The following is a 70,420-nucleotide window of genomic DNA, read 5'->3' as shown; positions in this document are numbered from 1 at the left end:
ATGCATTTATTTTTAGATGTGAGAGGTGCTGTGGAACAGGTAAGCTCCTGAGGAGGCTTCTCCGATCTCTAGGAGCCTTCATTCACTAGGGGCAAGCAGCCCCCATCTACCTCACCAGACCCGGTTTTGAGGAGTCACACAGAGGCTTCCCCCATGTGTACCCGCAGTCCTGACAGAAAGATCTGCAAAACCAAGGGTTTATAAAAGGAGATTTTCCTTGTAAGCAGCAATCATGTGCTAGAGATTCTCCATATTCTTAGAGCCGTTATTAAAGCACTTTGTATTTATTCTGTCTTCTACAGCTACAGAAGAACTAATTGTCCCATGTCTGATGTATGCCATTAAAGTGAGAGAAACGATGAAAAATGCAAAGGAAAATCCCCGCCTACCTGCACGGTCAGAGCTCCGTTTTCCTGTTTACTCTCCTTATACTTCCTTTTCACCAGCAACAGGGAGATCTTTTTTTTCCCCTTTCTTTAAAGAATGGGGAGGGAGGGAGGGAGGGGGGAAGCCTGTGCTAAGCTTGTGACCCCTTCCAGACTGTAAAATGGTAGACAATGATCCCTGCTTATGCCTCACAGGAAGCTGGAGGTTAATGCCATGTAAGAGAAACAAAATCCCTAAATAAACCATGCAAAATCCAGCTTGTAAAAAACCCCAAACAAATCCTATCTTAAAAATATGCTACATGCTGCAGGTAGAAAGCAGATCTCAGACAGAGAGGACAAGGTTTATTGAAAGTAATAGGAAGGGTGATATTATCATGACAGCAACAAAATCCAGTCCCTCTTCCTTTGTGGTGACACAGGCCACTGCCATCCCTGCACCAGGGATGCTCAAATCAAAGGGGTGGTACAGGGTTGATCCCTGTTGTCACCCCTACAGGCACCTCTTCTTCACCGCAAAGTCCTAGGGCTAAACTGCATTGCAAGTTCCCCTTGGGCTGGCTGTCCTGATATGCTTATATTTTCCCCTTGGAATAGCATGCTGTGTACACCAAAGGGTTAGGAACTGTGGTATGTAAGAAGAAAACCACTTGTGCTGCCTGTGATCAGAGTGGTTTTGGGAGGAAACTTTGCCTGGGACTGTATAAAACCCTTGGAATGGGATGTGGGGATCAGTGGTGCAGATGATAGACGGGGAAGAGGTGGATGAACGGATGGATCTATGGCTACATGGATGGATGAATATATTTTGGAATCAGGGTGTTTATGGGTACATGCTTGCATTGAACATACAGTTACATTTCAAACATACATTGAGGTGAAGAGGTAACACTTTTCTTGCTTAAACCACTACTTCTCATTTGAATCAGGAGAAATTATTTCTAGTCACCAGTAGAGACCAAGAGGGTAAGGAATTAGAAGGCCATCGCTTGGTCTAACCCCAGCAGGATCACATGCCTCTCCCCACATCCCTTCTCCTTCCAGCACTTCTAACCCTGTGTAGACAAACCATCTGCAGCTTGAGGGGCTAAATTCACCTTTCAAGGTCATGTCATCGAAGCCCTTTAGGATCTCATGAAATATCTTTTTTATTAATTCAAAAAGCAGGCGTCCAGCTCGCACAGAGATTAGGGAGAGGCTGCTCAGCATAAAACCAGACTGCTGAATAGGAAAAGCTCCCTGCACCACACTTTCCTTCCTTGAATTTCCAGCTTTTAGAATCTGTGTTTACAGGTTTTCAGAGCAGAGGGTTCCAGGATTGCACTGGCCACCCTCTGACTGCTCAGGGAGAAGCCAGAAGTTCAAATGATGATAGCAAAGATATAAGGAGACACATGGAGTAGGACAGGAAAAACAGCCCAAGGAAGGAAAAGCAATCTCCGAAGTGTGCTAAAGGGGGACATTCTGCTTTGTGTAAAAGAGACGGACATGTGTCCACCAAATGTTGTCTTACCGTAAAAAGGAGGGGGAAAGAAAAGCTTGTGAGTGCTCCAAATTCTACCGCCCCCCCCCGCCCTTCCCTTCCCCAGCACCTCCGCTTTGAACTTTCTTGTTTAAAAATTGATTTTACTTTTGAAACAGAGATGGGGGGGGAATTGATGTGAGTTGGTTCAGGTGTGGACAAAGTGTCCCCCACCTCTCCTGCAAATGTGGCGACTAGGCTTGCAAAATAAGCAACCTCTCCAGAGTTGGCTTATGGGGTTCTCCCCCCTCTCTATTTGGCTTTATCAGCCCTATTTTGCTCGCTTTTGCCGGAGCCCACGGCCGGGGCCACCTGCCCGGCCAGCCCCAGCACAGCCCTTTGCCCCTCACCCGCGCAGGCTCCGCGCTCCTGCCCTTCCATCCAACTTGTTTATTTTCCCAAAGCCAAAGGCTGCTGTCTGCCTTTTCCAGAACGATGTCAGCCCTGAGAGGGAGAAAAGGAAATCTGGAATGTATCGGTGAGCTCAGTAAGGTTTGGAAGCTCTGCCTGCAAACTGCAGCCTCTCTGATTATTTTTCTGTAGCACTTCAGGACAGGCTGGAGACATAACAGCGGTCAGTCAGTGGCTCCATATGAGAGAAACGAACTACGGGAATATGAGGACACTCATTTGTATTATTAGGGGTGAAAAAACCCCGAGGAAACCCAAGAGGGGGGAGGGGGGAAGGAAAAAAAGGGGGAAAAAAGGGGGAAAAAAAGGGGAGGAGAAAGGGGGGGGAAGCCCTGGGGCAAAAAATACCGGTCTCTACACAGGCCGAAAAGAAACAAAAAAGTGCATTTCTATGGCAAGAAGGTGAAAATAATGAAGATCAAAAGGTGTTAACACCCTGAAAAGCACAGGCAGAATATCGCTGATTGAAATGCAAAGTCATGGTTCAGGTTTGTGGCTATTTGCGAGCAGTTCGAAACGCACCGAAATCGCCTCCAATAAACGCGCAAGAATGGCGAAAGATAAACCCAAACTTTGGCTGAAGTACACATGTCCCCCAGCAAAGACAGGATGGAGTTGCCGTGCAATGATAATGAATCTCTACAGCTTCTCTATTTCTCCCGCTGCCACAAAGTTTACTTGCGGGCCTCGAAGCTGTGATGGAAATGTAATGCAATTCCAGCTCTCGGGAGGATAAGAATTAAGACCTTCTTAAAAGTGAGAAATAAAGCTCTGAAAGAGAGACAGACCCTCTTTCCTCCCCGCTCAGCCTTTAGCCATATCAACCCTTTAAAATAGTTTAAGCAGATAATATTTCAGAACTTACTTTCAGGACTCCAGTCTATTGGCTTCCTGGACTGAAAACTGGACCCGCAAAACATGTTCCCTGCAATTGCAACGTTTATCTCATCTGGAAAAGTGCTCACCCATTGCTGCCCCTTACAAGCCAAACCAAGCAGTTAAAGTGTCACTTAACATTCTAGAGAATGTGAAATATATTGTACATTGTCAACTCCCCAAAACCATAAAACTAACTTTATGGACCTCACGTGACTTTTGAGAGCCAGTGAGGGGTATCTGTCTGAGGTCTGGGCGATTTTTACGATCTAACTTCTAGATAAAACCCTATCCATTTGACATCTAAATGTCATACCCACTTTTGGTATAGTTTGCTATTAGTGAAAAAAAAAAAAAAGAAAGAAAAAAAATCAAGGGAAGGCGAGCAAATGGTTTGGGACCTGACAGTCCACTTCACATCCCTCTCAAAATCACTTAAGAAGTACCTAAACAGTGGGAGATTAAGTTTGGTAAGTTTTAAGCTCCAACTTTACTTGCTACGAACAAAAAGCCTAAGCTGTATTGTAGAGATGTCAGTGGCGTTTTGCCAAATCGAGCGACTTTAAACCGGAGTATCTCGTGCCTTGTGAGATTCCCTAGGTAGCAAAATGGCAACATTTGCCATCTTTGATGATGTTAAATAATCTGCAGCCAAAATGACTTGTAGTGAATGTCAGTAGTTACAGAGATGTTATTTACGTGTTAAGCAGGAGACTAGGAGTTAAAAGCAGTTAAGCACAACAAACCGAGGACGAGAGACAGCAGAGTTGGGGTGTAGCTGAGCACAGAAATGTATGCTGTATATATCCATGTTTATTTATATATATTTCAAATATATCTACCCAAAACACACCGATCTGTGATTCTATAGAGCGCAGGTTTATGTGTACGTGTGTGTGGGCATAAATACCTCTGGCTTTTCAAATGTGCGTGAGTGTATGTAGATCTAATTCCTGAAATGCACGTAAATCTGCGTTTATAACGCGGGGTTGCAACTTGAAGTACTGGAAACCAGTTTGTCTGCTACCGTGGGTTGGGGGGATCGGCGGTGTTTTGGGGAGACGGTGTTCGGGGAGGTGTGAAGGGCTGCGGTTTGTGTCCGGCCGGTGCCTGGAGGGCGTTTGGTGTGAATATTTGGTGGTTTTGAGCTCCCCAGAGCTGCCCAGGAGAGGCTAGGGCTCTGCTGAGCGTTCCTCGCAGCGGCTCAGCCCCACGCCAGGCATCTCCGCGGCTCCAGCATAGGCTGCGAATCTCAGAGCTTGTGGATAAAGTGCAACTGGGAGCCTTTGTGAGTAGGAGAAACGTTTATTTGACTTCAAGTAAAGCTACAAACAAATACAAAAAGCTTATTGGCGAAGTACTAACAGGCAGCTAGACATGACAGATGCCATTTTTACACATAACATTGCATTCACTCTGCCCACTACAAACCGTCTATTAGTCACATCAGAAATATTTCTAGTATTTACAGACATTAGAGCACTCTATTGTTGGTCCGATTTTATACATATTTTTTTCTTTTATAATAGTGAAGTTTACCCACGTCTAAGAGTACGTCTTGGAATTAGGCTGGGACTCGAAATCCTGGCCTGAAGTTTGAACTAAAACACAGACTGGACAATTTTAAGACAGATACAAGAGCTTTTGCCTTTTTTTTTTTTTTTTCCCCTCTCTTTTTGCCTTTTTTTTTTTTTTTTTACATTTTTGTTTGGGTTTTTTTAGCTTTTTTTTTTTTTTTTTTTCTGCCACTATAGTGCAGGAACCCCCTTTTTTAGCTTAGGCAGAGAACAACTCACCCAAAAGCAGTAAACTCAGGAAAGGGGGGGGGGGGGCATAAAGAAAAGAAACCGAACAAATAAACAACCGTATCTGTTCTCGATTTATAAATAAGTTATAACATTTAAAGGGCTCACATAAAACATGCTAGCTTTCCAGAAAGCATCAAGAGAGCACGGACACAGACATTTAGAAGAACAAGAGCATGAGGAGCATCTGGAAATAAAATTTAATTATATAAAAAAAAGGAAAAGATTTAAACCCCCAAATTTAATAACAAACAGAACACGACATGGACTCAGTCCTGGGATAACGGTACCATACGCGTTGGTTTAGAATATCAACAACATGCCGAAAAGAAGGTGCCTCACTGTACAGTACTCGGAAACTAAGATCTGCGCTTTATTTATTTATTTACGGATTTCTTTCTCGCCTCCTCTTCTTCCCTTGATATTCCTCCTCTAGACTTTATGGCTGAAAGGCGCTGCCCGCCGAGGCTAAGCTCATGCTTTTCAGTTTATTATCCTTCTTCCATTTCATCCTCCTGTTCTGGAACCAGATTTTGATCTGGCGCTCGGAGAGGCAGAGCGCGTGAGCGATCTCTATTCTCCTCCTGCGGGTGAGATATCTATTGAAGTGGAATTCCTTTTCCAACTCCAGGGTCTGGTAGCGAGTGTACGCTGTCCTCGCCCTCTTCCCGTCTGGTCCAGTCATGTCTGAATAACACGGACAACAGCGGGGTTGGGGTTTTGCTTTCTGCTAAGATTTTTGTTATCCTTAAGGCTATATAGATAGATATATATATTGTAAAACCGAGGTAAAATACTCGCCTTCTTAGGGCAGCTTGGAATGTTGCTTATTGCCCAAATAACACCCCCCCCTTTCTCGCACACCCCCAGACACGTGCAAACCCCCCCACCCTCGGCCCCTCTAGAACCGACATTCCCAACTCAGTGTTCATAATTTATCTGGAGAAGCGAGATTTTGCATCTCCCCTTTCCCCCCCCCCTCTGCCCGGGTGTTTCTGGGTCTGTTTGCAGGGGATTCAGGTTTAAGGCTCTTTTCTCCAGGAGAAAACCGGGCCGAGTGTGTGTGTGTAGTTGGGGGTGGGTGGGGAGTGATGGTGTCTCGCTGTTCCTCTGTATCTCCTCGCAATTTTGGTTTTGTCAAGAGCAGATTGTCAAGAATACACCCAGCAAAATAAGAGCAGGAAAGGACTGAGAGACCCATCTGTGCATATAATGCCATTTTAATGGTCAATTCTTTCTTTTCCTCTACCCCCCCCCCCCCCCGCAAGGAACACCCCCTTCCCTCAATTTTTAAATTGACTTCTCCCACCATCCACATAGAGCTACGAGCTGAAAATAAGCGCCCATTTCGCGAAGAGAATAGCGAAAGTAAAATAAAATCGCCCCCCCACCCCACCCCTTCGAGGCGCCAGAGGCAGCTTTAAAGCAGCGATCAGAGCAAGAAATACAAAAGCAATAAATAGCTGCGTTTCTGATCAAAGCGCCTCCACGGAATAAAAGGAAGGAGAGAAAAAAGGGAGTGGGGGGGTGGGGGGAGGAGGAAAAGGGGAAAGGAAATTAAAAAACACACTAAAACACGAGAGAAAAGGAGAGGGGTGTGAGAAAATAAACAACAACAACGACAACGACGGAAAAAGAAGTAGCTGTACCATGGCTAATGTGAAGTTTCCTCATCCAAGGGAATATCTGAGGTGCCTGCCCTTCTGTTGCTGCGGTGGAGGTCGCGATGGGCTCTGCCTGTGCTCGGGGGATGCTGCTGCTTATTGGAGTGCCCTCGTCGGCTCCCGAGGACGCGCTGGTCTCGTCTAGTTCTGTGAAATTTGTGTTGGTGGTGCTGGCAGAAGGAGCTTGGTCGGAGGGGGACGGGGCGGGTTTGCCTCCATGGCTTTCGCTGTTGGAGCAGGGAAGGGAGTCGGGAGAAGATAAGGAGCAGCTAGACGCCTGTCTAAACCTGCTCTCCTGAGCTGGAGAAGGGAAACCGCGGGAGCTCTCCCCCACAGCCCCAAAGTGGCTGGAGGAGGCTGAGCGGTTGATGCTAAGGTCCATCCCATTGTAGTTGTAGCCATAAGAGCTGGAATGCATGGTGCTTGAATCTCTGTAAGAACCGTTCATGGAACTGCTGGTCCCATAATTTAGTAACTGATAGTCGGGGCCATTTGGGTAGCGCCCTGAGAACGAGTTTACAAAGTAAGAGCTCATTTGGGTTATTTTGGAGGGCTTGATTTGTGGCTCGTGGTCGTTATAACCCTGTGCTTGACGATTTATGATGTATTAATGAATTATAGCGATGCACTGTACTTCGTTTTTGCTATGTATGCGGCCAAATATGGGGGGGGGGGGGGAGGGTGGGGGGTGCGTTTGGGAATCACGTGCTTTTGTTGACCAGTCGTAAATTCTCACTGATGACCTCAAGAGGTAATTCATGCTCTATGGTTACAAATAATGACGATCGCGGAGTCGTTTAGGCCCGAGTCGGTGCGCGGCGCCCCGAATCCCCGTGCGCGCCGCCGCCGCGCTCGCCCCCCACCTTGGCGGAGCGCGCCACCTGCCGGCCGAGCGGGGCGCCGCGCCCAGGGGGGCTGGAGGAGGGGAACACCCCCGTACCCCCAAATCCACCCTCCGCTACACATTCCCGTTCTTCTATATTCCTTTTCCTTCCTAAAAATCAACGCTGAGATGAAAGCGGGGGCGGTGGTGGTGGTGGTGTCTCGCCTCGGCTGGCGTGTCCGCGCTCCCCCCCCGTGGGTCTTCTCGCCCAGCTCCTTTTCTTTATTAAACTCTTAATTTCTTCCTTTGTGACACCGTTGGGAAGTTCGGAGGCAGGGAGCGAGGTGCCTTGAGCACGGGGGGGGGTCTTCTCTGCACGGGGAAAGGGGGTACGGTGAAGCTGTGCCGGGGGTGCGCGGCTGCGTGGGGTTATTTCGCGTGGTTACGGTCAGAAAAGTCGAGCGTTGCTGCACCCTGAGCGTGGACCAGGGATGCGATCGCACCTTAATTCTGGAAGGAAAAAAAAAAAAAAAAAAAAAAGAGGAAAGGGGGAGAAATAAATGGGGAGAAAGGAGAAGAAGGGAACGTCCAGCCGATGGAAGTATTGACAACGTCGCTTTTGGGATATTCTCGTTCCTGAGCGTTTCGCTTCCTCTTTGAACACAGCATTGTGCTACGTGCTTTTTCCTTTCCATTTGTTAACCTGCAAGGAATATTGGGGAGCAAAAGCACTCTGAAACTGGTAAAATTGGGAAAAACGTTGTGAAAAAACGGTGCTTTGTTAGGCATTACTTCCTTTTTATTTTCCCCTTCTTCTCTTTTCTCTCTCTCCTCTTTCTTTCTTTTTCTTTCTTTCTTTCTTTCTTTCTTTCTTTCTTTCTTTCTTTCTTTCTTTCTTTCTTTCTTTCTTTCTTTCTTTCTTTCTTTCTTTCTTTCTTTCTTTCTTTCTTTCTTTCTTTCTTTCTTTCTTTCTTTCTTTCTTTCTTTCTTTCTTTCTTTCTTTCCTTTTTTTCTTCCCAAGGCAGTTTAGGAATTTCATATGCTTGTCTGCAACTCATTGGAAATTATGCGCCATATTGAAAGTGACATATAATTATAATAATTACGGGCAATGAAAAGCGTGGCAATAATAGTAAATGTCCTACAGCTGTGAAGCTTCTGCATGAATTGATTTTAAAAGTGAGTGACATTAAACCAGCTTGTGGCACGGGGGAATGCATTCATACATAGGTATTCCGTGTGGGGAGTGGGAAAGGGAATGGGAGCCAGGAGGTATCCTCGTTCCTCGCGTTTTCCCCTCATGGAGCTGCAGAAAACTGTATCCGAAACAGCCTGGGCTGGTCGCTTGTTTCCACTCCTAACCCTCAGCAGAACAAGCACTTCCTTTCGTTTAATCCCCCAAACCCAGGAAAAGTTTGCTGTTTGCAGCAGGAGGTTCCTCCTTGGCCAGAGCAGGAGCGATCCCCAGCCCACCCCCAGCACGGGAGAAGTCACTGGAAACGCTTTCCAGATCAAATAAAAATCTGCTCTTCTAAAAAAGCTCTTCAGACTTAGTTTAGATTTTTTTCCACCTTTTTTTTCCCCTCTAAATGCAGGCTGTATTCCCGAAGCTGGGAAGCTACTCGTTTCGCAGGGCAAATTCCCTTGAAATCTGGACTTTTTTGCAATGCACCTCACTTTGATTTGGGGATATGAAGTAAGGGACCAGATGTTTGAAAGATGCTAGGCAAATGTTAGGTATCTTTGGTAGATAAATGAGAGCATATTTTTGCCTGTTTCCTTGATTTATTATGTATATGGAGAGCATTTCGTCATAACTCTTTGTACTGTAACAATAAAAAAGAGCGATACTAAAGCAGAATGTCAGCGAGGAAATACTATTGGTGAAAGGGCTTCCATTTACGATTAGACAAAAAGAGGGAAAATCAGATTTATCTCTCCACTGTAACTTCCGTGTGCTTGGAGTTGCTTGTCCTTGCAGATTAGAAGACATTGTCAGGCAGAGAGCAGCAAGGCTTTCGTTACAGCTCTCTGCTCCTTAAGAATGGCAAGTTCCCTATGGAAAAGGGAAAGATAAGAAGAAGAGCAATAATAATAATAGTAATAATGACAGGGTGGTGTGCGTGAGCTCGAAGACTTTGTTTTTATTAGAGAATTCCATGGTCATACCTAAGACAAACTTCAAACACAACACGTACAAAAATTAATAAAATAGAACTTTTTGCCGTTGCTGTTGTTGCTTTTGCATCCTTTTAGGTAGTACTCGTTCATTCAGTAGATTTTCCTTAAAAAAAAATAATATATATATAAAAGAAACAAAAAACCCCAAACAAAATCCCAAAAATAAAACAAATTCCGAAGACCCCAGGGCTTGATTAATTTACCAAAGGAGCAAAAAATGAGATAAAAACTCAACTATGTCAACCGTGCAGGAAACATTTTTACAAAATTAAGACAATAAACACCCCAAATGACATATATTGCAGCACTTCCATTAAATACAAGAGTTAGCAGGTTACTAACAGTGACACCAAGGGTAGAAACACAGGTAGGAGTCCTTATTTTTTTTGTCTTTTCTCTTTCCTTTTATTTCCCTCCTCCTCTCGCTCTCTTCACTTTTGTATTATTATTATTATTATTTGGGGGGGGGGGGGTAAGAGGGAGGCTTGGGAAGGAAGAAAAATCATTAAAAACGCATCTAGAAGCCTGATTTTTTTCCCCCTTTTCTTTTTCCCCCTGTTTTTTCTTGGACACGCCAGAACACTGGGAACAAGAATCCATGGCATTGGTGGCCCAAACTTTCTAGCTGTGGCCGCTGCTCAGAGGGCTTGTCCCACCAATGTGCAGGTTCTCCCTGTGCTCGCAGCCAGCCCACACCCCCCTCATCCTCTCGGCTCTCACACACTCACTCCCTCCCTCTCTACTTCTTTAACGTGTTCTTGTTGTGGGGGGGGTTTTAAATAATACTTTCACTCCGCCGTTTTCTCCTCCTCCTCCTCCGCGCTCAGTTGCGAGGAGTTGAGTAATTTATTCTCTTTTTTCCACTTCATCCTGCGGTTCTGGAACCAGATTTTGATCTGCCGCTCCGTCAGGCAGAGGGAATGGGCGATCTCGATCCGCCGGCGCCGGGTCAGGTAGCGGTTGAAATGAAATTCCTTCTCCAGCTCCAGTGTTTGGTAGCGGGTGTAGGTCTGGCGGCCTCGGCGGCCGCTGGGCCCAAAGGAAGAACCTGTGACACCCGCAAAAATAAAAAGGAAACAAATAGGAAACAAATAGGGAAAAAATAAGGGGAGGGGAAGAGGAGGGAAGGGAAGGGGAAGGGGAAAATAAAAGAAATTAAAGGAAAAAAAAAAGGGGGTGGGGGAAAGCCCCGCGGTTTAGTGGAGCCGCGGAGATACCGCATAATCCGCGTGATTCTAAACCCCGCACCACGGTGTGTGCCCGCTCCCCTGCCCTCCAAAGGCTTTGGCCAACCCATCGGCCTGTGACCCCCTCCGTGCGCGCAAGGGAGCTCCCCTGGCCGGGCCGCACCCGCGGAGGATCCGCAGCCGCGCTGTAGGCAGGGTTCATGCTGAACTGGCCCGGCTGCAGGCAGGGCTGGGGAGACAGGGCAAGATCTATCTGATTCCGGGATGAAAAATCGCAAGGTGTTCTCCCCCCCCGCCCGCCCGCGCTGTTTTCCACCCTACCGGCAACTGTAATAGATCGGAGCATTTAAGCAATAATGAAGTGAATCGATCTGCCCAAACTCTGCATTAAAGAGGACACAACACTTTATGTCCCTGCGCTAATGGACGTCAATTTGGAACTTAAAAGGCAACAAATGCATCTAAACATGGGAAGGAGGGTGGTGAGCCTCTATTATTTCCCCCCCCCCCTTTTTTTTTTTTTTCCTGATTAAGGAAACAGCACTTAAAGAAGTCATATATCACCAGGGGGTGGAAAAAAAATTCTCCCCAGGCAGACTTTTCATTATGTGTGAGTTTCATTAAAAATGTAGCTCTCTCCTTTCAAATATTTAAACACTTTTATATGATTTCAGTCCAGATCGGGCAGCCACCGAGAAAGGAGCTGCGTGGGGGTGTGGGTCCTTGTGTGTGTGTGTGTAAAGTCATCCAGATCTGATTTAGAAAAGATATCTCCCTGTGCGTGTGGAGGAAAGACAGAGACAAATCGCTGTAGCTGAGTGACACGCAAAGTGGAATGTGGGGGGAAATCAGAAAGGGGGGCGGTGTTGGAGAAATACTGTATTGGGGTTTAAATGGGGGGGGGCAAACTTTTTAAGTGTGTGTGTGGGGAAGTTCTGAGGGGGAAATACTTGAGCGGTGGGAAGTTTTGGTGCGTGTCAGGAGCAAGTTGGAGCGTCTCATGCCGCCTAACTTCCCCGCTGGAAGTTTGGGCTCCAAAGTGAAGCTTATTCCTGCTTCCCTCGCGCTCTCTCTCTCTCCCTGGCGGTAACAAATAAGAAAGGGGGGGAGGAGATTGATGTATTTATTTCTGTAAAAGAGTAAACTCACTATTGCAAGAGTTCATCCGCTGCATCCAAGGGTAAACCGGGGCGGAACATTTTGGCTCCTCGCTCTCTCCGAAGGCGGCTTTGCCGTGCGCGCAGTCCGCCGTGCGCGGCTCGGGGCCGAGGGGCGCCTCGTCCAGCGCCGGGGGGGCACAGGCGGGGTCCTTCTCCCTGAAGAACCCTCCAGCCCCGTAATCACAGGCGGAGCCGCGGCTGTAGGCTCCGTTGCTCTGCTGGTAGTAAGGGGAGGAGGTGTAGCCCTTCTCCTGGACGCCCGCTGCTCCATAGGTGGTGGGGTAGTGCCTCAGAGGGTCCGCGTAGCCCGAGGGATACAGCGGGATCTGTCCCAGGAAGGGCTCCTGCCCCGCCGCCAGACTCACCGGGAAGGTCGAGTTGACAAAATAAGAACTCATTGGAAGAAGCCTGCCGTCCTTTCCCGGCTTTATGATTTGTTGTGTTTTATAGTCCAAGTGGTTTAGCTATTAGTAGTATATCGGAGATTGGGTTTTAGCTGAAGGGAGATGGCGTGGTGCCAGCGAGGGACACAAGGAAATACAACCATCTGATCAGGGGCTGACCAATAGCAGGCGCCTGAGGTTGCAAAATAGCACCCATGAGGAGCTGAGATTGCACCAGGGACCCCAAGAACAAACCATCCACCCCTTTTTCCCTCCCTTTTAAACAACAGAAATGCACCCCCTTAACCAAATATATAATATCTGCCGAAAGAAACATTCCCGGCGCGCTCCGAGCTTCATAAATAAATAAACGTGTCCGTCCCCCCCCACATCTCCCCCCGCTCCCTCGGAGCTCTGCGCGGGGGTGTGCGAGAGCCCGTCGCACGGATGGCGGTCTGTGCGCCTACATGTATTTACACACATAGAACGTACACAAATACTCGCCGCAAGTGGGGGGAAAAAAGTCAGTTATTCGCATTCGGAACACTTTAACCCCTAAGTGTTTGCAAAGCGTCCTGACATGGCTCCGTACTTCTCTACAGTTACAGAAAAGAAGGAAGAAGGAAAAAAAGGGAAAGAAAAAAAGTTTTTTTGTGCGTGTGTGTGAACTTTGCGAGGAGATCCCACCGGGCTGATTAACTTAGATTTGCTATAGGAGAAGAAATCGCGTTTGACAACTTATTTCGGTTCCTGTATGTCTAATTATCAGAGATTAGCACTCCCCGTCCAAGGAAATCCGCTCTCGCTTGAAGCAGATCTTCGCTTTTTCATATATTGCGTTTTTTACCTTTCCTTTTTTGCAAAAGCTCCGTATTCAGGAGATAAATGGAAAATCAAAGTATTTCCTTTATCCCTCGTTAAATCCCTATCCCCTTCGGAGTCCGGCACCGCATTGTGCCCTCTTGCGTTTTTTTGTTAATACCAAATCTATGCCCGACCTTTTATGGCTAAGAGGCAGTCCTGGGTTACGATCCAAAGCTGACTTTATTGATCGTTCCCGATCGAGATGGGGATTTTAAGGAGAGCAAAGCTGGCGGTGCGGTGGGGCTGCTGCCTCGGAGGTGCGCACGGACTCCGCGGGTTTGCAGCCCCCCTTTGAGCTCATTCCCATCGCAAAAAGCAGCCTTTTCTGTTTTGCAAAGTTAAAAAGCTGGAAGGGATAATTCGCAAAATCTCAATCAACTCCCGGTCGCCCTAAAAGCTGCTCTTTGCTCTGGGCTATGCCTCGCTCGGTTTTCCTCGACAGAGACGTGCTTTGCTCTACCTGGTGCATCCCCCCTTCAGATCCCTGTTTGCTCAAGGTGGACTTGGATCTCTGATCGCCGCCTTCCCTCTGTTCACATGGGAAAATCAGAGCAATCTCACAGGAAAAGATAAAAAATAATCAAAAATATCACCAAACGCAACCTAAATTAAAGCCAGGACTGTACCCCGATCCTTCGCCTCTTATCAAGGATTCGTTTCCTGTCCGAATTTGTAGCCATCTGTCTTTGAGTCTTGCATGCCGTGAAATGACCCGCCTTATAATACACACTCCCCTGTTCTTGAATGTGTGAATGTGTGCGCTCCAAATCTAGAATTACATATATTACATGGTGTCTGCAGAGCTGCCAATGTGGCTCTCACTGACGGAGCTCCAAGTATCTACCGAAGTGGTATCTTATTACAAGCTGATTTATTTTAAACATCATGTTTACAGCAGCAAAGCCAAGATCGTTTCATGCCACTGCTGCAATGAACATTTCGACTGAAACGTAATCCTTATAATTTAAGGAAATAACATGCAAAGGAAATAGTTTTCCATCCTCCACCCCCTTTGACTGATATCTCTTATATTTGTTCTTTCAGAGTTTCCCTTTGTGTATGGAATGGACCCAAACTTACGTAGATCTGCTTTATTGGTATGCAAGACAAACAAAAAGTGAGATTGAAAGGGAACGATGACTAGAGAAGAGGGGGGAAAGGCTGGGATGAGAGCCCGAAGTTAACTGCTGTGCAGGAGCCGAGCAGCTCCAACATTTGATTAGAGAGTTACGCAATTTTTGTAGCTCTGAAACCTAGTGATGATCTGGCATTATCAGCTCTGCATGCAAATTTGGGGCTAAGCAATGGGATGTGCTGACAATCCAGTGCGTGAGTACATCTGCTGAAAATGTTTGCTCTCATATTTTCTCTTACTTCTCGGGGTCGCTCTGCAAATATATCCCTGGAAACAGGGGTTTGGGGAAAAAAACCCAAAGCCTCTCACACCCCCAGACCCCAATACTGCTCATCCGAGTGGCTTTGTGGCTGAAACGGGATTTTTATGTAGTTTGTCAGTCGACATTTTAAAATGCACTAATTGAAGCTGGCCGCTTGCTAATTGCTTCTTACTGACACCTTCGACGCGCTACAGATAGAAAAGAACAAGTCCTGCCTCTTAGAAAGATGGCCCTAAAGAGGGCTATTTGGGGAAGCAAAAGGAAAGAAGAAAACTTGGTTTGCAACGTAAAAAAAACCCCAACCAAACCACCCCAAACAAAAGAGAAATCAAACCCAAAGCCTGTCATAGTTTAAATGTTCCGGAGGGTCAGGCCCGCGGTCTAATTGATTTGCCACCTCTAATATATGTTAAATGCGAGTAGAGGTCTTAAACCGCACTAAATCTCAGCGAATTGAGTGCTCAGCGCAGAGATGGATTCGTATTCCCAATTCAATAGCTTATAAAAAATTAAGTTTAAACATTTAAAACGTTGCGTTATTGGTGTAGCTGTTGAGCAGACGCTCTCCCGCCGTTCCCGCTCAAGTCCAAAGGTAAATCGCAACCCGATTTTGCAAATCTATTTTCTTTGGACGCCTCCAGAGCCAGCACAGCCGGGGGGGGCAGACAGACGCGGAGCAGCAGCGGCTGCAGAAAGGAACTTGTACAGAAGCCCTGAAGTTAGACCCGTCTTTGGGGGCACCGGTGGGCACGGTTTTATTCAGTCTCTGGCCTCATCGCCTCAAAAAGCGGCACAGGGTTTTTGCTAAGAAGGAGCAATAAAGCGGGGAAGTTGTGAGAGGCACCAGAAGGTGGTATAACACACTTAACTGCCCTGGGAAGCCGGCTTTCCCCTCCTGACAGACATCACTCGTCTGGCAGGGCATAAATAAAGATAAAGAGAAGTATTTACAGTATGTACAACCCCAGCTCTCTGCCCAGGAAGGTCTCGCTTTTTGTCGCTTTGCTTTTCTGGCCAGAGAACGCCAATCCCACCAGGCAGAGCCAGGCAGATAGATGAGGGGATTAAAACAACACCCAAATATTTCAAAATGCAAACAGAACAGAGAGTTGCTTGTGTGAAAGTTAAACCCGCCAGGAACTTGGTAGAAAGTTCAGTGCAGTTGGTTCCAATAAAAAATGAAACTCGCTTTTTTTCATGTGGAGCTGGAATTCCCGATCCTTCTGAAGTGAGAACACAGCGGGGGTTTCCCTACCGAGGGACTTATTGCAGCCATAAAGTCAAGCCAACACCACGAAAACACTTGAAAAACCCCCTTGTTCCTGGAGTCAGACATAGACAGCTATTGGCAGCAGAGAAACCTCTCTTGTAATGCTCATGTACACCCAAAATCACATCGGAAAAAAGCCCCGACAGAGCCGTGCAGAGCTCCAGGGCTGGAACAGTTAAAACAATGACCCTGAAGGTGTAAAAAATATACAAAATACCCGCTTTCTCCAGCGCACAACCGCCTGAAACTTAATTTCCAGCAATTTAAGTTTAATTTACCTGACTTCCCGTGCAGTGCATAATAACCTGGTTAATGGCATCTTTGAAAAGAAGCAATAATAATCTGCCATTGTTCCATTATAGAGTGCAGCTAATTATTAACAACAAAAAAAAAAGGGGGATGGGGGGGTCGGGAGTGCAGAGGAGGAGAGGGGCACTGGGTAACTCAAACTGCATCCAACCCAAGCATTTCCGCGACAGCAAATTCTGGGAAGTGGAAAGAGGAGGTGGAATATTAGGAAAGCAGGGAAAAGGAGAGGAAAAAGTGAGATGGATCATGTAATGTGGAAAGCGAATGCCGGGGGGTGCTGGGAGTTGCAGCATGGAACAAGTTAATCGTGGCTGTTGCCGGTCAGAAGAGAGAAACTTCTTCCGCCCACCCCCCACCCCCTTCTTTTTTGGTCTCTTCTTTACCATAGTCCCTGGTATCTCACTTTCTTGGAGAAAATGTCTCTCGTCTGGACATAAACAGTTGCCAGGAAACTGTGTGGCAGGAGGAGAAAACGAGAGGGAGAAAGCGAGCGGGAGGGAGGGAGACAACGAGAAACCTTTAAATATAACAGGCAGGCATTGTCACTTCAGCGCCCACGGGAGCCCAAGGGTGACTCCTTGGACTCAGCAGCCACCCCCAGGCCGTGCTCCTGACAGACCCCTCGAGGTGACCACTGGGAGCGAGAAATAATAAACGTTCCTTTTAGGATTAGCTAAAAACCCCTTTTTAAACCAGCCTTGCAGTTGTGTTTAACGCTCAGCCACCCGCCTTTCCCACGCGTGTGCATGTGGACGCACGAGGGGCCGTACATGTGTGAGCACACACGTGTTTGCACACGCGTGACAGGACTTCACACGCTCATCAGCACAGGTTGGGGGCTGTATGGATCAACACGCATGTTGGGATGCTCGTGGCTCACATGCGAATGCGCATACATGTGCAGGGGTGACCTATGGACCATGCCCAGCGTCTCTGGGCCCTACGCGGAACAGAGAATCCGCACTCGGTGCGGAACCGGGCACCGTGGAGAAGAAGCGCATCCAGGAGTGGGACCGGAGGCTGCGGTCCCGGGGTGACGGGAATGCAGCCGGGGCACGGCCCCCCCCCGCCGGGACACCGGCTGCGGGAGCCCCCCGGGAGCCGCCGGCCGCCGCCGCCGACAGTAGATGGCAGCAGACGGCGGGGAATGGACGAGCCCCGGCGGCAGCACCGGGGGACGGCGCCGCGGGGGGGGGGGGGGGCTCCCCTCTACCGCTGTATTTTATTTTCTTTAATAAACAAGCAGGGGAGGATGCCAGGAGGGGACCCGACCGGGAGAAGCTCGGACACCCCCTATCCCTCCACCCCGGGGGGGGAACGGACGACAGGCATTTCTCGTTCACCCCGTGTTGAAATGGTTAAAAAAGACCTGCCCGCAGTGAGATGCGGGATTTCCACAAGTGGTTGACCACGCAGGATGAGGAAAAATTGGCATAAAAGCGTTTTGGAGCAAGCTTCCTAAATTAAATTAATTTTTAATATATTTTTTTCTTACGAATAGCTAAAGAAATAAACCCAAACAACGAACGTGAGGAGACTTAGGGAAAGGGAGAACAGGCACTTTAACCAGTATTCAGTTTTTTCCCCGTGATTTATGAAAAATGTAACAGGTTCGGGAAGAAATAGCTTTTAAAAATGACTTTCTGTTTATTATTTCCGCGGCTTGCGATCATTTACTCTTGTCCACACAATATTCTGGCACAGACAGTTTAGGGCGAGATAAATCGTCACGTCATAAAATGGTTTATGCTTAAGTAATGAATCTCTCCTTACTCAATCTCGCTTCACTTCCACAGGCTCTTACATTATCTTATTTAAAAATCACCTCGTAACAGTAGCAATTAGTACAATATTTCAATCCCCCATGAAATCTTGCAAAACCAAAAAGATTAAACCCCCCACATTTAAAATCACATGTATCTCCAGACAAACCTTTTCCTAAACCTGAAGATAAGCGTTAGGGTATCACAGAGTGAGGGAAGATTTGCACATTACCGGGTATGGAAAAGCACCACCACGCCGTGGGGCTCAGACCAGAGCCAGTATTCCGGCCGGGAAAGCCGTAAAACCCCATTAACACCGCGGAACGCAATTAAATACATGGAGGTTTATTGCATCGCAACGTCAGCTTCATTTGGGAGTTTCACAAGGGGGGGGTGGTGGAAATACAATGAGAGCGCTGCGCTCGGGATTGGCTTCATTCTTATTATCTTTTCATTTTGTCCCTCTATTTTTTCCCCTTTTTCTTTTTCTTTTTTTCCTTTTTTTCTTTTTTTAACTGATCTCCAGACCCTTATTTCCGAGGCCTCCGCGAGCTGCCCTCTCCGAAGAAACCACCCACATAATAATGACCCTGGAGAGCAACGCAAAACCCAACTGGCTTCCACACAAACTTCGCCAAATGACGGGGCTCGCCTGAGGAACAGGCGAACTGGCAAGAGCTTCTGTGAGGGGAGAAAAAATAAACCACCACAACGACCCACAAAGGGTTTGGTATTTTTTTAAAGGCAGTATCTAAAAGCCTCCATCACCAAGCTACTGCAAAATCCTTCACTCCAAGTCTACTATCTCCAGGTGACCATAAAGGCTTTATTTTTCCTTCTTATTCCGTTGTTTTATTTTTCCTTTTCTTCATTATTTCCTTTCTTACTTTAATCCTCTGTTTCTTTCTCAATCTCTCTTTTTCCCCCCCCTTATTTCTTTCTATTTTCTGCCTCTATTTCTTCCCTTCGTTCTCTCAATGTCTCTACCTTTTCCTCATCCCTTTTTCTCTCTCCCTTTCTTTCATCTTTACGCTACACTTTTCAAGGAAAATTGTCACTTAAACAGATTTCCAACATCTCTGATTTCTTCAAGTGCCTCCCTTCTTCATCACCCCACCCTTTTCTTTCTCCCCCACCCCTGGATAGAGGATATGTGGAATGGAATAGAAAAGGCAGCTTGACAAATGCATTTTCTCAAAGAAAATATTAAACGAAGAGAAACGTATCGTTCCCTTACCTTTTGACGTCCATTTCTGTGGCATAAGTAAAATAGGGAAGGAGAGGGAGACAGCGTTTGCTTATCTGTTAGCTGACAAATATTGTCCCAACCTGAGAGCCGTCGATCGCCTCTCTGACTTGTGAGAGCTTCTTGCATTTCTGTCATTTGCATGGAAAATGGAGCAACTTCCCTCTTTGAAAAATGATAGCCTCCACTCGGTCCAGAACCTCCTCTGCCCCTCCATGACTACCGAGATTCCAGATCAGCAGCAAATTAAGAGAGGAATTAAAAAATAATAAGAAGAAAAAAATCAAAATAAAATGAATGATCAAAAATCCTACAACTCTTTTCCTACGTGCGTGCGGAGATGGGTGCCTGGGGGTGCGTGCGGGTGTGTGCAGGGCTGTCCCCCCCTCCCTGCTCCCCTCTTTTAGCCCTATCGAGCTTATACACAAAAGTAAAAAAATATAAAGAGGCGAGAGCCCTATAGAGGACACTGATCCGACCCAAGGTGCAGCGGACAGAAGAATGGTGCAATATAACCACATGGGAAATAATAAAAAGTTCATGTTCACGGTTAGCAGTCCACATGACCGGCTCTGGCCAATCCCAGAACCCAGCCACTCATAAAGTTCTATCACAAAGTTGTAAATTTTCATAAAACAACAAGGAATTTATTGCATTTCTTCATGACCGGTTTAACAGCAGCCTTTTTCTTAGCCGCCATCTTTTTTCTTTTAAACAAAAATAAGAGAATATAAAAGGGGGTTCAGGGATTTCCAACCACCACCCCCCCCTTGGTTTGCATGGGGGGGTGTGGAGGGCAATAATCGAAATACGCTTCACACGTTAGGCTGGGAACAATGAGAGCCCCCCCAGAATAAAGAGCTTGGGGCTGGCGTTGGTTTTTACATGGGGAAAGGCGCAGTAAAACAGTGGGGTTCGCTGGGATTTGGATGGCTTTTTTTTGCTTGCTTCCTTTTTTCTTGAAGCAACTGGGATCGTTTCTGCTGAAAGGGGCAATTATCAGAATTTAGAGGGGGGGGAAGGGAGGCAAATAGAGGCAATGAAAGCGTGGCCGGGGTGCCTATGCCTTGGGCTGGGGGGGTCGAGCCAGACACCCCCAAAGAGCCCCCGGAACCCCTCCCGAGGCCCCCCGCAGCCCCTGTTATAGCAGAGTGCGTGTGTGTGCTCCGGTAAGGTGGATCACCCCGCGGGAATCCACTGCTCTGGCTTTAGCACATGGAACTGTAACTCGCTTTGCCTTATTTTCATGGAATTCTCCCCAATTCCTACTGCCCCCCTCCCCCGCGCAGAGATCGGTGTCGGGGGGGCCACTGCAGTCCTGGAACGGGGGGGGGAGGGGGAATATCTGGAACTGCTTCTCATTTTTTTACCTTTTCTTCCTTTTTTTTTTTCCTTTTTTTTTTCCCCCCTTCCCCATCCCCACTCTGCCCAGAGCGCTCCCGAAGAGGGATCGCACCAAGGAGTTTCACCAAGGATAAAGGGAAATTTCCCTCTATTTTCCCTTCTCTTTCAGCGTGCAACCCCCGTAATAGCTGCTCCCCTTAATGACAGGCTTCCCATAATTAGTACATCTCGCATAGACTGCGAGTCTCTGCTAGAGACGTGGGCGCGCAAATGCTTGACGTGGCGTCTTATTTTCGGTAAAACCTGCTGAAGAATGCGCTGCGCGCCTTTACTCCGGGCATGGAGCATCGGTGGTTGTGGGTGGTGGAAGATAGGGCGGGGGGGGCATGAAGAAGGTGCGAAACGGCCCTGCTGGCTGCTTTCACCGTCGGCTGCGATAGGGTTTTTTCCCCTTGTGCATCTTGCGCAATACATTTATGGGTAAACAACGCGGAGCCTCCGCGGGAGGAATCCTCAGCTTCACTGGCAATGTAAATAAAGAGACTGGAGGGGGAAAGGCAGAGGGAGGATGCGCCTCTGCGCAAGTGCTTAGGTTTACTCTCCTTTTGTTTTGCATTGTTGATTTTCCCTGCCTTTAATTGCTTTAATTTCTTTTATGCGCGCTTTGATGCTAAACACTATTTGGGGCTGATGAAAGAGTTCCAGTCCGCAGGAAAGTAATTGAAGGGCGGAGGGAGAATCGAGACAAAATAAAATCCTAAAGGCACGGCGAAATAGATCGAGTTTCTGCAAATTAGTTACAAGAAGAAGAAAATTAAAACTAGGAGCGGAAAGACCATTTGGGCTGATTCTGGCTTCTTTACGTTCCTCTTTTATGCCTTACCATCTTCAGTCATGGCGTCAGCACAGTAACAGGGACAGAAGGGGGACCAGCCCACCTTTAGAGCCCCGAATGTCAATTTTATATGACTACATTCGCCAAATCTATTGGAAAGGTACTAAAATTTTCCATGGAGTGACTGTCGTAAAATAAGAGAGAAGTTTAGAATGTTAGCTCGGGACATGTATTAATCTAAACGGCTATTTTAGTACATTTATTTGAGATGGGAAAAAGCAATTCCAAAAGCCCGTATGTTATTTTAAGTAAGAAACCAAGTAGGAACCCAACGCGGTTGTGGATTATTGGAGGTTTCCTTTTTATTTCGAATAATAATAATCACAGACAAAGGGGTAAAAAAAAAAAAAGAGCAACGCGTCGCCATTAAATAATTTGCTACTTTGATATACAACATTTTACGTAGCACAATATTAATTCATCTTCTTTTCTGTTTTTTCTTTTCGTAGAGATTTGAACAACGAAGAAATCCAGGTGAAAATATACACAGAGGAAAGAGCATAGCGGGGAGAAAAGAACCGCGGAGGTTGCAGGGAGAAGGAGGAACCATCATTCCTATTATGTACAGGACTCTATGCGCTAAGTAGAATTTTCATTCAGACTTTTCAGATCACGTTTTCTAAATTAAAGGTGCTAAACACGACCACGTTACTTCATACCGAAAATACACAGCGAAGTACAAATGGAGCTTTACCAATTACTTGGACTATAGGAAGACTCACATAGAAAAGTGTGTCTATTCCGACTCTAAAGCCACAGGAATAGGTAGATCATCATTCTATTGTACAAAAAAAAAGAGAAGACTTTAATATAGGTAGTATTTTTTTCAGTGTCATGAAACACAACGTATCATTCCTAGGGTTTTTAATTATTTATGCACTTATCATGTATCTATTTTAATATATAGTCTTTTTTTTCCATGTGTTTTCCTCCTCTTTCTTCACGTTTCCTGCCTCCATCTCTTGCCCCTTTCACTCTTCCTCATCGTCCTCCGCATCTGGTTTCTCCTGGCTATTGGAGCCGGAGCAGGCAGTTTTATTTTCCTTTTTCCACTTCATGCGCCTGTTCTGGAACCAGATTTTGATCTGTCTCTCGGTGAGACACAGGGCATGGGCGATCTCGATGCGTCTCCTCCTCGTCAGGTACCGGTTGTAGTGGAATTCCTTCTCCAGCTCCAGGGTCTGATACCTGGTGTAGGTCTGGCGGCCGCGTTTTCTGTCGGTGCCTGCGAAATAAATGCAGATTCGGATCAGATGGGGCTGCTGGGGGAAATGTTCTGTGGGCTTACGGTCTAGTTTGCTCTCTCACTGCTGCCTTTGGGTCCCATGGAAGGACAGAGCCCTCGGAGGAGCTGTGCAACCTGGGACATCCCTTCTTTGAATTTACAAGACCGATTCCTTCTGCTCCAGGCTTTCCCCTCCATGTTCTCGGGCCCCAAACCACCCCCCAGCTTCAATTTCCCTTCATCTCGGAAAAGCGAGTCATGGTTTTTTTGGCGTGTCTCCGAATGAACAACAAACTTCAGAAAGTTTCCTGCCCTCGGAGCAAGGCTCAAACACTCAGCTCCTGCTTTAATTTTCATTTAAACACCACAGATTTTGGCTGGTTGGGGAATAAATATGGAACCACAGCCGAGCAGAGCCACAGACGCATCTGCTACCTACACAAATCCAACTATTTGTCCTCTCTTAAAGCTGTCATCAGGGTGCCTGCTTGGAAGGTGTGTGATGATCTTAATTATTTCAGGGGATGTTTTGGGCCAGGCATTGACTTCTGGGGCTGGCAAGGGAGCTGCTAGCCCTCTTGCAGGGGGGGTACATGGATGAGAAGTGTCTCAACACTCCCCCACGCTTCCTCTCACCCCCAGCTGCCTTCAGCAGGGCTTGGAAAGGGCCCAGCTCCTAATTCTCCCTTCTACCAGACATTTCCTGCAGCCTGATTGGAAATAATTCTACAATATGGTGTTTGTGATCCCGACTCTATGTTATACGCAAATGCTACATATCTCTCTAGTATAACATATTCCTTCCCCGAACAGAGGGGATGGCAAGCAGCAGCTCCCGGCCTCTCCTCCACACATTCCACTGGACTCTTCTTCTTCTTCCCTTCTTTTTTTGTTCTTTTTTTCCCACCCCTCTTTCTTTTTAAAAGAAGAAAAGATCCAGTCATTAAAAGGAGAGTCAAAAAAAAAAAGGCAAAATAGCCAGGCTAGCTGTAAAGTAAAACTGTGCAGGTCGTGGAATGTGGGTTGTAAAATCCGCTGAGGGGAGAGCCATAAACTGCTGCTGAATAGGGATGACAACTCTATCTCTGCTCACTGATGAAATTCCACAAGCGCGATCGCACAGTGGGCATGAGGCACGGGAGCGGAGGGGGGGGGAAGACCCCGCTTTTACGACCGAGGTCGAGTTTCTCTGGTTTTAGGCTCAGAAGATCCCAGAGTATCCCAGATTTTTTGAGTGCAGGACCCCACGTTTACCCTGTTTCCTCTCCAATGTTGACCCTCGCAGCGTCACAGACTAAAAGAAGGGGGGGGCTTCTTAAATCTAAAGCCAGATAAAAGCAAAGATGAAGTGTTTATGACCAGAAATATTTGGTCTTTGATAAATCCAGTGTAAAAATGCATGAATTATAGAGCAGGTAATGGAAAGAATTGACCACCAAATAAGTGTGAGGGTAACTCCTGCCTTTGTAAGCTTCTGTACATTGGCTGCTTCGGTGTTTTCTTTCCCCTGGACTTCGCGGGGAGCCTGGCCCACAACCCCTCACCCGAGGGTCACTAAGACCCGTTCCGAACGGGTCTGGCAGGGCAGAGACGAGGCCGGGATGGCTGAAGCTTAGACTCTCGCCTTACATCCGCTCCCAGCTGGGACAGCAGCGCCTTCCACATCCCCCAGCTTGGGATTGCACTAGCGTAAACATCTTCACGCGTGCACAAGGACAGAGGCCGAGGTTCTGCGAGTGGGGGGGTCCCCGTCAAGGGAGAACCCGGACAGACCGAAGCTGAGACCGAGGAGGGAAACGGGGTCGCTCCCGCTCGAGGGAAATTGATATTTATTAAACATTAATTGACATTAATACCCTGGGATGGAGCGCGCTGGGGACCGAGGGCAGCTGCGCCGAGACACAGCGTGTGCGTGGGGCATCGTGTCTCTGCGTGGGGCCGTCCCCCCTCCGCTCTCGCGGAGCGCTGAGTGGCCTTCCGCGGGGCTGCGCTGCTCTGCTCACCGGCAGGGCCACACCAAGCACCCCGCGGTCCCCAAGGAACCTTAGCACCGCACCCCTCCGCAGTGAGGTTTTTTCAGGGTGTGACATAGCTAAACATGCTCTCTCCACTATATCCATCTGTCCATCCGTTCATCCATCCCTCCATCCGGATTCTGACCGGAGTGTCACGGTTTTGAGAGCGGGGCTTTTTAATCGCACCGGGAATGATGTGTTGTTGTTCCCGATGGAAACACGCTACGGTTAATTGCGGTGTCCGGGATATTGTGGCTGAGGGAGTGAGGGGAGGGACTGGCAAATGAAGGTTTTGCAGACTAACAGAAAACAAAACAAGCTTGCAAGCGCCTCCCATAAATAGTTTCTTTCAGGATCTATATCTACATGGGGGTAGCACCATCTCTATCCTGTAAATAGAGAAGAAGGGGCTGGCCATTATTTCTGCAGCTCTGTCTGTCCCCTTTAAGACAAACTGCCTTTTGCATGGCACATACACAGCTCCAGCAACACCAATAAATATTTAAAGCTAAAAGGATGGCTTTATGGCGGGAGGGGGGGTGGTCGCTCTCCCCCTCTCTCTTTTGAAGATGCATTTTCAGTGAAACGTCATGAAAGGAGTTGGGGACAATTCCCCCCTCCCCCTCCTCCGCCGCCCCCCCCCCCCTCCGCACGCCATCAAATAATTTACATTCCCCCCCTCCCCCCAGGCTCCTTTCTTTAGAGGGGCTGGGGCTTACCTGTGCTCCTCATCCAGGGGTAGATGCGGAAGTTACTGTCGCTTTGCAAATCTGAGTCCCTCTGGTCCGTTTTGCTGCAATTCTGCTTGGAGGCATCTCCCGGGCACATCATGGAGAGGTTTTGCTCGAAAGGGGAACAGTGCATGTTGAAGGAGCCGGGCTCCAGGCCGTAACCGGAGGAATACATGCTGGGGGGCTGGGGGTGCACGGCGCTGCCGCTGGAGTACAGCCCGGGCATGGAGGCGGCGAAGGGAGGCGTGGATCCGGCCCCATACCCCGTTCGCTGGGTGTTGGAGGCGAAAGCGCAAGAAGTTTGCTCGGGAAAGACTCCGGATGGGAAAACCGAACTTGCGGCTTGATATTTAGAAAATAAAGCATTCGCATAATACAATGAACTCATAATTTGGCCGGGTGATTTGTAGGTCGGGACGTTTTAGTGTCGGTTTTACGAGGTACCGTGATATATTACGGAATTAGAGTCCAGATTTACACCAAAAGGAGCCTTTTTCCTCCCGGCCCGGTGACGCGCGGGCACGTGGCTCCGGCGGCGCCAATCGCCGCCCGCGCCCTCCTCGGGGGCAAAAAGCTGTAGAGCTGCTGGATTTATAAAATATGATAAATAATTGATGCGATATAAGCCCCTCCAAGATCTATGCTGGAAGGGGTGAAATTGTGCTGGAGTCGATAAGCAACCTGTAATCAGTTTTCAGCTCAGACCGAGGGAGAAGGAGAAAAGGGGGGGGGGGGGGGGGCGTTAAAAGCACGTTGCTGATAAACCAGCGTCTCCCTCTCGGTCTCTCTCTGCTGGAGGAAAAGGAAGGGAGCTGTATTTATCCCTTTATTGATCCCGTCTAAAATTCCCTCTACTTTTTCACAAGACTGTACATAATTCCCTCCCCCCACTGACCCTCTTCCCCCTCTTGCCCCCCCCCCCCCCAAAAAAGACAAATGTCTCATTGATACCTAATAGTTTAATAATTTCAGGGCTCTTTTTTTTCCCAAATGCCATTCAGCTCTATCTGTAATTTATTCCAGTGCCACAGGCTTTGAGCTTCGTATCGAGCTGGCATTTGCTTTTCTTGTTGCGAAAAAGGAGTGTATACAGATCCGTTGTTCGGCGTGTCAGCGGTTCTGCGGGACTCAATTGCAGTTGGAAGTCAAACCTCACCAGCTGGCTGCTTTGCTTTCTGCTGGAGAAGCAGAGAGAGCTTCCAAAATGTGGGGTTTTTTTCCTCTTTCCTTAGGGAGGGTTAGGCAGAAGGCAAAGCTTATACAGGCAGGAGCAACCACCAGACAATGGGAGCTGTGGACCTGGGGCTGATGCTGTTTCTCCTTTCCCAAGGTTATGTTTCAAGGCGGGGGGTGGGGTGGGGGGGAGCTGTGCATCCCCTCACTCCTCTGCTCCATGGCAGGGCAGCTCTAGGAGCAGAAAACAGCTCAACTGCGCGACTGACACGTCTGGTTTTTTATTGCAAGGAGCTGAGTGGGAGGAAGGGAAAGGAGGACCCGGAGCTGGGCTTCGTCTGGCAGGGCCTGGGGAGGGGGGAGACAGGGAAAGGAGGAAAGAGAAGGGAGGGGGAAAAGCAGCAAAACAGCAGACGTTACCTTCAGGAAGGATTTCCACACAGCCTCCCAACCTGTCACCACCCAGGAGCAATGCTGGGAAGCACAACAAGAGCAGGAGCCGCCGCCGCTGCGCGCCCCTCCCCGCGGCGCCCGGCCGCAGCCCGGCCGCAGCCCGGCCCCGCGCAGCCCCGGCCAGGGCAGAGCAGCCTTTGATGGCCAGGCTGCAGCTCTCACACAATTGACTTTTATTTCCTTTCTATCAAAGTGGTCCTGGAGGAAATGGAGCAGGGTAAAAGAATGATGTCACGGGATTCTCGCTTGTAAACTTTATTGTAACTTTCTTCCGCCGCTTCCAGGTTTAGACAATAGAACAAAGTGATGAAAGAACAACAAAATATATCATTAGTTCCCCCAATAAAGTAATTCACGTATACAGTATACATTCTTTTTCACAGTTAACCTAAAGATCACTTTACAACTTGCTTCACTGTGCGCATGCTAACTAAAGGAGAGAAAAAACGCTTTTTTTCTTGTATTTTTTCTTTTTTTTCCTTTTTTTCTTTTTTTGAAGAGACACTTAAAAAGTGTAAAAAAAAAAAAAATTGAAAAAGAAAATCCCGAACCAAGGCAAAGAACAGAAGCAGGAAAAGCAAAGAGAGGAGGGATAACTATAGCATAAATAGGCAGTTTCATGTTGTTGGGATGTTTGTTTCAATAGCTACCTCCAGTACATACAGATAAACCACAACAGAAAAGGTGGAAATTCAACAAAAATCAAAGAAAAAAGTGCACAAATGTAATTTCACGTAACTCCTATAGCATTGAAAGCTAGGTTAACCAACCCACCCCCCCGGACAGAAGAGAGAGACAGAGAGAAAGACAGAGAGAGAGAGAAGATTTCACAGTCATGTTTTACATAAGCTATTGCGTTACACTACCACTAGTTAATAACTGGCAAAAGGCAGGAGAGACCTCCCGACCACTTTTGCATACTGTTCATTGTATCAAAGGATAATCAGGGAAGTGGTGCTTACAGCTATATTGTTTTACAGCAATAAAAGGTTCCTTTTTTCTTTCTTTTTTTTTTTTTTTTTCCTTTCTCTTTTTTATGCATTGTTGGTTTTTTTCCCACCCCTTCCTTACATTAACTGCCATTAACGTGGGGCTCGGGGGCTCTGCCACCCCAGCAGCGCTTGCCTTTCAGTCCTTAAAAATCCTTTTATTTCTTGTCCGCCTTCTGTGCTTCCCCTTCCTCGTCCACCTCCTGGGCTCTTTCCATTTTCTGTTTTTCCAGTTCTTCCTGCTCGCATTTGCTGCTGGGAAACTTGTCTTTGTTGTTTTCCTTTTTCCATTTCATCCTCCTGTTCTGGAACCAGATTTTGACCTGCCTTTCTGTCAATCCCAGGGCATGCGAGACCTCGATCCTCCGTTTGCGGGTCAGGTAGGGATTAAATAGAAATTCCTTCTCCAGTTCCAGGGTCTGGTAGCGGCTGTAGGTTTGCCTCCCCCTCCTCCGTCCAGCGGCTGCTGGGGAATTGCAAAGGTTGGGTGGAAGAGGGGAAGAAGAGAAGGAGGTTGAAAGATACATAAACCAGGCTCGGGCATAGGCACACACAGGCTCACACCCGCTCGCACACGCTCACACACACTCACACACGCAGGCACGGGAGGGGGAGGAAGAAAGGACTGGCAGGAGCGAAGGCAGGAAGCGGTGAGGGAGAGGGAAAGACTCCCGTGGAATATTATACAAGGGAAGATGATTCTAAAGGAAAAGGGGTGATGGTGGCACGGAAGGGGGGGGGTCACCCACCAGCCCACTCCGAGCAGCTTAGCTGAAGCCTGCACTTGCACACTTATTATTACCCCAACCGTCACCACCAGCACAACAACAACAACAACAACAGCAGGCTCCGGTTCTTTGGGATGCCGCAAAGAGAGAAAAAAAAGAGCTGCAGCCCGGGGAGAACCAGCAGCACCACCGAAATCCCAAACCAAACGCAAAACAAAAATGAAGGGGCTTTTTAAGGCTATAAAAGTGCCATAAACTTTAAGGACGCTTCCTTCCACAGAAAGCCAGGCTCGCTCAGCCCCCAGAAGAAAAGGTCTCCTTCAGGGTAATTAAACTATAAAGCAATTTACAAGTGCAAAAGTTTACCCCCATAAAGCAGTAAAATACAGTCACTGGGGAAGAAAAAGGGAGCGAGAGAAAGCGAGCAACAGAGAGGGGCAGCGAGAAAGCGCGGGGGGCAGCTCTCTGGGTTCGGGAAATGCCTCCTCGGTTCCTTCCCACCTCGCCTCACCTTGCGGGCGCATCCAGGGGAAGAGCTGGGTCGGAGAAGGGCTCTGCTCCGAGCTCTCCGCCTCCTCTCCGAGGCCGCTGGCAGCGAGCTTGCAGTCCGTGTACTGCACCAAGTCCGAGTCCTGGGCGCTGAAGAGGCTCTGCCTTTGCAAGGGGTCGTAGCCATAGAAGTTGCCGGGGTCCCCATGGCACGCCACGGCGCAGGGATTCTGTTGGTAAGGGGAGCTGGAGAGTGAGGATGCTCCGTGGTAGAACTCCTGTATTTGGGTCGGGTGCTGGAAGGTGCCCCCCGTGCTGGGTCCGTACACCACCGTGGGTCTGCCCCCCAGATCCTGAGCGAACCCGCAGTCATAGTAGTTGGGACGTAAGGAGTCCCCGGTTTTGTATTTGGAGAAGAGTGAGTTGACAAAATAAGAGCTCATTTTAATTGAAATAAGAATATTTGTTTGGAGGAGGAAGAAAATTTCACACAAAAAAAAAAAAAAAAGGAGGAAAAAAAAAAAAAAAAAAGAAGCCAACCAAACCCAGAGCTCGGGAATCTATTAGGAAAAAAAGAACGCGCTAAGATGCAAAGCAACGACAGTTTGTGATTTCCAGGAATATAAAAGGAGGATATAATCAAAACTCTAAGCCTGCATGATATTGAATTCCTTCCTCCCCCCCCACCCCTAAAAAAAAAAAAAAAGTCGCCACTTAAAGAGTTCTCGCTTTACATTTCCAAGAAGAGATGCCAGTTCATAAACAGTTTTCAGTGATTTACTTCAGCGCAAATGAGTTGTTTCATATTTTGCAGTGTCTTTTCATGATCATTTGCATCTATTACCAAAACCTCATCCTATTGGCTTCTCCTTACTCCACACGGACTCTGCACCGCATGATTGTGAAAGGAAGAGTGTGAGAGAATAAAGAAGGAAAAGCGAGCGAGGGGGAGCGAGAGGGAGAGGGAGCGAGCGAGGGAGCGGAGGGGAAGGGGAAGGAGGTGGGGTGAATATACGGATTAAATATGTTTAACTACCTCCATTAATGAGATATCGCTCGCCTCACAACAAATCACATACCTAGGCCACCCAAAAGATTGATTTTTGGGGAGTGTTGGAAAATTAAAGAGTAGCGCTCGCAGTCGTTAATTTCGAAATTTTAACGAGGCAGTTTTAGCCTTTTTAAATGTCAGGGTCGCTTTGGAAAACTGTAAAAGAACACGATTTAATTGCTACCAGTTTTAAAAGGTCCTATAAATGTAATTGGTATTTTAATACAAGTTATCAAATCATACAGCTTCTTACCCTAAACATATTTTAAAACAAACGAGGTAGTCATATTTAACATTTTAATGATCAATTTCCTTATTATTGATAAAGGTTTAACTATCACATGAAGGGAATTGCATTTGTAATAGCCCCAAAAAAGGCTGTAAACTGTTTAACAAACTATAAAACGCCATAAAGCCGGGGATGTTGTTGTTGTTTATACCGCACTACATAAAAGCCGTTAGGATTTTACGAGTTCGTTCCTCCACTGCTATAAACCAGAGGTTTCGATTGGACCCGTCCGCGTTGCAGCGAGATGTTGAGGTGTCAATATTGAATTCAAATGATCAGAGTTTTCCATGTGTAAGGTTGACTTTCCGCCTTTCTTCCCCCCCCCCCTTTTCCTCCAGGACTTGGCCAAGATGCGGTTGGGGGCGATTGGGACTGGAAGTGTCGTGTCGCTTATCGCACCCCGACCAGAACCTTTCTGGTCAGTAGCTGATGGCTGTTCCCTACCTCAACCCCTCCCCAAGAACTTCCATTTTATTTATTTAATTATCTGTTTCATGATACCCCCAATGAAAACTGGGAGGAGGGGATTGAGAGGGGGAGTGGGGGCTTTCTATTTTATTGGCATTTGGTAACAACGGAGCAAACTTACCCCTAAGATGCCAACGCTGCAATTTTCCACCATCTAAACACACAGGGGGTAGATTTTGAAATTCATTTATCGCAGTCAGCAAATATTACTGAGACGTATTTCAGCTAATAATGACACAACCCCCCCCAGCCCAGCGCTGCCCCAGCCCCTCACTATCCCAGCTTTATTTTCTAATCCTTCAACCTTCAATAAGACTTAGAAGCAGTCTTTTAAACCTCTATTATTTTTTTTTTTGCCCCCGCTCTTTGCCCTGGGTAGATTTCTACTGTTTCCCATTTCATCCTTCTGTGCGGTTTTGACATGGGAAAGGCAAATTAAAAGCGGTTTTGCTTGTGCCTGCCTTCAACCGAGGGACTATTTTCAACCTCCACAGCACAGAAAAGAGGAAAAAGTTGCGGTGTTTCGGTTAGTCTGTCTTGCCAGGGCTTTGGGTGAGAGAATTAAAAATATTGGATTAAAATTGGCAGTGGAAATAGGCAAGGAATTCAGAAAGAGAGAAAGAAAGAGAGTTGGGGGAAAGAAAGAAAGAAAACAAAGATAGTAAAGGAGAAAAACTTTAAAACCATCCTCAGAGAAATAATTTAAGTAAATACGTTTCCTTTATTTTGTGTTGGGATAATTTCAGTCGAGTCTAAGAGCCTTTTCAAGTAATTATAGTTGCTGGAGTACTTGCAGTGGTATAATTAAGGCTTTTCCCCCCCCCTAAAAGACAAGTTGACGTTTTCTTTTCCCCAACACTTTTATTGTCGATTGAGCAGCTTTTGGTTTCATCTTTGAACATAAACCCCCGAAATGGTGCACACAAGTAAATAGAGCTTCACAGCCTGACGTGGGGATGCTCGAGTTTTCAAGAAAGGCAAATAGATAAAAAACGAAGAATCGACTAAAGTATTTTTGGAAGAGGAGTTCTCTCTTATGTGTCTTTACTGGCGTACCCCTTTCCATTGAAGTTCGTAAAGTAAAAAATAACAGGAATTCCCTTTCGTACGTGGACCCCAGGAAGGAGGGAGCGAAGCTGTTCTTGGAAGTTAACATTTTTATCAAGTGCAGTAGAATTTTATGGTCATGATGTAATGGTAACTCACCAACGCATCAGAAATCAATGGCTGATCTTAAATCATTCCTATACTGTACTCAGATTCCTGATGAAAGGAAAATGTTTCTATTATAAGAAAAAACAAGCGGGGATGTGTGTGTGTGCGTGTCTCTGAGAGAGAAGATAATTTATAAATACCCAGTGGAGGAAAGATTTATTAGGAATTCATAAGAAAAAAAAAGAAAAAGGGTAAAAAAAAATAAAAGAACCCCAAACCCTCTCCTAGATAAAGCTGAAGTTTTCCTGCTCTGCCTTTTCCCGAGTGCACAAGGACAGGATTTGTCTTTATTTTCCCCATCTATGCCTGTTTACATTTCTATTTCATTTTATAGCTTTTAAACAGGGCCTAGAGATGCTTAAGCTCTTAAAACAACACATCGCATCCTGCTCTGCTGTGTGTGTCGGGTTAATTTGTTACATTCTCGTCCAGAATGCTGCTCATCGAGGAACGGGCGTATTTTCTGGTATGACTTCGGAAAAAGCATTGATTCAGAAAAAAGCTGTTTTATAGCGATTTGAAAGAGAATTTGAAACCTTTGCCACAGTTCCTTTCTACGTTATTCGGAGCTGAATTTGTAGCTGAAGGACTGGAACGTCTGAATCGTTTCTGTCTTGTAATTTTGAAGAAACAAAGGCTAAAATAAAAGTGAACTATTAGAGTTTAAAGTTTACATCCTGGCTGCTACATCAGTGGGGTATTTATACATGTCACAAAAGGTGGTGAGTTAATGTCATTTTGGATTCATTTACTGGGCTTTAGCATTTAAGAATACTTGCAAAGAGCGTTACCAAAAGATGGAGCAACTATACCCAAAATGACCGGTTCAACTTCCAACAAAAGCATATATTGGGGTTTTTTTTAGGCGATGACTATGGGTGTTAAAGATATAAAATAGGGAGAAAGCGCAGATTTCCAATGGCTTAGGTAAAGAGCCAGGGGACAATGTCATGATTCTGTTTGTGCCTTTCTTCCTGAAACCTTCGAACCTCTTTCCCCATCCTGCAAACGTAAATCTTCGCTTTGGAGATGATGAAGCATCCTCCTGCCTCCACCTGCACCAGCAGAAGACAAAACCCGAGGAACTATTTTTTTCTCCCCTCTAAATGAACATTTAAAATAGATGCATGTCCCACCTCCCACTGTATCTCAGCCTCCAGCTTAACTCTTTTAAAAATATTTATTTATTTATTTATTTCAGCCTCACATAATTTACCCTCGCAGGGAAAAAAAATAGATGTAACCTATAAAATCGGCAAAATAGCGATAATTAACCCTATATTTTATGCCTCGGGATTATTCATGCTCGCCGGCAAACAGCCGGTAATGAGATCAAGGTGTTACGCGGAGCAACGCGGCCGAGCGCGGGAGACGCGCGTCTAGCGTGGAGCAAGGGCGCCACCTCGCGGCGCTGCGAGGCGCTGCAGCCTGCGCAGAGGGGCGCAGAGGTTTCCTTAGAGGAGGAAGGCAGATAAAGGGGGGTCCCACTCGGACCTGCAGGAATAAAACAAGCCAAAAAGCGAGGGGAGGAGAGGGGAAAAAAGAGGAGAAAAAAAGGGAAAACCGAGTCCCTCCCCCTCGCCCCGCAGCGCTGAAGTTTTCCACGCTGAAAACTCTGCCATACAGGCACTCTGCCTCGCAATAAAAGAGGCAAAATGGGTTTGCTTTTGAAAACCGCCATTGTTTCAAATCCCGAGACTAAACAATTGGTCATTCTGTTCTGGAGGGGGAAAGGCCCGAGCTGTAAACCCATAAAGAGCTTCCCAAGCCCAGACGTCTCGCCAGGGTTTGGAGTGTGGGGGTGCCCCTGTGTGTGTGTTGTTGTTGTTGTGTGCATGGCTCAGCATTCTGGCAGCCTGGAATTGCTTTAAAGGAAAAAGAAAAAGGGGGGCGGGGGGGGGGGGGGAGAGAAGAAGAAGGGGGGGGAAAAAGAACAAAGGGAATGATCCAGAGCGCTGGACTTTCACGGCATCTGCAAGAGAAGAATAAATTAGCAAAAGTCCCTCCCCACCTTTTCTCTCCCTCTCTTCTCCCTCCTCCTTATTTTTTAACTACCCCCTCCCTTAGGGAAAAAAACAGAAAATAAAGGGGGGAAAAATAAAGAGGGAAACTTTGCATGTGACTGAAGCAGAAACAAGAGCATTTACACATCGGGTTTCCCCACATTCCCAAGTCGTTGTAGTAATTTAGGAGTTCCTGAAAGTTTTCTTGCACTGTTTCCTTTACAGCCGTTTAGTTCCTTAACCTTCAGAAATTTATACCCTATAAAGTTTTATAGCGGTCATATTCTTTTATTGCAGCACACTGCACTGAATTTTTCCTTTTTTTTTTTTTCTTTTTATGACAAGTTACTTCCCTTTCTCTCTCTTCCCTCAGTAAGCTCCAAATATCTTCCTTCTTCTTTTGTTTTCTTTTCAGAGCTGCCCCAAAGAAAGGATTTTCTTAAAGAAGTGAAATACTGCCCTTTAGAGCGCCCATTATGTTAAAAATTAGTGGAAGGAGATTCTTGGTTATATTTCTCGCTACCTGCTTCCTGCAGGGCTGAGCAGGTCTTAGGGTTTGTTTGGTTTTTTTAAATATAGAGATAGAAACACTTCCCAAGCACTTGTGTTTCTTCATGAGCAATAAAACGTCAAACGAATTCAGAGACGGAATTATAGGACCCGCTCGTTGAGCCCTTGGAAAAAGGAACCGCGTGTCAAATCCGAGGTGATGCCACGCAGGGAAAGCGGGGTGGGGTTTCCCGCTGTTTGGTTTGAGTTTCTGATTTTCCTTTAGCAAAGTTTTCCTTGGGCGATGAGGGGAATAAACCAAGGGAAGTCAAATAACGCCAGTGCAGCTCCACGCTCCTGGTCCACTAAAGCTGCTGCGGGGATGCAAAGATTAAACCCTCAAAACCAAATAAATAAGCAACCAAACAAGCAACCACCGCTAAACACACCCCGAGATTAACGATCTCCTATTTAAAAACCAAAAATCAAATAAAACATTATTAGAAAGGCAGCAAGTTTGTGTGGGAGCGAGTAAGCACTTGCTGCTCCAGGGAAGAATTCTTTCCATTTGTTTCTGGGCATCCTTTTTTAAAACCTAAGCAAACATTGATTCTTCTAATACACTTTAACGAGCCACTGAAGAAGGCAGGAAAAGAATGAAAATATTTCTGATATTTTAGATGAAGCAGTAGAATACAATGACATATCGCTGCTGTTGTTCTAAAATCGATTTTTATTCTGGAGCATTAAACATTTCTGGAAAATACATCCGGGCTGATGCTACAGAGGACAGTTTTTCCAACATCTTTGTTTTCCTTTAGAGTAAGCATATTTCCTAATAAAATTAACTAACGTTTTAAAATCTATTTTAAAAGAACCTTATATTCGTCTTAAAAATAGCCGCTCTTTACCACAACTCTAAGGAAAGTGAAAAACGTTTCTAAGTCCCAGTGGCCGATGGGTTGCAAACCTCAATTAAGTCACAGATACGCTTCTGAAAAATATAGTAGTGAGGATTTAAGCAAGTCCATGCTCAGTTCGAGATGGGAGGAATATTTCAATTCAGCGTGAAGCATGTGAAATTCATCCATCCTTGAGAAGAAGCAAATCAAACCGAATGATTTGACTGCTCAGCTTAAACACAGCGAAAACGTCTTTTTTCCACCCACTATCTGTTTGTTTCAATAAAGAACTGATCCTGCTGACACCAACTTCTTGATTTCTCTCAGCTCAAAATGTCTCCGAAAGAGCTTTTCTTAATTTAATTTCGAAGAGGGAGATCAGGGGCTTTGACACGGGGTGAAGGTTGGTTACATGGAACTCCCTCCGGCAACAGAACAGTTAAATTTGGGAGCCCCCAAGGAGCTACTTCAGGATGGAAAGTTTTACAGGAGAAAGTCTAGGCACTAGAAAAAAACCCCAGCAGTCTTTCTGAGGGATGGGGTTTAACACTTAAGGTCCGGTTTCTTGTCCAGGGGAAGGTAATTTTTATCCTTTCAGAAGGAATTGGAGAGGGGAGATTTTAGCCCTCCTCGATTCTTATCTCTGAATCACGGAGGGGGGGGGGGGGGAAGAGGGGAGCAGGAACACTTTCCAAAACCGCGAATCTGCCTATCGCTTCTTCCCAGCAGATAAAAGTGATCTCCCAGAACCTGGCGCTGAGGACACACGAGTCAGTCAATTCTGAGATCGGATTTGCGCTGATTCATTCGGATATACAGCAGAAATAAATGTCTTTTCTCTATTTTCCCCCTCTTCACCCTATTACCACAAGGGACCTTACACTCGCCTTGCTCCCAGACAGCCTCCTGGCAGCTAAATATACAAATCTGCACACGAAGAAAACGAGAGAGGTTTATTTCAACATTTTCCATCCACTATCAACTGCAGAACTCTTCGCATACTTAAAAAAGCCACAGTAGAAACAGAAAACGAGCTTCAACATTCACAGAAACACAACCACAAACACATTTTACAATACCCACCATATAATCCACTGGTACTAACCTCCCCCCCACACCATCCCACCACCCCCTCCCAAAACAAAGTTAAGTCTTACAGAGATAAAGGGAAACCAGCCCCGCCCGGGCGGGTGGGTGAAGCCTCCAGCGGGTCTGTCAGATGAGAAACCAGTTCCGGGCGGCGTGACAGGAGCCCGGCGAGGTCTGGGTTTGCTACTCAAAACGCTTCTTCGGGATGAGGAAAAGGAAAGGGGGGCAGCGCGGAGAAACCGCATCCCCCGGTGCCACCAGAGGGACGAAGCTCCTTCCCCGGGAGGCTGCGGGTCCCGGCTCCGGCGTGGCACCGGGCCTCGGGGAAGGCGGGTGGCAATGGGAAAACGTGCCGGGAGCTGGCTTCAGGCATAAAAACCACCATAAAAACCAACCCCACCCAACAACAGCCCCCCCTCGGCATTCAAGTATTAAAAGCATCTCAGCAAACAGGAGCGGGAAGAAAGACACGCAGGCCAGGGCTGGCACTTCATCTCTGCAGCAGCTACTGCTTTAGGAAAAGTCAATTCACAATAAATTATAAATATGCTAGCACTAAGAACACAACCTTCCCCTCCCTTACAGCTCTACTAAGGTAGTTTTTTAACTAGAAAATCCCATTCTTCCCCTTCTCTAAAAGTTAGGAATAAGTTGGCAGGGGTTCTTCCGCCCCTTTTTCTCCTAAATAATTTACAACGCGGCTCTGAGAGTGCCCCACACACACTCTCTCGGCTCCCTCCCTGTCTTTTCTCCTCTTCCAAGTGACCCAGTATAAAACTACCAGATGAGGAGGTTTGCCTGTAAAGATCCTACGAAACTTTCAGGTCAAAGTCGCGTATCTGCCATGGCACGATTCTAATAAAAATCCCGCATAATAAAACAAGCTTTAAAAATAAAAAAGGAAGGGGAAAAAAAAGGGGGGGTGGAGGAATAAAAAGAGCCCAGAGCAGTTGGGAGTTGGGCTGTCATTAACCGACTGCCTGGTATAAAGTTGGCGAATTGAAAATGATTTGTTGGGTGCAATTAAACGCAAGTCTTACGAATGTGTCTGTCTTGCAGGAGTTTAATTAAATCGTCTGGTTCCTTGGCCACCTCAACGTGTGAGTGTGTGAGGGGGTGCGAGAGTGTGTGTGTGCGAGAGCGCCGGGGTGTTGTGAACGTTATAGAGAATCATTGTCCTTACGTGGATAAAGACAAACAGCGAGGTTTGGTGGGGGTTCTTTGGGGCCAGTTGTGTTTGCAGTCTTGTTTTCCATGAAGAAAACGCAAGCAGGGAAAGCTGCTGCTCTGACAGGAGCCTGTGTCTATGTTACACTGTAAGGAGAAGAAAAGAAAAAGGCAACAAAAAAAAATAGAGAAAGGAAACAAGAGACCAGAACAAAACGCAGCATGTGTCCCCAAAAAGGAGCTGCAGTTTTGGCTAAGTTGCCTCCGATGTGGCAATACTAAGAAGATAAAACAGAAGAATAAGCAACATCTCGCATGCAAAGGTGGAGATGGGGAACGGGGAGGGTTTCCCCCCAGCGTCTGGGGGGTTTGGTAGCACTACAGGGGAGGCTGGGAGCTGGGGGGTAAAGGGGGGGTAAAGGGGATGCTGCTTTTCTGGGTTTTCATTCTTTGCCCTGCTCCTTGTTCATTTTCTTCATTTTCATCCTTCGGTTCTGAAACCAGATTTTGACTTGTCTCTCACTCAGGTTGAGGAGTCTGGCCACTTCGTGTCTACGGTCCCTCGTCAGGTACATATTGAATAAAAACTCCTTCTCTAGTTCCAGGGTCTGGTATTTGGTGTAAGGGCATCGTTTTTTCCGGGAGGAGCGGGCGTGCAGCCAGCTGGCAGCTGGGTTGGCTGAAAGAAAAGCAGCGAGATCAATACGGTGAAGCCTGAGTGTTTCTCAGAAGGTTTTAATCATGCCATCAAATATTAAGATTATACACACGCATGTGCACGCCCGGGTGAAAATGCCGCCTGCCCTGGGAGCCAGAAATGGAGCCAGTACGAAAATCACACGGGATCGGCAGGGCGAGCAGATGGCGGGGGGCCCGAGCCCTCCAAAAAAGCCACCACCCCCCCAAGTTGAGGGCTGGGACACGCAGGACCGTGTGGTCTGTACTCACAGACCCGTGGCCGTGCAGAACCCTGGCTGTGCACACTCACGTTGTCCTGCACACGCATGTTGGCCCTGCACAACCCTGCCTGGGCACACACATGTTGTCCTGCACACCCCTGCCCGTGCACATGCATGTTGTTCTGCACACCCTGCCTGTGCCCACCCCTCCCGGTGCACACGCATGTTGGCCTGCACACGCTGCCTGTGCCAGGTAACATGCGTGTGCACACGTGTGTTTTGGTGCACACGTGTCTCTGGCACAGCCCCCCCTCGCTTTGCCCCGGGCCCATCTATACCAGGTAAACACCCACAGGCACTTAGAGGTTTGCGTAACGGCCTTCTCCACGTTACGCACCCTGTATACAAAGAAACCAACGCCAAAATCACATATATATATATATATAAAATCCTTTATAGTCCTGTTTTCCCACGTGCCTACAGATTTACTCCTACAGACACATGGCGCAGGAACAGAGCAGGGAGAGGAGGGCTGGAGAAACCTTGCATAAATTCTGCCTATTTTTTTTCTGTGCTATGTGGCAAGAAACGGTCTCGATACAATAAACATCCTCTGAGGGCTGGGTGGACTCTGCTGCCGGAGGTCTGGACAGTGTTACCCGGAGACATGGACATTTGCAGGGCTGCAAATACAGCCAAGAATAAATAACAGGCTGCCCATCACCCTCGCGTGTGGGAGAAGCTACGTGGGAATCTCTTGCAGAAAGAACATGACGGGAATTAGCCTATCTAAAGGGGGAGAAAACAACATTTTAGGAGCTGAAGCCACCCCCCTGGCCACTACGGTGGTGAAGATCGCACCCAAAGGTGAAGTGGGTTTAGGGTAAATAATAGAGCGTCTACTAATCACATGCAAATAGTAGCTGCCCGTTGAGTAACGGAGAGGCGGGAAGGAGGAAAATGAAGGGTTCTAGACAGACCACGTATTTCTATTTTATTTCCTTTTGCCTCCTCTGAAATGATGACTGAAGCCATAAACCTTTACACCAATTAAATGGACCATTATAAATATATACATACACACACGCGCGCCCCATCAGAACGTTTCCTCTACGCAAAATGAAATATATTGAATATTTTGGTAAAAAATAATCCGGTTAATCTTCCCCTGTAAGTACTGCCTCTTACAAATTTGCACGGCTATTTCCTTAATGTAATTGACTTGATCTAATATGCAGAATTAAATATTAAAGAGGAAGAAAGCTGTTAATAATTGATACTGTTAATCCTGCTACCCACCCTTTAATGGCAATGGAGGGCTCTGCTTCCTAACAGAGTTTTAGTCGGTTTGGGTTTATTTTTTGGTTATATTTTGGATCGTTAAAATAGAAGCTATTTTAGACGCCGGTTTTGCTTTATTCATTCACTCTACACAAGTCCCTGAACAGGGAAGTGAATGGGGGGAGGTCCTGGCACATCTTTTCTTTAAAACCCAGCAAATCATTTAACAGATCCCTGTGCCATCCACAGGGCAGAGATTCATTCTGAAGAAATACTTCCAAAAATGTAAGGAGTCAGGGAAATTGGTGGGAGCCCTTTCTGCAAAACAGCTCCGTCTTCCAGCCCTGGCAGGGTCTCAACATCAGCCCAAATTAAACCATTATTTAAAACAAAATATGCGTCGTAACCACATGCCAGAGAAACCACACAGCATCCTCTTAGCGCGGGTCCCTGCACTTACTTACAGCTTAATAATATTTTCTTGGACAAGATTTTTATATATTCAATTTCAGGGACATTGAGCACAGGACCTGGATATTTAATTCTCTCAAATCATTCACCTCACGGTTGCAGTTTGTTCTGGATCTCTGCCCAGTACAATAGAATAGGACTTTCTTTTTGTGTGTGTGTGTGTGTGTGTGAGTGTGTGTGTGTCTGTGTGCAAGTTAAATCATAGGAGAAGGGGAAAAAAAAGTCGCCCTAACATCCTGCACAAGGAGGGGAGGAAATCACGAGGGGCGAGAATATTCCGTATTTTTAACCGTAGGTTTGCAGTAGCAATCTCTGCTGCTCTTCCACGTTGAGGGAAGGGGGGGATAGAAGTTAATTCAAGGGGAAAAAGAATGACTGTGTCAGTTCATCCTGAACAGGCTGCGAGGAGCTGGACCCTCGGCGGGGGCTGCTCCTCTGCCAGCTTGGAAAACTTGGGCTTTCACTGTAAAATATTTACGGCGGGGGCCAAGCCAAGTTTCCCTTCGGCTCCCGCTCGGGCTGCGGCTCCGGTTACCTCCCGAAATGAGCCCGGGCACAGCCAGATCGGCACGAGGTGCACAAAAGCTATTGCATTGATATTATTATCACTATTAGATCCATTATTAGAGTTATTATTGCTAATAGCATTATTAATAGCATTATTGATGGTATTATTAAATGTTTAAAAGGCGAATGGTTGAGGGGTTTCTATATTTCAGGGAGGGGAAAGACAAGGCACATCACAGAAAAAGCACATGCTGTAGTTTAACTGTTTCCTCAATCTGGCTACATTACAAATAAAAGCTAATTAAGCTGGAAGCATCATTTCCCCCCCTCTTTTTTTTTTTCTTAACTAGTAAAGAAGCGTGGCTTTGAAATATTCATACCTTCAACCGTTGCATTTAATAAACAAACAGCTAAACCCCCCAAATAACCCAGCCAGCCCGAGAAAACGGACCCTCCCCCCCTCGGCGGGCAGGGGAGGCCGGAGGAAGCAGCGAGCCGGCCCCGCGGCTACCGCACTGCACCGGCCGCGGGCGCGGAGCAGCCCCCGCCGCTGTCCGCTCCCTCCCCCCCCCACCCCCCCCATGAACTTCTCCTCCGTAATTTCGGGTCTTTCCCCCACCTTCTTCTTCGTCTTCCCCGACAGCCGCCTTCCGCTCCCGTTCCCGACCTTCCTCCCCGGCATTTCCCGGTTCCCCCCGTCCCTTCCCTTCCCCTCTGCCCGCACCCGCGCAGATTTGCTCCCGCTTACTAAAGTGATCTCTGCTGCCGGAGCCAGCGCTCTGGAGGAGAAAGGATGACTCGCTCCAGCTTTTGTCCGCTCTGGACTCTGTTTAAGCTCAGAGACGACGTTCATTTTTGGTTTTATTTTTATTTACCGGCAGAGACAATGCCACCCCTCTCCCCTCCCCACCTCTCCCCTTAGGTTGGCATCAGCAAGCTGAGACTTCTCTTTAAGCCCTGATTTTAAACTTTACGCGGCATTGTCCCCTTTTATTGCACCTCCTCCAGCTTTTATACTGTTTACTTCCTCACTTTTATAACTTACTTTGATCTGTCCTGTCTTTGTCTTCGCTTCCTTCACAAACTTTATTGTCCTCGAAGCTGGGCCTTTGATTGGAAACGATCCCTTCCCTTGCAGCAGAAGTTTCTAAATTGTACTCCTGTGTCCCCTGTTTATGGACATCCCCGGGACGGCCCAGCAGCGGCTCTGCCTTAACGGCTCCCTGCCCGGGGAGGTTCTCTGCTCGGGGCACGGGGTCCAGCCAGCTCCGTAGATACCTGCCGTCAGATGGGACGCTTTGATGTTGAATATATGGATGGTAGACGGCAGGAAGGGTACCAGAAGAATGTGGATTCAAAGGAGTCCAGGAGGCGCTGAAAACTGGAGGTTTTGGCTGAAAACTACAGGAGGGGAATTCTAGATGCTCATTGTGCCCAGCTTGCCTGGAACTCGTATATTGCCCAGATGAAAATTTAGCTGAAGGCGAGTCTTCACTTTCATGACTTATAATGGAGTCGACATAATAATTGCTAAGAGTCCCAGAAATGGACATTCTCAGACATCATACAAAGCACGGTTCAATGAAGGGAAAAAAATATATAGGACAGATCTAGATTTGTACTCTACCCCCTTCTCCAACTTCCCAGCCAACAAAGTACAGTTGGGCTGCTGTGTTGTGAGCTCCCAGCAAAATGATTGGTCAAACTTTTTTCGTGTGCCTGATAAAGCGTCAGTCTCGGCGTAAATCAATCGCAGCCGAGGGGGCTGCGCTGCGCTGTCATCCGCCCTTGCATTCCATATCAAGGATGGATTGTTTTATGTTTATGCAATGTTGCAAAACGTCAGGAGTTTCGAAAAAGCCACCAAACGGGCAAAGCTGGGGCTAAATCCCGTCCTAGATTTGCTCCTGAAACATTGGGGGACTCTAAAGGGGGGAAGGGGGCGGATTTCTCTCCATTATTAATATTATATATTTTTAAAGAAAGATGCTGATGTGCTCGCTTTGCCTTTAATAACCATCAGGGGGGAATAGAGATAAAAGCTGTTCTTTCCCACTCGGGCTCCAGAGTACGATAGCAAAAACCCAGAGAATAAGTACAAACCCACCCCCCCGCGCCGTCATTTCATATACAGACATATATATGTGCAGGCGTTACAGGCATCTAAACGTAAATGCACGCATACAGGCGTTTTTGTAAAGAAAAAAGATGGATTTAGGTAGCAAGACTGGTGGGGAGGGTGTGATAAATAATTAACCAGCTGGGATGGAGAAATGGATTGTTAACATGGTAAAATAATGTGGGTAAATATGAAATGTAAAATGTCACCGGCGTGGAAGTGCCATTGCAACTTTGACCAGCGAGCTGCCGAGCTGCAACCTCTGTCTGCATCCAGAGCCTGCCTTAGGCTTTATGCTCATATATATACACACATATATATAATATCTTAAAAATATCTGTGTATGCGAACATACGTTCGCATGTTTGGCGGCACCATCTCAAGGTTGCTTTGCTCGGGCTAAAATAGTTTCCCACATTGCTGAAATCAGAAGCCTTCATTTAACTTTACAAGGCTAGTAAAATACAGCGCGCCACTGATCCGGCTTTGTTACAGAATGCCTCAAACTTGTGATGGTTAAATAGTTTAATAAAACTTACATTAGCTTTCTTTGATTTTTATAGCCTTGAATTTATTGCCTGTGGAAAAGAAAGGGGGCAAAAAAAGGAATCCCACGCGTTTTCAGTCACCGTGCCCCCCTTCCCCCCCCAACCACCTCACATGTGTGTGCTCACGGTGCGGGTGAGTGTGGAACAACCTCCCCCCTCGCTTAATTTTCCGTGTGTTCTCCAAAACCAGACGGTTTGGGGGTTTCCCTCGCATGCAAGCCCGTGACTGAGGCGGACTGAGCTCGGTGCGGGTCCCAGCCTGGAAGGTGCGGGGTGGCGGGGGCAGCTTTACCCGGTTATGATGATAAATCCGTTTATTGCAAGACGGTCCGACGGCATCGTAAATGTTGGTTAAGGAAAAGGTGCTCTCTCTGATTACGGCAAAAGTGTTTCTCTGGACTTCAGCTGTAACAGTCCGGATCAATTTGCCTCCTTTAATCTATTACCCCTCCGCCCTTCTCCCTCTTACCCCAACACTGAAGGATATTTAAAGTGAAGGGCAAAGAGATTCCTAGCCATAGTAAATCATCGCGAATCCTTCCTGAAGTGTATAGAGATGAAAGTCTATATTAACAGGCTAATAATAACATTGAGGGGTGCTAATAGCCGCCTGAAATGAAGGAAAAATGTAATTCGCATTTCTTTCCCTGTGCGTATCCGTGCGTGTGTGTCCCTATGCCCGCTCCTACACAAAACGGAGGTGCGAAATTGCTGCCAGAGGTGGTTTATGAATACGGGAAAATGATGAAGGCACTTAAAAACCTACACTCAAAGCCTTAGGTTTTCCCCTATCCCTATAAGCGGTGCTTCGCCACAAGCTGCAGCCTGATGGAAGGACCCGTTTCCCCACATTCAGGACCAGAGCTCCCAGAAATGAGGCGCTGTTAGGAAGCTGTCCGTTTTCATTAAAAAGAAAGGTGATAATGATAATAATCGAGAGGATCAGGATGATGGACAGGGAGAGCTGGAGCTTAATGCTGGAGGTCAGTTTACTTTGAATTTTTGCGTCCCTCAGGGTATCAAAAGCTCCCCAAGCAGCTCAGAATCCTCCCTGGGCTAGACAAGCAGGCTCAGTCTGCAAGCTCCAGCCAAGGTGAGGTGGGAGCATGGCTTGGGGAGCCCCTCCAGCCCTGGGCTCAGATCTTATCAAGCCAGCCGCGGGCAAATGTCACCAGGTGAGTACTCCCCACCGCCCTGCCAGATCTCCTCTCCTTTCCGGGGGGTTAATCCAAAGTAACTCCACTTCACCCCAGTCGCGTTTAAACCGGTGAAGGCAGAAAAATCCCCTACCAGGGGCAGCGTGGGGCAGGGTCGTTCCTTTCCAGTGCATCTCACACGAGCAGCGGCTGTGCACAAGGAGTTGGGAATTTCCTTCTGCTTTCAACTTTTCCCATTTCTATCTCCCTGTATTTTTTATTCCCTCCTAACCCTTCTTTTAACTTCCTTAAGAGCTGGGGAGGTTTTCAAATGAAAAGACCTTGTGCCAGCAGACATGAAATACGAGCCGGTTGCTCACATTGTCATATTTCTCGGCTTTATTGCCTTTCAGGAATGATTTCTTAAAAATCAGACGATTTCACAAGAGATTCGGAGGGGCTCTGCAAATGTTCTGAGAGCCTGGGAAAGGCAAGGGCTGATTTAAGTGTGTTGTGGAGATTAAACTCGCTTGGCGCATGGAAATATGTTTATACAACTGATGGATAAACAGCCGTGTTGGTAGCAGGGTGTTGGATAAGTATAGATGAAATTATTGAACGTTAATTGAAGCAAACACCTGTTCTCTGCTCATGAGATGGATTGGCCATGTCTTACCTGTAATAAATATATTGGTGGAATAAAATCCTGGTGCGCCTCCTATAAATAATGATGAATTATGTCAGCATGAGAGTATATAATTTTCTGTAGTATATGAATTTAAACCAAACTCTGAGGAGTGTGGCTGTGAGGCAGAACACACGGGGTTTCAGGTCCCTGGTGAATGGAAACCTCACAAGAAGATCTGCAAAATCCATTTGCTTTTGCTCCTCTGGAGGTTTCTGTTTGTTCAGTGGTTTATTTTTCAGACATATCCCCATAGTTCATCTCTCTGTAGCCTTTTCTGAGAGACGCTTAAGGCAAACGACAGCTTCATCCCATGTCTGTCTGCATGGAGAGCCCGTGTTGTGCAGCGCTGCCTGCTCCGGCTGACATTATGTAGGCGTTTATATTTTAATGCCTCAAACAGAGCCCATCAGAAATTACATGAAAAGCTCTTGTGATTGCAAAAACAACTTGGGGAAGGAAAAGTCAAGGAGAAAGTGACCTCGGAGCAGAGTCTTGAAGTCTAAATGGATGAATCTTTGGGAGAGAGGAGGCAGGATGTGCGAGCTTTGCTCGGTTTGCAAACTAGATTTAGTTTAGAGATGGGATTGTTGTGAGCTGGTAAAGGGAAGAGGAACTGGAAATAGTTATTGAAAAAAGAACAGGAATAAAGTCCGAAGTGGAGACTTTTTCCTGCTTTCAGAATCAGCGCCAAGTGTATTTGGCTGTGAGGGAAAACTCAGAGCATTGTCAGCTTGCAATGGAAAGCCACAGGCTTCTGAACTCACATACGGTTTAGAAATAATCTTTATTGTTTGTGGAGAGAAGGGATAATTTCCAACCAGTGCTTTGAAACACGCAACCGCCAAAATCCATCCTCAGCAAACAACTCTTTGGGTTGGCATTTCTGAAGCTGAAAACAACCAAACAGAAAATATTTGCAAACTATGCAAATTTGAAGTTGGGCTATTGCCACCTTGTACTGATTTATAAGTTTTGGTATAAGAAAGAGAAAGAGCAGATGATCTATTTCTTACCGGAAACATATTTAAACCACTTTTGGAAGGAGATTGTTAGTATTTATTAGAAGAGGAACCTTCTTCCAGCAGATTTTGCCTCTACCAGAGCTATGGAGGAGGCGAAGGGGACCTGAGGGTCCTGAGGTACAGGACTGGGGTTTCGCCAGGATCTTCACCCTGAGAGGCCTTTACGTGGTTGGGGTGTAACCTGCAGTACTTGGGGAATATTTACTTCTTCAGCTTAGGTTTGCAAGCCGATAAGGATAAGCTAAGACAGGATAAAAGCTGAGAGTGAACTTCATGGCTATGGAGAGTCTGGAGACCAGATTCGGAGATAACGCAGCCTTCAAAGGGCTGAGCGTTTATTTTAGGGGATATGAAACATTCTTAATTTATAATTATAGCAATAATAATGATAATAACAACAAAAAAATCACCTTTTTTTTTTTTTTTTTTAGGAGTCAGGAAACAGAAATAAAATCTCACCATAAAGCAAACATCATTTATGAACGATACATTTAGGCAGGTCTAAGAGGTTATGAAAGAAACTTCAGTCACGGACCCCTACAAACACGCGAAAGCCCAAGGAAAAAAATCCCTTCTGAAGAGTAAAACCTATATTTTACATACTTTTTAGTGAAATAAGTTTCTGTAGCCTAAAAGCCGAAGGATCTACCTTTGCCATTTCCTGTGTTAGCTCTCAGTTTGAATGCTGCCGTCTGTTAAAAATCCGTAAGTGGTGAGGAGGGAGGGAAGGGGGGGGGGGGAATTCCTTGTCTGAAGAGAAGCAAAAACAAGTTACACATGTGGGCAATTTTCCAAGGACCGAAAGTACACTCTGACTAAAAACCCCAGTTCCAAATGAGGTTTGTAATCTCAGCAGTTAATAAAGCATTTCGATCCCCCGTAAAGTAAAAGCGTATGTGCATCTGAAAAGGGAAGCTGGAGGGAGAGAAAGTTAAAATAAAGTTTGATTGTTGTTCGGGAGCCCACATTCTGGCTACCAGGCTAATTTTCCTCCCTCCCCACCTTGCCTCCCTCCTTGAAATAATGTTCAACTCCCACGAAATAGCTGGGCTCCTGCTTCACTCCGCGGATCTCATAGCAGGAGCTGCTGCTTGCAACTGCCGCGGATTCCCCTTGCTCTGCTTTGGGGTCACCAAGATATAACGAAGCACACACCACCACCCCTCCAAAAAAATCCCCCACTTTACTCTGGGAGAAAGGGAAGTAACAGCCCGTGGTGGTGAGAAATCTGTCGCTCCCACCCAGGGAAGAGAAGAGGGTGGGAAAACACAAGGGCAGGTACAAAAATGAAGTTGCTATAGAATTGTTTCCATAAAACCCGTAGCATGAGCCCCAGTAAACAGAAAAAGGGGAGTTTCTTTCGGGTAGGCTTTTTCCACATCAATTTTGCTCGTGATTAAAACTCACTCCGGGTGGGGGTAATATTGGACAGGCTGGACCTTGGCTGGGGAGTAACTAGGGGAAACTTGGTGCGTTCTCTGCAGTTGCTCCTTGTTACAAGCACACCAAGCAGTTACTAAGCACAAGGATAGCTCTCTTTGGTAGCCATCCCCACACTGCTTCTTCCCCAGGTAAGGTCGCTCTTATCTTTCTAATTTAGAACAGAGGAGAAACAAACCGCTCCGGGGCAGGGGGGACCCCACCGCACCCTACTCCTCCCGCTCTTTCCTCCCTTCCCAAAGCCCTTGGAAAATGAGTCCCAAATCCCGTTTTCAGGCAGCAATACCAACCCCCCGGGCCTGATTCTGATCTTTCCCAGCCCCGTGTCCCCCATTCTCCTCCCTGGCCCTTGTTTCCTGTCTGTACATGGGTAGGAGGGAGATGGGAATCAGAAGCCCAGACATTTACAAGGCAGGTTAGTGGTTGCCTATGGGGACATTATTACCGAACAGTTTATGATTAACTTTCCCAGATTGTCTTTTTCCGTTGAAGGGCTTTGAGGCAGGGCACAAGCAGCACGTTGTTTCTAAGGAAGGAGGCACAGGGCTTGTGAGTTGAGTGGAAAACTCCGAGTTATTTTATGCTGTTTGACTTCCCTCTCCTCCCCTCGAGCGGTTGTTGGTTTTCTAGGCGCTATGCCTGCTAGAATCACCAGTTTCGGGAATAAAGCACACACCAATTTAAAAGCAATACAACGTTTTGGTTGGTTTGTTTGTTTTCGTTTCCTTTTAACGTTCCGAGTGGGCAAAAACCCCCAAACCAACAAAACCCAACTGAAACCCAAGTAATCCCCCGGCCACAAAAAGTAGCAGCAGATGGTGGGTTAGACCCTGGATATGGTATCAAAGTTTAATTCTTCAAACCTGGAAGGGAGATCCAGTCCCAGGCTTATTTAGCCATGTCCTGGACCATGTGAAACTTAGTTTTATGCGTATTTGAAACACTGATGCAGGGAAAATCGCTTCCATGAGCTGATTGCTCGCACACACAGGCACACAACTCCACAGGCTTCCAGTGTGCAGACAGTAGAACGGGTGGACTCCATCCAAGCACACACTCTGGCATGCAGAGCTCTCCAAAATTCCTGTCTCACACGGATTTTTATAGCATTAGGTTGATTAAAATAAAACCCTAACAGCGTATTCCCACGCACAACATGTTGAGATTCAGAGGAAGGATGTGGGCAAGCTATTGTGGGCATTTCTGGCACCATCTAAACCCTTTTATTTTGTGAACCTGGCAGCCGTGGTCCTCGCCCAGGTTTATCTGATATTTAATGAACTCTCAGATCAATGCCCAACAACGAGCATCAGCCGCGCATCTTTGCGCGGTTACAGGCTTACAGACCGCGGCTTGGTATTTATCGGTCTCTAAAGACGTGGGCATGTTTTTCTATGAGCTTCGGAAGCTTCTCGGTGACTAAATATTCAATATCCAGCCCATTCGGCATCTTTATCTCCGTACGAAAAACCACCGGGACCCGCTCACCATCCCGCTTATGCCTATAAATGCCACCCGCCCAGAGCGAAACGTGATGGGCAGCGGGGCTTTTCATAAGCTTATTTTATCTATGAGGGCAATTAAACTCAGGAGCTGGACACCGTTCTTTTTGTTCTCTAAGCCCACATGTTATCCTTTATGCGGAGGTGTAGATCACAACTACCAAGCTAAGACACACTTAAACGTCCTTATAGAGGTGTGTATGGTGTATTTTCATGTGAGACACAAAGTTTATTGCGCACAAGGAGGGGTTGCTGAGCCTGTCTCTGGGGAGAGAGGGGGTGTTCGCCTCTGAGAGGCGCCGCAGCCTAATTAGAGCCTTAATAAGCTCTTGATGATTCGGGGCCTGATTGCGCTGGTGTCACAAAAGGGTCCCTGAAACGGGGATTTAAACAAAGAAACCGTCACCCCCAAGTCGAGGGTGGAGGGGTGGTGAGTTTGAGCCGGGCTTAGCGGGGGGACACGGTTTAGGGGGCACACAGGCCCGGAGTTGAGCCGGATTTCGGGGGAGACACAGGCCCGGAGCTGGTGCTAAAATGGGCTTAGGGGGTACACGGGCTCGGGGCTGAGACGGACTTAGCTGGGGACACAAGCCCGGTACCGGTGCGGTCCAGGGGATGGAGGAGGGGGGGATACAGGACTGCCACCCCTTCCCCATCCTTGCCAGGCAACTACCCTCAGCAAACAGAGCGAGGAGGATAACTGGAGTAAATCAGGTAGTTTGATGTTCTTGTGTTTAAAATTAAAAGCCCAACAACATGAAACTACCTAATTCACCGAGCAGTTCTAGCGCAGCCCTGGGTCAAAGGCTAACCCCCACAGCCTCCCCCCCCAAAGGCGCCGGGCGGCCATTTTGTCCGGCATCAGCCCCAACCTGAACTTCTGCAATAGCGAACAGTTGCTTGGAGACAAAAGCGACAAAAGGACCTTTTCAGAGACGAAATAAAACCCCTCGGACTGCGCGGAGCAAACTATTCAGCTGATTTCCTATGTACAGTGTCTGGAGCGGATCCCTCCTGCAGGACTTTACAAATAGTTTACAAATAGACCAGAGGAAACAGTAAAATGCTATTGACTTTGAGAAACAAGCGATTATCGCAGCTATAAAAAAGAGCAAAAAAATCCCTAAAGTTCTTCCTCCACCTCCTTGGAAAGCTAATTTAAAGGATCGTTTCCAATATGAAGCTGATTTATCAAGACTGCGTATTAAAACACTATTACCAGATTCTTTTTCCCCTCATCTAAACCTGCCAGTGTTTGAATAACTTTCCGCAGAGAATAGAGTTAAATCAGTGAGCTCCCGGAATAAAAGCAATGAATTCATATTCTCCTCCCCTGAAAGGAAGTATAACGTGAGTCATTTAAAGACAAAAAAATTAAAAAGGGGGGGAGGGAATAAAGAACGTATAAATCAATTAAAGCAAGAGAAAAAAGTGTCATTGTGACTATTTTATAGGTGTAAATAGCGACACAAAGAAACTTACTGTGTCCTTTCCTCCCTCCAAGGCGCTTATGTTATTAAATAATGACTCGGTGATTATAAAAGGGAGAATTAAAGCTGAGGAGAGGGACTGGGCCTTCCGCGGAGGGGGGGAAGTTTGGCAAGAAAAAGAAGAAAGTCCAAGATTGCTGTTTAGGGAAAAACTAATAAAAAATAAAAAATGACGGGACCTCCCCAGCCCATCGGATAAGGTCACAAAATGGTTTTTTAATGTTTTTATCTATATATATATTTATGTATATAATAGAAAGTCAGTGTCTTACCTTGTAAGCTTGGGGGGGGGGGGGGGTTGTCCTTAAGTGGATTAAAGAATTACACAGGGTGAGCAAAAGAAATGATAAAGGCTGGAGGACAAGAGGCCGAGACAGCCCCGGCCCGAAAGGGTGAGTTTAGAGGAGTTTAAAAGTTCATTGAAGAAACACATCCTCCGAGTTCAAGGGATGCCCGGAGGAGCCAGAAACGTGACTATAAGTTAACTTCATATGGTTTGAAAAGCCTTAAGAGCCGGGATGGGACTCTATATAAATCTATTGTACCGGAAATACAATAAAACTTAGCCATGTTGTTGAACTTCTAACAGTTTACATCAGGTCGGGAGGGGAGACGGGGCGGAATCCGAAAACAAACAAACAAACCCACCAAGAACCTGCCCCCCAAACCGCCATTGGAAGGAGAATAGAGGGGGGTGTCTTTTGAGGGGAATATTGTCAGCCTGGGGCGGTTGTGGTTTTGTTTTGGGTGAGTTTAGAGCTCTCTCAATGCACAATCGGCTGATTCCGCACCTTTGTTACAGGAGATAAGTCGAAATTCATATCCATTTTCCCATTTCCCCCCCAATTCCTCATTTCTCTCCTTTTTGATGCACAAATATAGGCGGGTTAAAGTTTAAATCAAGCCTGCAAAGGGAAAGGACTTCAAGTTTGCTATAAAACTTCAATTGGCTTTACACATGCGGAACCTATAGTATTACAATATCTCTAGTAAGTATATGTGATGCGTTTTTGCACGTAGGCATACCTACACACTGCTGTACTTACATGCACCACTCCTATAATAATTTAAAGTGGTCGAATAATAGTTTTAATTTTATTTGACATATAATAGGTTTTATTGGTTTATATTTTCTATTTCCTACAAAGAAGTTTAAAAAAGCCTCCAGCCCCACGGCTTCACTTTTTATGCCAATGCAATTTGTAAAACAAAAGTGGTGGTCACACTTGAACTCGTCCTACTAAAAGCTCTTTCTTTCAGGCAAAACAGGCAGGAGGAATATATTTTAGCAGAGCTTTCAATGCTGCAATTTGGAAATGAAGCATCCCCCCGCCCCTAAATTGCAGGCTGAAAACATAAATAAAGCAAAGCACTCAAGATAAGGGTGAAAAACAAAACTGCATGTGCCATTTAATTTCACGATTAGGTGCAAAATAAATAACAGTAAGGGGAGAAAAAAAAAGAGAAACAAGAAAAAGAATCCCAAATGTAAGGAGGTGATGTATGAGGTTTAATTCTTGGGCTGGAATAACATTTTAAGGTAATGGGATGCATTTTTTCCCCCCTTCTGGCTGTTGCTAAAGTTTTAAAAGACATTTTAAATTCAGACATCAAAGACAAGTTGGAGCTCTTAGACAGCAAATGGATGTCCGGGCTATAAGATAACTTCTGCTTGTCAGGGGAATAAGTGCTAAAATAATTAATAGGCTGGGATGGGCTGGATTTCAAGTGTTTGCGTGAGCATTTGTCAGTAAATGTATATATGTGTGCATATCCATTACGCGCACACCCGTACATAATAGAAGAATCTATTACAGATCATCCAAGGGAAATGGCACTGAATCTCAGGATCTCATTACGGGTTTCTTTGTGACTTACTTAGATCTTCACAAAGCAGTATTTTTATTAAAATATGGTTATAGCAGCTGGTTTGCACAGTTCCCATTCATCAGCATTAGCCTTTGGGAGTATTTGGTGTCTGCTCCTTAGGAGCCAGGCGGATATTTCCAAACAGAATATGTTACAAACGGGAGGTGCCTGTCGCATTTATAGGGGAAAAAAAGAAGATAAAAAAGTTGGCCTTAAACCCTCCTCCTGCCCCCCTTCCTCCCTTTGCACGGCTCTGTCTGCGAGTGGGAAAACAGCTCGGCGTGGGCTTTTCCTCTCTTTCTTCCAGCTCTCCATCACGAAAGGACAGAGCAGACACGCACGCAGAACTGCGCCGTGATATTGCAAATAGATGTGTGTGTATATGTATTTTACGCTAATGCTTGAATCATTGCAGCTCCGGTAATAATAATAATAATTTATAAAAGAGGAATAAATAATAAATGCAGCTTTCCCGGCTGCCGGGGCTGCGTTTCAGGGCTCCGGGAGGAGCGGGCTGAGCCCTAGCGAGCTGCTCCCGCCCCGGCGGCGGCGGGGCCCGTGGCCTCGGGGCGGCGCTCGCTGGCCGGGCTGGGCCGGGTCCAGGGCGCTGGGAGGCCCGGCCACACTCCGCAGTGTCCCTGCCAGCTCGGGATGCGCTTTGCTTCCTCTGCCAAGGAGAAATAAACGTTTTTACCTATTTTTTTTCTGTTTTCTTTTTCTTTTTCCTCTCCTTTTTATTTATGATTTTAATGAAAATTAAACTTTCTGCCTTAAGGAAAAACGCATTGAAAAAAACCCACAACCAAACCAACACAAACCCCTCCAACCAACAAACAAAACCAACCAAAAAACATCCACCAAAACAAGCAATAAGACCCACAAAACCACCAAAACAAACAACAGACCCCCATAAAAGCCCCCAGTAACCAAACAACAAACCCCAACGGCTAAATCGCTTTTTTTCTGAAGCTCCGTAGGGCTCTTATGACCCACGCAAAGAGTTTTGCTACACCAAATTCCGGGGGGCGTGAAAGGTGGGAGGCTCAGGGGTACCACGGTCCCCAATGGAGGTGACCGGGGGTCCCGGCAATGATGGGCACGGAGCAAGGCGGCGGAGCCGAAGGTCGGGGGGGAGCCCTGAGCTGCGGGTCCCCCAGCCGGGGAGAAGCGGAACCCAGAAGGGCGGCATAGCCCCTGCTACTTGTTGCTGAGTTAAGTTTTTCTCCGAGGCAAGTGAGACACGAATGAAGTGAAATGGGGCCCGTCGGAGACCCCAGCCCGGCCTCACCCACCTCGTCGGGACCGGGCTGCAGGGTTTGCTTTTCCGTCTTGGGGTTTTTCCTTCCCTAGCCCTCGAAACGCTCCTCCCGTATCCGGGGAGAGCCTGACCCCCTGGTTTTATACATGAAACCCGCAACCAGATTGAGTCATTAGACCCGGGCAGGGAAACCCAAGGAATGACCCACGCTTGTCCTGGGAGACCCCCTTCCCCTTCTCACCCATATCTCGAGGAATTGAGGGAAAGCAAATTCTGCAAAGCACCGGGTTAAAAGCAGAATTCAGGTAAAAAATAAAATAAAATAAAATAATTAATGTTCTTTCGCTGCAGCAATTAACCCGAAAACTTCAATTAACAGAAAAACTCTAATTAGCCGGAGGGAAAAGGCGGCTGGAGCCTCCTGCCTCTCCGTACCCCCGGTTTCTTCAACAGGGCAAAAGAAAACCCGACGGTGCGAGGAAGCCAGATGAAAAGACAGCGAAGACGGCAGCCAAGAGGCCCATAAGCATCTTCTCCCCGCACCCGAGTTTAATTTGGGGCGTCCGGAGGTGCCGAGGGGGCCTTTGCAGGCTCAGGGCTGAGCTCGGTTTCGGCCGCTGGGTCGGGGACCCACAAACCTGGGGACGGGGGAGAGCGGCTTCACTTGTAGGGTGAAATATTAATTAGTCTTCAGACATGCGGTAAAGTTTCGGAGTTGGTCAAATGAAGCTTCCTTTAATCAGCAATGGAGGCTTTGGGGGGAGCAGTTGGTGGCTAAGCCTTAAAAAGTCATTTTTACTGGTACAGGAGAGTCAGAAACCTTACATTGGCTGTCATTGACTAAAATAAATGAGCAAAATATGTTGGAGAAGCCTACGGGGAGATAAATCGCTCGATCGAGCGCATTCAACTTTCCTGAATTAAACCTTTTACTTTGCCAAGACCGTTACAGATCCTGCCACTCGTGCGAGGATTCATTTTGCCCCATATATTCTCATGCTAGCAAAATATCGCTAAAAATCTTAGATTTAATAATTTTCAGGAGAGTTTTTGTTTCTTTTTAGGAATTCTTTCCGTTGCTCTGTGTCGGAGTATTTTTAATTACATTTAAAGCTTTGCAAGAGCTTTCCAGCGGGGAAAAGAAAAGGGAGATGAAATGAGCAATATAAATAAATATTCGCTTGAAATTAGCAACAGGAATATATCCAACATCTTAAATAAATTACTGCATTTGTCCCTGTTCCGTACATTTGTTGGGAAATTCAATTAAGCCTGGCTCCCTTCAATTATTTACAGAAGCCCTCTGTCCCGGAGTCTTTAATAGGTTTCTTCTCTGGTTTTCAACATTGTTATTAGAAATCCATAAAGCAGGGGAGGGACAGGAAATTAAATGTAAAGGTACCTCATTATGGCACAAGTGCTCTCCCTGCTCTCGCTGCGGACCGACGCGAGTTTACATGGACGGAGAGAAACCCAAAGCAACATGAAAAAGCTGAGCCACCTCCTCAAGTGGACTTGGCAATCCTGCCGGAATGTGACCTTCTCGTTTCATGCCTAGGAAGGAGCCTTCATCCCCATCCCGCAGGGCTCGGAGTCAGCAGAGAGGGAGGAAGAGGGAGAAAAGAGAATCCTGCACACGGTAGAGTCATGTAAGTAGAAAGCGTGGGTTGGGTTATCATCACTGAAACTATTTTACTATTACTATATTCGTATTACAAAGGCTGAAACGCAGGGATTTATTCCATAAGCCTTCGAGCTGGGCAGGATATCTCTGAGCTGAGCTGGAGCTCAGATCCCCGGGTCCTTGGCGCAGGTCGGTGGATTTAGTCAAATAGACAAATAAAGAAGTGATGCTAATGATGAAAAGCCAGACCAAAGGTTTCAAAATACAGTCAAAACTCCCAGCAGAGAAACAGGCGGGCGGAGAAGGGGAATACGAGGAACGCGGCTTTCCCTCCGATCTGTTTTAAAAGAGAGCTTGAGGGCTTTTGGAAGACGGAGCATGGAATTCTGATGGAAAAAAAAATAAAGAAGAGGGAAGAAAAGCGGATCTGCTCGCCCTCCGAAAGGAGCCGGGATAGCGGTTTGCTACACAGGCGCCGGCAGCTGAGGAAGAGGATAAGTATCCTCGGGGAAGAAGAGGATAAAGTATTCTCGGGAAGCTACATGTGGGAAATTATAGAGAACCGACACGTTAGGAAAACGCCTCCCGCGAGGCCGAACCCAGCGCTCACTTACCTGCCCGTGCCTCTCCTCTCTGTCTTCCTTCCCTCCCTCTTAAACACACCAGGGAAACAAATAAATCACGGCAGCGCCTCTCCTCCGCAGAGGAATCCTTCCACCACTTGTTAGAGCCCAGCGCCATCTAATTTGATTTTTAAATGATTACTATTATTATTAGTTAATCCTAGGGAGTCCTCCTGGTTGAACGTTAGGCTGGATTGAAAGAGAGAGCGCTGTAAATTAATTTTTAACCGAAGAGCTATTGTGTTAGCAAAGGGGGAAAAAAGCCCCAACACCTTCCCTCCCCCTGTCTAGACAAAATCACTGTTTTGACGGCAAATTGCAGGCTGCTTCCCCCTCCTCCCTGGTTCTTGCGTTCGCCGCCTTCTGCTAGAAAGCAAAGGGAGGGGAGTTTAATATTTTATTGATTTGGTTTACCCACCTTCGAGTTCCGGTGCTGTTTTAGCATTTTTAGACCTGCCTAAAGATGGAGCTTCTTGCCGCAAGAAAAAAAGGGAAAAAGGTAAAAAAGGAAAGTGGGAAAGAGGGAAAGAGGGAAAGAGAAAAAGAGAAAAGGAGAAAAAGAGAAAAAGAGAAAAAGAGAAAAAGAGAAAAAGGGAAAAAGGAAGCACACTCCCCACACCCCCCCGGACTTTATCTTCTCTTTTTCGTCCCTCCCCGCCCAGGTCCATAAGGCTCCAGCACAGGGCCTTCTTCTCACCCCCTCCTTGGCAGCTTGCTCCTCAGCCGGTGCGAGCCCCTTCCCGGGTAGGGGAGACCCGAGAGGCACCCCAGAAACCGCGGTGGGTAGTAAGTGGGGAGCCGCTCTCCGACGTGACACACACACACCCCCGAGTCGGGGGATGTCGGGGGGGTACCAGGGGGGTTCCAGCCTCGCTGCCCTGGCAAGACCCGCCCCTCTGTGCTATGGGGGGGAACCCAAGCTTGGGAGGGAGGCAGATTCGCAGTCCTGGCTGCTGGCCGCTCATTTCTATCCGAAAAGTAGGTGAGGGGGGACACCCCCTTTCCCTCCCCCGCCCCCCGTTTTGCAATAAGGGAGGGCAGGGAGAGAGGGGAAGGGGGGAAGCGGCAGCCGGGGAAGGAGCGGACTGGGGCTTTGCAAAGATATTTTGGGGTTGGGGGAGAGCGAGGGGAGGTTCTGACGATTGACTTATCTGTTGGAAAAGGCGTCTGCAGGCGTCTCACCAATCCAGGGCAGCCGAGCTGCTGAGACCATCCCCTGGTGTCAGTTTTAATGGGGAACTTCACCGTTTGCGGGATGTGTGCGTGTATTTTTTTAATGTAAAGACCCGCAGCTGCAGCCGCTTTCCCGTCGCGCACCCCCTCTCCCGTTTCCCGGACAGTTCCCTCACATCTCTATTTCCAGCCTCCCCATTTTGGGTGTGTGGGGTTATTTTGGGAAAGCCCTTTGCAGAGGTGAAGCGAGAGCCTACTGCTGTGCCAATGCGTGCAAGCCCATCCCAAAAACACCAAGTAGAGGAGAAAGAGGCCAGGGAAGAGCTGATGTCCCGCTCCCCGAGCTGAGCCGGGCGTTTGCAAGCCAGGCTCGAAGTCTTTGCCCCTTGCATCGCACCTTGCCTGCAGGATGCGCACGGCAAATATTAAACGCTATATATTAGATATTATAGGCCAAACCGCTGCAAGCAGAGCAGCTCCTCACCCTCTCGGTGTATTCCTCGTGTTCAGACTCAACTAACTTATTTTTCCTACCCTTTTTCAGCGGGAATCGGAGTTTTTGGCCGGTGACTGGGGCCGCAAAGGCTTGGGGGGGGGGGGATCTCCCCACTTTGGGGGTTGTCTGAGGGCATGTCCAGCACAAGGGAAAGTGGGGTTTACTAGACTGGATACAGAAAGGGTTTAAAAGCAGGATGAAATGCCCGGCCGCGCAGGACAATTTAACAAAGTGGATTAATCCTGACTCAGTCTTTAAGAAAAAACGATGATTTGTGGCATAATCCTCGGCAGGACTGACATCGCAAAGGAGAAAAGGAACTCAACCCCATCGGCAGCTTTCCCTATGGATGGATTCACCATTTCCAAAGCGGCTCGGTCTGAAAGCGTGGGAAAAAGGGGAGATTTGGTTCTTCGGTAGAATCTATTTACCCAATTTCATCACTTGTAATACACTTTCCCTTCTGGAAATGAACCTGCGGGGACTGGGTGCTGTTGGAAACCTACTAAGGCACTTTGTAGTTGCATCTGTTCCTATATTCCCGACACAGTCACAAAAATATAAGGAATAGGCCGATTTAAATACATACTAATGGGCAATAATAATAATAAAATAATAGGGGAGTGGGGGTTTACAGATTTTGGAAGCCATTAAATATAAACCAAAATCTCACATTGGAAAAAGAAGACCCCAAACCAAACCCAGGCAAACCCCTGCTATAAAACCAAGAGGGAGAAAGAGCGGGGGCACATTTCTGAGAGCTCCGAGCCTCGGCGGGTGTTCTCCCCTTTCTTTCCAGTCTCCTCCAGCCCCAGCGCTCCTCCTGCCCGGGACTGGCCCGGGACAGCTCGGAGGACCCCGCACTTCTCCGAATCTCAATCGAGGGTGGTGAAATTGTGGTGTTTTCTCCCCATTTCATCTCCTTTCTGCCTCCCATCTATTCCAACAGGTTCCTCACTCGCTCTCGTAACGGGCCTTTACCTAAATATAAATGAACCTTTCCTCCTACACGGTCGGATCCTGTACTGCGGTCTTCGGGGGAGGGGGCGGACACACTTTGCCCTTCGGCCTTCCTCCTTCTCTTCCCCAAGGAACCAAAGTCCAGACCCGCTTTGCGCACTGATCCAAAGCATAACCCGTGGGTACTTCCAGCAAGCCGGGGGACAAAACCAGCGTGTGCCCGATCGGGACCGGTCGTGACCGTCCCCCCCCAAACCCCCGAGGCCGCTGAGCCGGGGTCCCCTCCGTGCACTTGGTCCCTTGTCGTTACCATCTTCCCATTACCCGGAGCCGTCGGGGAATCGGGGAGGGGGAATGAGAAGGATAAATTGGAGCAGGACTTTAAAAGCGAAAATCCAGAATTGTGCTTTCAGGGTATCTCGGCTAAAAGGAGTGAAGATATCTGCCTTTCTGTCTTTATTTCCTAGCCAAAACCTGTTGAAAAGAAAACAAGAAGAAAAAGGCAGCTGCAACCCGCGGGCTGCGCTCCTCGCTGGGAAGAGGACAAGGGATATGATCATCCCCTGGCAAGGACCCTCGGCCCTCACCTGAGGTTTTCTTACGAAGAACCTTTCGGGTTGACACAGGGACCTCCGCAGGGAGGCTGGGGCGGGCTCAGGACGTTATCACCGCTGAAGGGTCCGGACTAAATACAAGCCGTTGAGGCGGGCAGGGGCTTTGCTCCTTCTTACTCCGGGCCAAATCCTGACAATCACTCCTGGACTTGATTTCAGCCGAGATCCCAGTCCCCTTCCCACCGTGGCGGCCTTTACTAAATTTACTTCGGTTTCGGCTTTAGACGCTGAAACCCCACCGCTACCATAGTGGGAGGGGCTCGGGGCGGCAGGTCCGAGGGTGGGGGACACGCAATGAATTTTGCTACATAATACAAATCCCATGAGAAACAACCCCAAAACGCTCCCTCTCCAGGTTTGCTGCCGCAGATTTTAACGGACTTTGCCACCGGGTCGGGAAGCGACCGGCTTCGATCCAAACATCCCGATCCCGGTCCCAGGGAGCACAGGGCACTCCCGGCAACAGCCTTGTGCCCCCGGTTCATTGAGAAATCTTCTCGTAAAAGTCACTTTAAATCTCCAGAGCCTGAAAACTACCAGGTAACAACTTTTTACGACCCGAATCCCAGGAAAAGGTTTCATTTCATCCATTAACTCTCCATCCCTTTTTCCCCTGGCTGCATTTCCCAGCAAAGAGACCCCTCCGGGTTTAGTACGAATATAAACGCTCAAACCTTGCAACAGGAGCTGATTCACGACCTTAAACCGCAGGATTTGCTGGCCATCTGGAGCTGAAGTTTGATTTTTGAGCTGGGGGGATTTTCAGCTCTTTAAAAGTCCTTGGGACCCCCATGATGGTGGGGAGAGCCCCTCCGCAGTTCTACTCTCTGCAGGAAGGTGCTGAGGCTGGTTTTTCTCGAGGGTTTCCTGGCTGTAGGACATCCAAACAACTCCCATTTAGGCCCAGCTGTCCATGCAGGAAAATCCCCATCCAATTCCAGTGGGAGAAGCTCCTCAGATGTGTTGCTTTGCTGCTCTTTCTTCTAATTACTTGTCCTTTTTGGAATCTGAAGAAGGAGCTTGTTGTGGAGAGAAAGAGGTAAGAGAAGGGGAAAGTGGCACTGGAAATCCAGCCAGGGAAAAACTATAAGAGCAAATCCATGGCTTAACTCCCCTTGAAAATGGATGGACATGAGCCCTGCTCTCCCTCTTACCCTGCTGGCCCATGTCCGGGAACCTTTGGCTCTTGGGTTTATAGTTCTCCTCTCTGTAGTGTCAGCACTTCACATCCTTGACAATACAACCTCCCCTTTTCCATTCACTCTGAAGATTTAGATCCCAAATAGTGCAAAAAAAGAACCCCTCAAAACCTTCAGCTCCAGATTGTTCCAGTGCTCTGGGGGTTGCCTGGGTCTTTAGATAAAGAAATCAAATTAAGAGGCCCCGAAATCAAGAGGTGAATCACAAGAGCAAAACGAGACCGTGGATCCAGCAGCAGAGCTCGGCATCATTTCCCTCTGACAGCGGAAAGGCAAGTTGTGGCACTATCCTGAAACTCTTTAGTTTGCATCCATGGGAGATGGGGGCCTTTTAAGATCTCTTCTCCCTACCCCACCCCCAGAGCCATTACCCCTCATATATTATTTTTACTAAAGTGGTGGGATTTTTTTTGCCTTTCTCAGAGGAGGAGGGATTTGTGCAGCCAGATCCAAGGAATTTGGAGAGAGAGAGGGAGAGAGAGATCCCCCTGTTGACTAGAAAGATATTGTTCTTGGGATTAGAGATGTCTGACCTTGAAGGTCGCAGGTCACGGTCTTGAATAAGGAGCAGGAGTGCGAGGCTGGGATTGAAACTTGAGGTGTGTCTGCTGGAGATCACAGGGAAAAGTCTTCCAAACAAAGAGGAATGCCTCCATTGGGGTGAGAAAGAACAACTTCCCCAAGAATTATGGGCTCCTTCCGGAGGGTTGCATACCTGCAGACCGCCCAAAGGATGTGCTGCGGCTGAGGGAGGGGAGAAAGGAGTGAAGAAAGGAGGGGAGAAAGGAGGGACAGGATGCCTGGAGCCAGAAGGCCCCATTATTTATTACTATTTGTGTTCTGGGCAGGACTAGGGACCCCAGTGCTGGCGGCTTTATGAAGATAGGCAGAATATGATAGAAACAGCGTCTCACCATTGGGAAGCCTTGAAGTGGAGAGTAGGGAGCAAGGAGGCTGCCCATCTTTGCAGGAAGGGAAGAAAGGAAGAGATTTATCCCAAGGACAGAGAAATAACACAGAGGCACAGCAGGAGGCTGGATTTCCAATCTGTGTCCAACACAACAACTGTGAAAATCTCTGTGAGATCCCATGGGGAGTCAGTCACAGCTGCGTGCCTCAGTTTCCCCCCAACCCCCAGAATACCAATCAGGGGAGCAAAGAGCACTTCAGGCCTTGTCTCAGGGCAGCAAGGGTGGAATAAACTACAGAAATGTTATTTCTCTGCTGGGATCTCTATCCAAATGAGGAAAGTAACTTATTTAGCGGCCCAGAGACATTCGGCTTGCGCCCATAGACTCCACAGTTGGGCGTTTGTGCACGTCTGCTTCTGGGTATCTGTGAACAAGCTATGCCCCTGCTCTGTCCAGGGGATGAGACTACACAGGTAATGTGAGCAGGACAATGGCACGATCCTGCTGATGTCCCTGATGAGGGCCTGCCTATCCCATCAAAACCGGGCAGCACCATGCACCGCTGGCAACAGGTCCCTCTGGCTATTTAACACGGCATTAAAGTCCATGGTCAAATGCATGTGGGTCAGTCCCCTGGGTGAAGAGGAATGAAGAACATAGGAAAGACTTTAAAGATCCAGGACCTTCAACACAACCTCCCTGAAGCCCCAATATTTGAACAGCCTCAGCTCCAGATCCTCTGCTGATGTCAGTATGGTCTAAATGACCTCAAGGACGAAAAGCCTTTTTGAAGAGAGCAATGAGGATCTCATTGTATCACCCCTTCAAACCATGCGCAGAAGGATCTGCAGTAAAACTCCACAGGCCAGGATTTGCTTCCATGCTTAAGCCCATCCTTTAGATCTTTCCCTTCCCTTTTTCGGGCCCGGTGGTCGGGAAGGGAAAGGCTCGTGGGGAGAGCAGCCCCTGTCCAGGGAGCGGCCCCGAACGACGCTAGAGGGAGCCCCGGGCTCAATTAATTAACGGCCGAGAATTAACCGAGAGGGAAAAGCACTGGAGCTGGGAGAGAAAATGAGAATTCATTTACCTGTGGGACTATTGGCATCCCAAGCTCCATTTATGCTGATATACATATATCAGCATATCGTATATAGCAGGGGTTTATGTATAACTAAACCCCTCCCTTATGTGTAGCAGTGGGATGACACTAATCCCAAATGCAGCAAAGGAATCAGTTTTGTGTGTTTGTGATCTGCTTCAGGGCAATTTGGGCCCTAATTGATTTAAACGGCTGTCAGACCCACTTTTCCCTCTGCCTAGGTATTTACTCTTCACTTTGAAGCATTTGAGGGAAAGCAGAAGGCATCAAGCTGGCTCCAGAATGTCCTTTTTTTATACCAGTATTGATTTTTTAAGTGCCTCTGGAGAAAGGGGAAACGTAAGGAATAAATACTAAGGAATTCAGTGTTTCCCAGACAGATTCCCACCCAGGGAGACCAGAGCAGAGCTGCTCTAGGGAGATTCCCAAGCCTGATCCAAAGCCTGTCAAATGCAATGGAACCACAGCCAAGAGGTGGGGGTCCCAGAGGCCCGGGAACCCTTGGGTCCAGTCTGAGTGGCTGCAGCAGGGTCTCCTGTTTTATGGGGTGCTCGTAGGGTGCTGCCTGCATGCAGAAGGGTTTGCAGATCCACCCGGAGCCCCAGCCTCAGTTTCTGCCCCACCCTGCACCCCTTGCAGCCTTTCCTGCATGGTGCAAAGCTCTGCTGAAGGTAATGAGGGTGTTTCAGGGCAGACTTAAACAGAGCTCCTCTGGGTGGGGAAAAGGGAAAGCAGCCCCAAAACATGGTGTGGTGGATGAGCTTGGGCTTGAGTGTGAGCGAAACTAAACCAGAAGGGAGCTCAGCAGAAATAAGGTCATAAAAGCTGCTGTTGGGCTTATTTATTATCATTTTAATCTTATTAGCATCCCATTCAGTGGCTCTTTGGAGAATAAAACACTGAAAGTGTGTATTTATCTTGACTGAAACCAACCAACCTTCATAAAAATGCATCACTTGGTAAAGAAAATAAAGGGGAATCAAACCTTTCTGAAGTTTAATATTGTCTTTCCAATTAACTACTCTAATATTGCCTAAGTCCGCAGGAGGAGGTGGGAAACTAGAAAGTGGCAGAATTATGTACAGAGTGTACTGTATCCCATGTCCTAGGTGTAAATAATGCTCCTGTTAATTTAAAACCAAGGCTGCCTGTCTTTACAACTTCACTGCACTCCCATTAGCTCTATCTTTATACAGTGTCATGGGTGCAAATAGATTGGGTTGAAAACTTCCCCCAGAGCCACTTTAAAGTGACTTCTAATCTTTCCCTTTAGTGGTGTTAATTCAACTTCACAAGAGTGTTTGCAGCACCATTAGGCAGAGAAATGGCCCTTCTCTCCTGCTGGTGCCCTTATCCAAATAGAAACACTAAAAAAGATGCTAAGAAATCTGTTTCATATCAGGCCAAGTCTCTGGGGCTCTGGAGAGCAGCTGAAGGAGATGTGGCCTTGCTTTTGACGAGACTTCGATCCATAAAGGATTTGTGCTTTGCATTTCTCTATCACTGGCTCCTGGAGGTCTCCAAGCACATTGGGAACCTCCTGCTTCAGAGCATGTGGAACAAGAGACAGCACCTGCTGGAAACAAAGGCAGAGAAAGAGCTGGGGACATAGCCAGGGAAAGAACAGAGTTCACATAAGCCAGGCTGGCTGAATGGTGGCATGCTGCTGGGGTGGAGGCTTTTACAGCAGGACACTAAGGGAAGGTGGAAAGTGATAGGCCATGGTCATGTCTGTGTGTCTGTCCATCATCGTGGGGGACAGGGGTGAGCAAAAGCTGTAGTGTTATCTGTCATTAGTGGGAATATGGCTGGGCATTAGCAAGAAACTAGTATCGAAAATGACAATAGACTCATCAGTGCTGCTGGATGGAGGAAGGTTTGTCACTTGCCTCAGCCCAGCGCATCATCCAGCCCCACTTCCAACACCAACCCCAGCTTCCAGCATAGCCTAGAAGATATATGGGGAGAAGTGGCATGCACAGAGTGCACCTTTGCTGAGGATAAAGTCCCAGCCTCAGCAAGCAGCAGGGTAAGAACCTTTCTGACCTGCTGGCTCTGCCTGGACCATTGTGATTGACAGCCCAAATTGGATGCATCCTTCAGTAGTCTGTTGGATCCTTTTTTGACTCTCATTTACAACGTTGGCTTCTACACCCTCCAATTGCAGTGAGTTCTACACTATTTGGAGAGAAACAACCTGTCCATGCTCTGAAACAGAGAGTAAATATTCTCTTGGGCCCTTCCTTTCACCTTCTAGGCTGGAATAGGTCTCTCATCCTCCATCTCCATCATCCTTCTGCTCCTGGCAGCGAGGTCAGCAATGAATGGTGTGGTTATCCCAGGTTTTGACAGGGAAAATCTTCCAGCACAGGCCAGTATGCCCCAGGAGATCCACATTGTCCATGGGCTCTGGCAGGTGCAGGGATTGCAGCCTAAAAGGAAGGACTCCGAAGTCGTGGGATGCGACTTTCTCCTGTCCTCCAGGAGAGGGCAATCCCTGGCTGGAACTGAACTGAGAAACGCTGCTTTAAAAGGGATGCTTGGGAGGATTTTCCTCTTTCTCTGCTCCTTCCAAGCAAAAGCTCAAATTACTGTGATGGAGGAAGGCTGTAAAATGGGAAACACAGATGGGGAACTCAGGGGAGTGTTGGTTTGGGGTAGCGGTTTCTTTATATGGTGGCATTTGTTAATACAAACTGGCTTTACGAAAATGAAAAAACAGAGTTAGAAATAAACTCGAGTTTCTTTTGAATCAGTAACTTTCTGTGGGATGATCCAATCATATCTGGCCATTTCTTTTCATGAGGCTTGTGTTGAATTTCTCTTCTTTAGTCTTCTTTCTATTTAATTCAGAATATGCAGGTCTATGTGTAATCTCTTTCTCAGCCTCCTCCAAATACTTGATTTCCACCACACACGTTGTTTTTTTTGTGCAATACTCTCCCATAACGGCAAACACACTCTTCACCTGCTCTATAGGGACAGGCTGGTGAGCAAGACCTTGGCAAAAGTGTACACCAAGTTTAACTCTACATCGTTGGGCAACAGATCAAACAGCTCAGCCTCTTCTCTCTCTGTTTTCCCATCTGCAAAACAAGGATCATGAAACTGTAACATTTTGCAGGATGCCCAAGAGCAGAAGCCATGAATTAAACCTAATGCTCTTCAGATATCCTCTTAGGAGAGGGAGGTGAAGACCCAAGCCAGTGTTTCAAATGTGTTTTGCTATGCTTGAGAGGTGTCCCATGTGTTTCAGTGAAGCTACTTTTGAATATGACCTGAACTTTGCTCTTGAAGTGTCCAGGAGCTGGTGGGAAGTGAAGGTGAGGAGAGGACAAGGGCTCAAGATGCTTTTAAGTAAAGTCATGACTTGCTTGAGGAAGGCTGCTCAGCACCTCCATGATTCCCCTTCCTGATATACAAGTATTGGAGGGGAAGTGGGCATCCCACTGGGCCACTTCATCCCAGTGAGGATCTAGGGCTCAGAGAAAGAATATCTGGAAAACAAATAAGCAAAACCTTATTAAAACAGTCCTTGGACCATCCTGCGCCTTGCTGTTAACTACAGAAAGAAGGCAGGAATGAGAAAAACCACTCAAGCCTGGGAGAAATGGAATGTGGAGCTTTTTGGCACAAGCTGAGCAAGAGAAGTTTCCAGAAGAAACAACGTGAGTGAGAGGATTATTACGAAAGGCCAGAGTGTCAAATCTGTGCTGGGAGTTTAAAGGAGCCCATAAAATCCTCTCACCAGAAATGGAGGCAGAGCAAGGTCTGGAGTTAACTCCTTAAAGTCTACAAAACAGTGATAACCATCAGGAGTGACTTTCTTTCTGTGAGGTGCAGAGTCTGGGCAAAGTCCCACCTTAGCCATCACCCAGAAAGCTATAAAGAGGAAAAAGGCAGATCAAGCAGGTTGATGAGTGGTTTATGCAATGCAATAAATCCAATGTCCAGAGCAGCTCTCTACCTTCAACTTCCCTCTCATAGCCATTTATAACCATTCCTACAAAAGTAAAAGAGAATCATAACGCTATAATCCAGTAATAGTATAACAATATAATCCATATGCACCTAATTTTATCATCATTATGAATAGAAGTTGTTGCACTGCAGTTGTTATGTGAAGCCAAACCTTACTGGGGGGCTTACAGACTGATTGCAAAATAGGGAGGGGGAAAAAGCCAATGGCTTTTATTTTCCCTCTTCAAACCCTTTGTAAACACTGAGCAGTGAATCCCTTCAAGGTACACAGCAATTTCTCCTTTTCCGTATAAATATAATGAGTCCTTGCAGATATTTGAATACTTACAAGTCTAAAGAAGTAAAGTCTAAAGATAAGTTGCAGAGCACTGCCTAAATAACTTGCGAAAGTGGGGGCAAGCCTGGAGTGCATCATCTCCTTCACATTCATGGCGGATGGGACAAGGAACAACAGGTTTAGATCATGGCTAAGAAGATTCATATTACACATTTTCAAAGATTTTGTACCTGCAAGGAACATATGAGATGGATCTGGAGGCTGAAGGTGTTTGGAGATGTCTGACACTGGGCGCATGTGTGTTACAGTGATAACAAGGTAAAACTGTCCTAGATCATGTGGCAAGCTGAGGCTGGGGCTCCAACTTTACACTTAGGAGGTAGGAGACTTATTCCTACAGCTCTCACCTCCTGCTTCCCTTGCAGAATGCCTTTATTGGCCCCAAATCCTGTAATCCAGCAGCAGCTGATCAGTAGGTTACAGACCAGCCCTGGCCTGTCCCCATTTCCACTTCTGCTTCTGGCCTTTGGATCCCAACCCTGCTCTCCAAATGTGCAAGGGGAAACCCATCTGGAGGGAGCACGAGTGCACCTGGTTGCATGAGTCCTGCCCACTGTGTGCAGCTTTGGCTAATCTGAACAAGTAGTGATGCGGTCCTGTTTGGATGCTGGTGTCAGACACAGCTTGGGAGACAGAAGACAGCATGTGGCCAACATTTGCAAAGATTTTTGGTGCTCCCCTTGAGAAGCAGATGCTCAGCCAGGAGAAATCACTCCATTTTAACACACCAGAACAAATATCATGTCTCCAACTCAGAGGGGCAGGGCTTAAAGGGACAATCAAACTGAGATGCTTTGAAAAGACAGAAACAAGTGTAACACAGAAGCAAAGGCAAACTAATGAAAGTCAGAATGAATTTATGAGGCACCTTAATGAAACACGTGGACATGACAAAGATGAATCCATGATGTTTTGTAAGCTTTTAAGTCTGCACATAGTATGGAACTCACATGATTGGAAAGGTAATAAATTTCCTAGCAAATGGACAAGATCATATTTGCACAGAGAAAACCTTTGCCCAAAGCAAGCGTATGTGGTTAGTGAAAGATTCAATTAGGCTCTTCAACTCCAGTTGCACAACTGTCTTGTTCAAAGACTTGTACTATGTTCTGTCAAAGGTTGCACCCCTTAAATGGTAACATTTATGGATTAAAGTCGAGCAGCTTTGCTCTGCCCGACAGATGGGCCTTGTTCCTTTGAGGAGAAAGATCACAGAGAAGATAAACAAATCATGTCCGACTCCATACCCGTAGTGACAGAACATCTACAATAAATGTTGCCTTTTACTTAATCAAACTGCTCAGACAACGCACAGCTTGAAAAAGGGGAAATACTGAGCAATGACCAGAAGCTGTCGAGGAGCAGCCCCTCCTGCACAGAGGTGAAGCAGAAAGCGCCTGTGCTGCTGGGAGGGCAGGAAGGGAGGCCCCAGCGCGGTGTCTCGGGGAGCCCTCCCGACCGGGCACCGGGCTCCTCTCCCGTCGCCCCCCCGCGTCCTCGGGGCCGCGCTTGAACCCGGGGCCGGCAGCACCGCGGAGAGCTCCGCGCCCCCCAAAGGGGCGGCCCCGAGCCCAGTGTGTGTACACATGCAGGTACATATATGTAGACACATGAATATATACATATATATACACACACATATATGTATAGGGACATCTTTCCCTCTGGGCATTGACATCCATGGGTTTTCTGAAAGCGGCTGGCAAAGTTCTGCCCGTCCCATCAAGCATGGCTTGGTTCTCCCTTTTTCGTGAGGTTTGTGGCTTCTTCTTTTCCAAATCAATCCTCTGAAAGGAGTCCACAGTGAGGGGGTGACCTTCTCTCTGTCACAGGCAGCAAAAGCTGGACTGGTTGAGAGTCCACATCAGTCCACAGCTGGGAAGGGTCATAGAATCGTGGAATCATAGAATCACAGAATCAAGAAATAATAGAATCATGGAATTACAGAATCATAGAATCACGGGATCATAGAATCACAGAATCATGGGATGGTTTGGAAGGGACTGCAGAGAGTCCTCCCTGCTCCATCTATAGCTGCACCCTCCTGAAGCAACGAAGACATAAGTAAGCCCAGTTATTTGGACTGGTACTTGGCTTCTCTTCCCTGCATTTATTTATTTGTAGCTGTGCGTGCAGTTGCATGAAGTCACTGGAGTTCAAAAGAAACAGCACCCAGCTAAATTACAAGAGTGAAGTAACACCGCCAGCTTGAATTACAAAAGTGATAACAAAACCTGTTTGAAATATATTTAACACAGGGACACGAAAAGTGAAACACGTCCAGCATAGGGGGTGAAATCGGGAAGATAAGTAGCGAAACAGAGGTAGCAGAGTGCTGTGGTGTATTTGTGCTTTCTGTAAGCAGATCAGGTGTGTCTACAAATACGTGGAACAAGAAAAATGTTGCCTGGGAAGACCCTGCATGTGTGGTGCAAGCGGCTCCGCTTCCTTGTGCTGTTTAACAGACATTTCCTTGAAGCCAATATCTGAAAACTTGCGAGTTTCTTTGTTCGCAGCCAAACAGATGTGCAAGGAAAATTACGGAATTAAGCAGCGGTTTTGTGCAGGGAAGAAGCGGCGGGTTTGGGTTTGGTTTGTGTTTTTCCATAGCTATAATCACAACTTCCTGCAAAACAGAAGTCGAGGATGAAGCGAAGTGGCAACAGAAGTTATTTCAGTGTAAGGAGAATTCCGATCTTTACCTTTCACTCTCCATCGGTAAAAACGATCTTCTCGTCGCTTTTCCTTGGGAAGCTTGGGGCTGCGGGACTCTTCTCGCCTTCAGTTATATATATCGTTAGTTAACTGCGTGGATCCTATTCGCTTCCCTCTTCTTCAGCCAGGCAGCGAGCAAAGAAAAGCCTCCAGAGAAACCCATGTGGATCATTGAATTGATCCTGCGGGAAGTGCAACTGCGAATAGAGACAAATCGTTTTTAGCCTAAAAACGTCCCTAGGGAAAGGTTTAATTCCAGGACAGGAATAATAGAAGGTGCAGGTGTGAATTAATGCGACATTTTCTACAGCATAAAAGGTTGCTGTGAGGATGAATATTTGTACAGAAAGGTTTTCAGGCTTGAAACCTGCATTTTGTGCAATGGAGAATGATAAGACTCCGGTGTTAGTTTTTGGTAGGACTCCGGTATTAGTTTTTGAAATGCCTCCTTCTTACTCGTTATGTGTGAATGTAAGAAAATACGCAAAGAACAAGA

The 70,420-nt window shown here is 47.1% G+C and overlaps 5 protein-coding genes across 5 annotated transcripts; all 5 read right to left on the bottom strand.

The window, feature by feature from the left end:
- Positions 1-5,439: 5,439 nt before the first annotated feature.
- On the bottom strand, positions 5,440-7,199 carry HOXB5 (homeobox B5; the record flags this gene model as incomplete). The annotated part of the gene is made up of 2 exons (XM_080633383.1): positions 5,440-5,687; positions 6,650-7,199. The coding sequence occupies 2 exons, from the start codon at positions 7,197-7,199 to the stop codon at positions 5,440-5,442; spliced, it is 798 nt and encodes a 265-aa protein (XP_080489509.1).
- A 3,257-nt stretch (positions 7,200-10,456) lies between these two features.
- HOXB6 (homeobox B6) lies at positions 10,457-12,413 on the bottom strand (the record flags this gene model as incomplete). Its single annotated transcript, XM_080633704.1, has 2 exons — positions 10,457-10,716; positions 12,005-12,413. The coding sequence occupies 2 exons, from the start codon at positions 12,411-12,413 to the stop codon at positions 10,457-10,459; spliced, it is 669 nt and encodes a 222-aa protein (XP_080489830.1).
- Positions 12,414-22,457: 10,044 nt separating this feature from the next.
- HOXB7 (homeobox B7) lies at positions 22,458-25,845 on the bottom strand (the record flags this gene model as incomplete). Its single annotated transcript, XM_080633283.1, has 2 exons — positions 22,458-22,711; positions 25,446-25,845. 2 exons carry the CDS (start codon positions 25,843-25,845, stop codon positions 22,458-22,460), a joined length of 654 nt encoding a protein of 217 aa, XP_080489409.1.
- A 1,476-nt stretch (positions 25,846-27,321) lies between these two features.
- On the bottom strand, positions 27,322-30,215 carry HOXB8 (homeobox B8). Its single transcript, XM_080633635.1, has 2 exons — positions 29,312-30,215; positions 27,322-28,538 (listed from the first exon to the last, which is right to left on the bottom strand). Exons 1-2 carry the CDS (start codon positions 29,730-29,732, stop codon positions 28,231-28,233), a joined length of 729 nt encoding a protein of 242 aa, XP_080489761.1. The 5' UTR covers positions 29,733-30,215; the 3' UTR covers positions 27,322-28,230.
- Positions 30,216-38,405: 8,190 nt separating this feature from the next.
- HOXB9 (homeobox B9) lies at positions 38,406-42,673 on the bottom strand (the record flags this gene model as incomplete). Its single annotated transcript, XM_080633556.1, has 2 exons — positions 38,406-38,641; positions 42,166-42,673. The coding sequence occupies 2 exons, from the start codon at positions 42,671-42,673 to the stop codon at positions 38,406-38,408; spliced, it is 744 nt and encodes a 247-aa protein (XP_080489682.1).
- Positions 42,674-70,420: the final 27,747 nt, after the last annotated feature.

This window comes from Psittacula echo (genome assembly GCF_963264785.1).
Source record: "Psittacula echo genome assembly, chromosome: 23".
In the NCBI taxonomy this organism is placed as follows: Eukaryota; Metazoa; Chordata; class Aves; order Psittaciformes; family Psittacidae; genus Psittacula; species Psittacula echo.
Note: the sequence above shows the minus strand (reverse complement) of the source record. Positions and strands in the feature narration are given on the sequence as shown.

Coding starts and splice junctions, on each gene's coding strand:
- HOXB8 (XM_080633635.1), bottom strand. CDS start 29,732: ATGAGCTCTTATTTTGTCAACTCACTCTTCTCCAAATACAAAACCGGG. Junction 28,539..29,311: donor CCCCTGGATGCGCCCGCAAG/GTGAGGCGAGGT, acceptor GCAATTCCCCAG/CAGCCGCTGGACGGAGGAGG.